Source organism: Apteryx mantelli, chromosome 15 (genome assembly GCF_036417845.1).
Source record: "Apteryx mantelli isolate bAptMan1 chromosome 15, bAptMan1.hap1, whole genome shotgun sequence".
NCBI classification, from domain to species: domain Eukaryota; kingdom Metazoa; phylum Chordata; class Aves; order Apterygiformes; family Apterygidae; genus Apteryx; species Apteryx mantelli.
The window spans coordinates 13,445,039-13,516,278 of record NC_089992.1 but is presented as its reverse complement, the minus strand read 5'-3'; the positions used below and the strand labels follow the sequence as shown (position 1 = coordinate 13,516,278).

The 71,240-nt window shown below is 45.2% G+C and overlaps 1 protein-coding gene and 1 long non-coding RNA gene across 8 annotated transcripts; one reads left to right on the top strand and one right to left on the bottom strand.

Annotated features, from left to right (window-relative positions):
* Window positions 1-35,720: 35,720 nt before the first annotated feature.
* SEMA6D (semaphorin 6D) lies at window positions 35,721-52,428 on the top strand. 7 transcript variants are annotated; one of them, XM_067305390.1, is made up of 19 exons: window positions 35,721-35,765; window positions 37,380-37,535; window positions 37,905-38,016; window positions 38,621-38,681; window positions 38,803-38,865; window positions 38,958-39,059; window positions 39,287-39,377; window positions 39,656-39,775; window positions 40,234-40,322; window positions 41,087-41,304; window positions 41,413-41,544; window positions 41,743-41,898; window positions 41,986-42,159; window positions 42,925-43,065; window positions 43,185-43,262; window positions 44,059-44,150; window positions 44,500-44,556; window positions 46,416-46,583; window positions 48,743-52,428. In XM_067305390.1, the coding sequence occupies exons 2-19, from the start codon at window positions 37,427-37,429 to the stop codon at window positions 50,044-50,046; spliced, it is 3,267 nt and encodes a 1,088-aa protein (XP_067161491.1). In that variant the 5' UTR covers window positions 35,721-35,765; window positions 37,380-37,426; the 3' UTR covers window positions 50,047-52,428. The 7 variants fall into 7 exon arrangements, with proteins under 7 accessions (XP_067161491.1, XP_067161485.1, XP_067161487.1 ...); XM_067305384.1 differs by lacking the exons at window positions 35,721-35,765; window positions 37,380-37,535 and having other exon boundaries at window positions 37,911-38,016; window positions 44,089-44,150; XM_067305386.1 differs by lacking the exons at window positions 35,721-35,765; window positions 37,380-37,535; window positions 43,185-43,262 and having other exon boundaries at window positions 37,911-38,016; window positions 44,089-44,150.
* On the bottom strand, window positions 43,045-55,916 carry LOC136993406 (uncharacterized). The gene is made up of 4 exons (XR_010885687.1): window positions 55,783-55,916; window positions 53,752-54,377; window positions 52,510-52,685; window positions 43,045-43,114 (listed from the first exon to the last, which is right to left on the bottom strand). It is a non-coding gene; the product is annotated as an uncharacterized lncRNA (long non-coding RNA).
* Window positions 55,917-71,240: the final 15,324 nt, after the last annotated feature.

Here is a 71,240-nt window from a genome sequence, read left to right as displayed (position 1 = left end):
AATGAATGACTGACACTGTGAATAAAGGAATAAAGCGACTGTGCCATTTGCCCTGTGCTGAGGGTGAGAATTTACTTTCATTACATTGGGTATTAAGATGCACTATATTAGAGTTCATGAAAGTAGGTGGGAGACTAGGACTCAGTGAATAATTAACAATGAGCCATTTATCAGGCAAATTTAGTTTGTTCTGGTGCTTGTAGAAAATCCATAAGCAGATCACGACTGCTTCAAAAGTGCTTGCTGTTCAAGCCTATTTTAGAAATAGTGGTTTTTTTCCAATTTTTAGCACTTTGGATTGATTGTAATTTCTCTTTTGAGACTGTAAGATACTTGTTAGTCATGTAGCATTGATTAGCTATAGGTGGTCATATATAGGTCATGTGACTATCTTTTTCCTTTCAAGTTGGATGTATTTGCTTTCCCAAGGCAAATATCAGCATGTACACATGCAAATTTAAATTTGTTCTTCACCACTATCCCTTCAATGACACTTTGAAGGCCATTTTCAATGAATGCTGGTGCCAGGAAAATGAGATTTAAATTTCTATGAAATGTAAACAAAAGAATCTGGCACACAAGTAAATTCATTTAGATGATGACAATATTTGCAAAGTATTCCAGTGCTTTATTCCAGTTTCTTTACTAGATTGTATCAATGAGTATTTAAATTAGATACAAATTAGATAGATAAAGAAGCCGGGTAGTTATCAACAACAGTTCTGACATGCAAGATATGCAACAGATAGCAAACATCTGCATTACCATTTGCAGCGCTCTGCTACAAAAGGCATGTTTTGAACACAGCGACCATGAAGCTATTTTTCACAAAACTGTTTTTGTGTCTGTGGCTCCACTGAAGTAATTTGGCCATTAACTTCAGAGAGATCAGTATTTTACCCAATACAATTGGCCATTGTCCTTTGTAATGGCCCAGTGCGCCCGGTTCTGCAGGCTCCCTCCTTCAAATGATAGGATCCCTCATGCCACGTATTTAGCTTTCCCTCCTGCAGTAAGTGCCAGTATCTGGTTTGAGATCAGTGGATTAAAAGCTTTACAGGAGTGCTGAGAATTATTATTATCTTAGTTATCACTATATTTCAGAAGTATATCCTGGGAGAGCAGAAATGCTGGGCCTCTAGATTGCAGGCTCGGGCAGCGCTGAGTGGCGGGCACTGTAATAACGGGAGAATTCATTCAAACAGAAAGGGTGGTTGCCTCCTACTACTTCTAATAGCTTTCAGGTAAAGGAAGGATGTCTGGAGGATGCCTGTGGGAAGAGATCCATCTCTAATCAAAAGCCATCCAAAAAGTCAATAAAATTAATTTCTTATTCACAGCTGTTAGAAGAAAAGGTGCACTTACAGTAAAATACAGGCACTGAATCCCATTAGCAAAACAGCACACACCTTATACTTAAAAATATATAAAGCTCTCTTTGAATGCCTTTTCAGAACTCTTGCGCTGCCAAAGGTTATGCCTCCTGCTTTGATGTGACAAGCATGCCAGCGCACCTGGCAAGCGCGGGCTCCGCTCCCGGGCAGGGGCGGCTTGGGTTACGCCGCGGGGCGGGAAGCTCTCGGGAGCGACGTCTGAATTATTTTTTTAAGAAGAAAAGCTTCAAATGGAAAGTGTAACCCGATGCTTTCTAAATGTGGAGGCACGCTTAAAGAGCAGTGCTATTTGGTTTCTCTCTACTTTAGAGAAATTTAAATCCTCAGTAAATAACTCCTGCTCTTCAAGCACTGAACAAACGAAAATCACCTGATCAAAATTTAGACAAGCTCCTGCTCTTGCAGCGCTTTCCAAATATTTCCCAGAAGGATGGGGAAAGAGCCAAGCCTGCTGAAGCAGACCAAGCTCAGCCTGTGGCAGCAGCGGCTGCAAGGAGCTAAGCTGTGTCGCGGGGTCAGCGTGGGTGGAGCGGGGCTGCCGGGGGACGCGCTGGCCCGCGAGCAGCTGGCTGCGGGGCGAGGGCTGCCTCGCTTTGCAGCGGCACGCGGGACAAGCACAGGCTTGGCCAGAATAGACAAGGGGGAGATAATAGGGAAAACAGAAACATCAGGAATTTTTGAAAGTACCTAGTATACGTGGAAAAATTCTTTCAAGTTCTTCCACGATTCTGCGCTGTAGTCGCAGGCGTGAGCCCGAGCGCGTGGCCTCGCAGCGGGGGCTGTGGCAGAGGAGGAAAGCTGTCCAAGCTGGTGAAATGCTCTCCTAAAGCACTGCTGGCTGGGACGTACTCTTGCAACACTTTCACTTGCGTGTCATCAGGTCAGCGGTCAGAGAAGTAGCCAGGGTGTGGTAGTGCTCGGGCAGGTCTGGTCTGGCCTCTCTTACCAAAACTGTTTTGTCCCCCCCCACCCTGGAAAATGTCACTCAAGCAAAAATGATCCCAATCTGGCCGCTCGGTCGTGCCTGTTCCCTCTGAGGAGCTGCTGGAACAGAGACTCGAACCTGTGTCAGGCACACCAAAGCTGAATGCTCAACTGCTAGACTGTAGATTCCATCTCTCATTAAGTTTAATGAGTCTTTAATCATTTCTACAAATTGGAACAGCTCAGGAGTGACAGAGAATTCCTCCTTTAGAGTGGCCAGTTCCTAGTAGTTACAGCATGTATCTGGGACATGAAAGTTCAGGTTTTTGAGTCCTTGCTTTGACTCATTCTAGGTGGACTTGAGGATATGAGCAGAGGGTCCTAACCATGAAGCTATTGGCTGTTTCATCGCCAGGCTTTTTTCTGACCCCTTTTAGGCAAAAGAAGGCAGAAGATCTAGTTCATCCTCATGCAATAGAGGATCATTTTAGAAGCTCCCAGATACCTGACAGAGAGAAAATCTCTTTCCCATCTCGTCCCTGGCAGGAGCACAAGTACATGTTTATACTGAGCACAAGTTAAGTGCTTTACATGTGGGGTAGCTAGATCAAATGCAAGGTCCCAGCTCACAGAAGCAGTACTCAAACATCTGGGATAAAGTCAACCTTGTGTAGAGGGGCCAGGAATTTGCTTCTATATTATTTGCTTCTTATTTAATGCCATATAGAAGTTTCTCTTTCACCACAAGGACTGCTTACTGCCTCTCCTCCCCCCAAACCCTATTTTATCTTCCATAGATAAAATTCATTAAATCTTCATTATATTATCTGCTATCACTGTTGTAAGCAGAAAGTAGCTGGGGATGAAAATCAAGAAAGAAGATGGAGAGGTATAGGCCACTGCTACAAGGCACACACAAACTGAACTTATTCTGCATCCTCTTATGGTGCTGGGAGACTACTGAAGGAGAGCGAAAGAGGTCCCGCAAGAGCAAGGGGCCTTTGGTGTATTCTCCATGTTTTTCCCACAGATAATTTAGAAGGAATAAAGTGTAGTTTTGTATGCCCCCAAAGTAAAATTACAACCAGCTGATGGAATGATCTCAGCAGCTACAACGAGAGTCAGCTCAGAAAGGCAGGCTTCGTTGCCAAATAACACAGATTGTTTATAATGAATATAAACAATTACGCTGCTGACCAGATTCCCAGTACACTTCCATCCGCAGAATATACAAAATACAGCTCTGGCATGGGTCTCCCAAATATTTGCTATAATATTGAGCATTTCCCCTGAATGAAATTCCGTGGAAATGGAGCACTCAGCAAAGATTTGTCGGAGGGAAATCTGCACCGTGCTGGTCTCATTCCCCAGCGGTTTTTTGTTCAGCACCCTTATTTTTGCCTTTCATTTTATAATCATATAAATAATCAAAATGCTCTTGATCAATCAGGATTCCTCCCTAATTCTTTGATTCAACATGCCTTTTTGTTTTCCTCTCATGTAATGAGTTTAACATTGAGGACAGGCACACATCTGAGAGGTGTTGGGAGCAGATGATCAGCACCTCGCAGCTTCTTCGGCAGTACTGATAAGTCATGTGGTTTGGCCTCTTACCTCCTTCTCTGCCACCTCTGGCTGCAGAGCATGACAACTTGACTTGTCTTCCCAGAGCCCAGACCATATATACGTTGGAGATAGTACAGAAGAAAGGCTTTTCACTGCAAAGTTCACTGCCAAGGGTTTATCTGAAAGCAGAAACTTAAGAGGTTTCTAGTGCACTGTAACACTTTAAACCCTCCTTCTGGCTAGTATTGAGGGAGCAAAAGTATCCTCAACAGACAAGAGAAGAATCTTGCAAAAGAAAACCCCTTTCAAAGGCCTAGTGATAGAAATATATTATGTATAATGTTGACACAAGTAATTTTTGAGAAAAGATCCATAAATCATCATTTCAATGGGTTGTGAACTTCAAACTGTGCATTCAGCTCAGCAATTTCATTAGTGCAGAATAACCTTATTTCCATATGGAGCGCAGTCATGGTGCTAATTCTAAAGTAACAAATTGTTCTTTTGTTTCAATGCTTATTAGTAATGTCACTGACAGCTGTGGGGGGGAAGCAGACAAGAAAAGCAGGCCTTTCCAGTGTTGTCCACAGAGGGGAAGTTGAAGAATGATGGTGGTCCACTCACTACAATTTTCTGTTGGCATCAAGGGAATGTGTTTTGCCAGCTGAAGATAAGTTGCATTAGTCATTATTGGAATCAAAGGCAAATGCTATACAGATCAGTTTGGAGCACAACTTCTATCAAAGCCTAACAGATTTTAGTACTGTGATTTTTGAGCTGTGTTGAAATGCAACACCTATCAGTCAGTACTTTACACGCAATATCCATTTGCTTAAATAATATCCCTTGCCCATAAGTAGTGTAACCACTTTGAGTGCAACTGCCTTTGACAAAATTTTACAAATAATGGTCTAGCTAATGTTTCCCAGTTGCTCCCTATGTAAAATAATTGCAGAGTTGCACAGAATAGCTGGGGTTGGCAGACACCTTGGAAGATCACCTGGTCCAAACCCCCGCTCAAGCAGGGGAGCTGGAGCAGGTTGCCCAGGACTGTGTCCAGTCGTGTTTTGAACAGCCAAGGAGATTCAACAACCTCTCTGGGCAACCTGTTCCAGTGGTTCACCACCCTCACAGTTCTTTCCTTATGTTTAAATGGAATTTCTTGTATTTCAATTTGTACCCGTTGCCTCTTGTCCTATTGCTGGATACTGCTGGGAAGAGTCTGGCCCCATCTACATTACTGCCTGCCATCAGGTATGCATGCACATGGATGAGATCCCCTCTCGGCCTCTCCTTGTCTGACAGATGCTCCAACCCCTTCATCATCTTCGTGGCTCTTTGCTGGACCCCCTCCAGTATGCCCAGTACTGGACGCAGCACTCCACATGTGGTCTCACCAGTGAAATAATCTGCTAACTTCTGTGTCCTTATACTGCGTTCATGTACAGACCCTCAGATTTCCCTTTTTTCCATAGCAATCTGCTCCTATCTCCTGAATGTTTTTCTTGTAAGAAACAAGAATTAGTGTAGCACAGTTATCCATGGATCCGCTCTTTCCTGTGATCACCTCAAACCACTCCTGCTGACTTTACTGAGTGTTTTATGAAGGTATCAAACAGGTGAGTTCTGGAATAAAGCTGTTTCTGTCTTTCTAAAAGCTCTTCTGATGATGCTGCTTCATGTTGGTGCTGCGCCTCTCCCTGCCCATTCCCGTGTGCCATCCCTGGTCACACAGTCAGCAACAGGCCATGACGTTCTCACCATCAGCACAGCTAAACCCGCTCTTAATATTTAAGAGGTTTCCCAGTTTTCAGTTTTACTGGCTGCAGACCCATTTGTGCACTTCCTGAAGACATTGCCGTTGACTTGATCAAAAACAGGACTGGGCCTGTGATGCTCTGATTAAAGTTTCAGGTGAAGATAGAGACTCTCCTGAAAACAGTGACCTGTCATACCATACTGAGTGCCAGCAAATCAGTCAAGTCATTTTCTTGATTTCACTGTAAAATGCTATATGGCCTTGGATATAGCAAACATGAAAACTAATGATAAAATATGTTACATTTGAGTCTGGCCTTGAAAATCTGGAGCTACTGCAGCTGTGGGTGCCTTACGCTAACTATATCCTGTTTATAAACAGCCAGCACAAAAATGTCATTTTTCTGATTTGGAGCCATTTGCTCTAGTCCAATATGTATTTGACGATAACAGACTTATCGTAGCCAGTTAGAAATCGTTTCTCTCCCCCTCCAACGAGCAGGGATCAGCTCGCTGGTTGGTGGCGGCTGTTCGCGCTGCGTAATCGCTGTGCGGCTCCGGCTCCGCCGTGCTATGAATATGCAAAGCTCTCCGCTCTCATTAGTTCCTGAAGTGCCTCTGCTTGCCCTGCTTTCCGGAGTTGGGATTTTTGAGCTGTTTGGGTAACAATACCACGGCTTATCACCCTCCGCTGAAGACGAAGATAAGTCAAAAATGTACACAAAAGAAAAATATACCCTGCCACAAAGCAAATAGTGTTGACTGTTGAATTTTCTATCTCAGCAATGGGTTTTCAGTGCTACAAAAGAGTGTTAAGGAGACACCTCTTGCAGCTGGGCTGCCCTTACTTGTAAGCCCTGGATTTGGCAGTAAGTTTGGCCCATGCCAATAAGCCCGGCAGGGTGTGTTTGCAGGGCTGGGTATGTGAGCAAGGCACATTCTCAGAAACGAAGTTGTTTCGACGTGCATGCACGGGCTCTTGTGCTCCATACAATGTCTGCTTTCACTGCGCTGGCTGGCTGAGCTCAGCTATGCTTTCTATGTTGTCCTGGTTTATTTTTTTAATGAAAGCAGACTCCTTCAAGTTCCACAGTTTGAGTTCCAAAAAATATATTTGTGTTATTAAAAAAAAAAATGAATCAACAACTCTTTGTGGCCTTATATGAAGGCTGCATGAGCAGGTTTGGGAAGGGTGTGTATATGCTGATCTTGCAGAGATTTACATCTAAGTGTAACCTCCCTCACTGTTAATAGTGCCAGAGAAGTGGCTGTGAACCCACAGTGTCAGTTAACAAACCATTTCTGTGGTTTGAGACATCGCTGCTCTACCTTCCCCAGTGACCCATCCCATGGCAGAAATTTCCCCACATTTCTCCAGCAGAGTGGTCTCCAAGACTTCTCCCTAATTCTTCTCTAAGCCGTCATAGATTAACGCTACATTAGGTTTATGTGGTGTAGGCAGGGGGTTGAGCTGGCCGTGCCTGGCGAGCACGGATAGCAGGCGCAGGATCCCCACGGCCGGCGGATGGCAGAGGGGCAGGAGAAAGGCGCAGGGCCTGGGAATGAGCATCTGCATCCGGATGGGCAGTGCATGCACAGCCCCAGCGCCGGCTCCTGCAACCAGATCGGTGCTGGCAGCCTCCTCCGCCCCAGCAGCACCCCAGTGACTACCTGGGCCAGGTTGGGGAGTCCTCTGGCACGCCGCTCTCTGCAGGGCTGCCAGCTCTGATCTCCATCAGGAGAACAGCCAAGACCATTAATGCTCCCAGTCTCCTTCAGCAAGCCCTAAATGCGTGTCAGAGGCTGAGCCATCTGCAAGCGGAAGGGAGCGTGTCCAGGGAGTTTAGGAAAGCCGCAGGACTTTGCACCGAAGCAGCTCCTGAATGCTCACCCACATTTTCTGTCCACCCTTCGGTGGCAGGATGCAGTGTCTGACAAGCAGGTGGTAATGAGCAGCTTGAGGAAATTGCTGCATCTGCTTTGTTAAGTGAGCATGTGTCGAAGCCCTGAATCCATCTTTCAATCAAACTTTTAATAGGAAAATGGTATCCTCAAAATGATATTTCTGAATGGAGCCCAGTAAGGAATAGATGGAAACATGGGCATGGTATAGAGTGAAAACAAAAAATCAAAGCGCTGTAAAAAAAATCACACAGTGCTGCAAGCAATTGTAATTGCACCAGCCAATTATGAAACTATAGAGTGGAGTGTGAACCTGGCCAATCTTCTGTCTAGTTTCACTTGCAAAATTCAGTCTAGCTTGAGCAAAGAAAATCAACGATAATCCTGAGAAAAATTGTGGAGAGCCCTGGATCCATTATTTACATTGCCATCATTTTCACTGGGCTATGCAAGAGAGCGACTATAAAATACCAAATTGCAAAATATAATCTTATCTTGCTGTTCCCCTTTTGGGATTGATGAGTAATAAAAGCAATTAGCCAGAAATGTTTTTAAAACTTGCCAGATACGTTATTTGAAAAATATATTCATAAATCGTGTATCAAGGCACAAACTGGGTGAGCTCGGAAAACTACTTCATCATTTGAAAACAACTTGAAAATCTCATTTCATCCCCTGATGAGTCACCTGCCCCCATTAGCATTGCTGCCACAAGCCGACTGGCGACGCGTTTATCCTCTGCGTCGTTACAACATGCATCTCGGGGCTGCCGCCAGCCACCTGCACCGCACCGGATTTGCATGCAGGTGGAGAGGTGGTGGGGGCACTCGGAGGTGCTGGGGAACCCTCTGCGTCGCTGCAAGTGGGAAGAACTTTAAAATCAGTGTGTCTGTTTGCATATTGGGGTAACTGCAGGAATGTTTGTCCTGCACAGTAAGCTGACAGTTAATGCCCTTTGGCTCTGGTAGACACTTCACCCGGCACCCATCCGTTGCCTCATGTACTGCTCATGACCATGCGTTGCCACCTGACTACGCTGAAATTAAGTAAACGGCTCCAGGCCGGTGCTGCAAGGGGATTGACTCCTGTTTGTGCGCGGGGCGGCAGCAGCAGGGAGGTGGTGTCCTTTGCACTGCGCTGCCAGATGATGCGGAGCCGGGGCTTGCTTTGCTGCCTACGAGCACGCACAACCCGCACAGCCCTCAGCCGCAGCCCGGTGCTCCAGTCCTCCTAGCGCTGCGGCCAAGCCTGGCTTCTCCAGGGGCTTCTTACTTTGCAGGCCTTCGCTCGCTGTACATCCCTGACTCGCAGTAAGCTGATGGTGCTTCCGTTATCCGCTGTCAAACAGCTGGTTATATGCTGTGCTTTTCTGCCATGCACCCAGTGTAACTTGCTGATGAGCTGGCTGGACGTATGCTGTTTTGGTGAGGCAGAAATACTCCAGAGAGATGCACAGGTTTCCACAAACCTTTCAGCAGGAGAAGATTTGGATCTAAGAAGAAGGTAAAGGGCCGGGGGGGGGAAGAGAGAGGTCCACTGTTCAAGATGGAAACATCCAAAAACATTGCTTTTGGTGCAGCGCCAAGTGTGAACCCACTGCAAAGCCTCAGAAGTTGCTGCAAAGTGGAATTACTGCCTGGTGGATCATTTTTTCCATTTCATAGACTGAGAATTTGAGGTCTTAGTTAAAAAAACGGAACCCAAGTCTTCCCTTGAAGTCAAGGTACGCACTCTCTCGCTTGCTTTCTCCTGAGCATTGTTTCAGCTCATCTCTATTAATTTACAAAAAACTATACTATATATTAATAGACAACTTGGCCTTGGAGTTTATTTTGCAGGAGATTTTGTGATTGCCTCATAAACACAGAGCTCCTTTAAATTGTCATCAAAATACATCATCATAAAATTACTGAAGCAATAGGAAAAAGAAAAAACCTACAGCACTGCTATACCAAATTCTGCTTCAAGTAAGATGCTGCTCTTCGGTGAAATTCGTTGTACTTGCAGGGGTCTAGCAGCATTGCCATATTCTTCCACCGATAGGTGTCGTCTAAAAGAAGCAACCACATTTTCAGTAAAAGGTGATTTAATTTCTGTGGGACTAGGAGCTCCAATCTAGTAGGACCATCTTAACTCTTCTTATGTGCGGCCAGCCCTAGCTGCTGTTCTTCACTACTTTACACCTTAGACAGATATTTATGGCCGAGTAAAGGAGCGGTAATTTATATCTGAGTAAAGCAGGGCTCTTGATGTGGCAGCACTTTGCGCAGGTGTAAATGACAAGCCCAAGGCAGCCGCAAATCCCGCCCGGGAGATACCGGCAGCCGGCTTGGCTGTGGTCTGCGCCGGGCGGCCGTTAAAGGCGGCGCTTTGCAGGAGAGGGAAGATCTGCCTCCGCTGGCCCCGAGGCTCGGGTCCGCGTTCGGGGCGTCCACGGGGGCCGTGGGAGCCGGGAGCCCCCGTGCGCCGCCCTGCGAAGCTCCCGGGCGCGCACGCAAACGGTGGCACGCGAGCAGCGCTGCGCTTCTCGGTAAATAAGCTGTTGGCAAATGGCAGTACCAAATTAAACTGCAATAAAGTGTTTGTTTTGTTTCCGTTTTATGCAGGTTTTAAGAGAGAATCCGTGATGAACCGCATTGTGTGTGCTTCCACTGAAATGAAGAGGGTAGCGTGGCATATAAATAAGTTTAGCACTAGACCAGTATCTTTTCCAAATTATGACTCGCTAACAGTTTTACAGAAATTTGATTACAATGTTGCTGCGTGGAGAATTCTTTTGCATCTATTTCACAGATATTCACCTTCTAAATTTTATTTAATTTGTATTGATTTTTGCTGCACTTTCATAAGCAGACATCACACATCTGAGCACACACAAAAATGATTACTTAAGTGATGATTTAAAAATAATGGATGTACATTAGCACATGAATGATTAATTCCTTTTTGTGAGTACAAGCATCCAGGCTATGGCTGAGTAAAATATTGATGGTACAAAGGAAATGAGCTGTTTCTTAATTTAGTTTTGTTCTGGTAATGTGTAACTAATGTTGTTTCCTTCTAGCAATATGCATTTAGTGACCCTTTTAAATTTTAATACCTAGTGATAGCTAAACTAATAGCTTCATGCGACATACAAGAGGGGATTTTGAAAAGATGCAGATAGAGTTTACGTACATTAATTTGGGACTCTCCGTAACATATTTAATACAGATGGGTACTACAGAAGAATCTAGATAAAGTCTCCGCACGTAGGCTGGCTTTTCAGTAGAAGCTGAGCGGTTTTTGCACAAGGCACGTGGAAAGGTGGAGATTTCCGTGTCGTATTGGTCTCCTGAGGCTACGGCGTATGACTCCCCCTTCCTCAAGGCCTGGTGCTCTCGTGACATGCCGGAGAGCGTGGGGATTCGCGAGGAGGCTGGTACCAAACAGGACGTGACCGCTCCTACCACCTGGCACTTGGGCGGGTGTTCACAGGGCAGGTAGCCCGACCTGAGCGCGGAGATTAACCCTGCGCTGGACTCCTGCGGCCGGCACCGGGGCCTTCTCGCTCTTGCTGTGGCCCTGCAGGCGTTCCTGGAGGCGTCCGCCGGGACTGCGGCGCGCCGCGCTGCTTTTCCGCCTGCTTGCTGGGAAATGCCCCGATGGGGAGAAGGGCACCGGGAGACGAGCGCCGCTCGCGCGCGCGCGCCCACCCACGGCTTCGCTGCCGAGCCCCGGGGCCCGGGCGAGCACAGCGCTGCGGGCTCGGAATCCGGCAGAAACGCCTTAAGTATCCTGCGGGCGAGGCCGCACGCGGCACGGGCGAGCACGCGGGTCGCGGCGGAGCATGGCGGGAGGGTTTGGGGCGCCCAGCTGGGAGCGCAACCCTGCCGCTCCCGGCTGCTGCGGAGCCCGCGGCGGCGGCGCCGCCTGCCCGCTGCCCGCCTGCCCGCCTGGCGCTGTGCCCGCGGCCGCGGGGCCTGCCAGGTCTCGTGTGAAGTAGGTGCCCTCGGACACTGGCTTTGCAAAAGCAGCCTGTTGAAGACGGCAACTGACACTTCGCTCTTCAATAGGCTATTTTTGGAGTGGGAACAGTTGCTGGCAGCCCGTGCAAAGGGCCTAAATCGGCTTCTGTTAGTCAGCTGCAAAAGAAATCTCATTTGCTACAGTAACAGAAGGTTTGGGCTAAAAAGTGAAGCGATTGCTTCCAGTTGCGCTTGCTGGCCTCGCATGGGTATGTGTGTTGTGGCTGCTTAATCCCACACTGCCAAAGTGCATGGTGGTTTGCAGGTGAGAAAGGAAGAGGACCGGTGTATTGCTTTGGAGACAAGAAAGGGTGCTTTTTTATTTAATTTTAAACCATGATCCTTTGATATTTTCCACTGCTGCAATGGATATTATATGGTAATCCTGCCAGGACATTTTATGTGTGAGGAAGAGTTTGAGGGTTGGCTCCCCAGAATGACATTTGAAAAAAATATATATATATATTTTTTTCCTTTGGCAATGGAGAGAAAAGAGGGATCTTCACGCAACCCCAACCAAAATCAACAGGCTCTCTGTCCTCAGGTCTTTCCAGAAGAGTTTCGAGGATCCTGGGGAACACGGAGAGCTTGGCAGGAGCTCCCCGGAGGAGCGCAGAGCAGAGCAAGCGGCCGCACGCGGCGCTCGCTGCAGCGCTCCTGGGCGCAGGGAGCCGAAACGCGGGCAGGGCGCCAAACCCCGCGGCTCCCAGGGCAGCCCCGAGCGCCTGCGGCCCCAGAAGCACGTGCACATGCAATACCCTGGTCCTCCTAGGAAGGAAGTGGGTCTGAACTGCCAGCCTGGCGCCAGCCCCGAGACATTGCGGGTGGGCAGGAGCGAGGCGCGACCCGGCCGGCTCCCCCTGCCGCCGGCTCCGGCGAGGCTTTCGGCTCAGCTGGCTGCGTGGGGATGCGGGGACCTCTGCGTCCCCCCGCTGCAGGGCTGGGCCCTCGGCCTGAGCCACACGCGCGCTGACTGATGGCCGGGGGAGAAAGGACGGAGCAGGGATGCTCTGCCGGCGTGCAGCGCCCGACTGAGCGAGACAAACCATCGCCGCGATTCCCCCCAACGCGGGACGTTGTCCAGGAAGCACCTGAGGAACTCGGATAAAAAACCCACCTCTGAATTGATAGGAAAGCTGCGAGTAACCCGCAGTTATCTTTGGCTACTGGAGAATAGAGACTTCATTATAAAATGATTTACTTGCTATAACATGGCTGCTAAAATCCTGGCACCTTGTTATGCAACTAATTAAAAAGAGGCGAATCTATAAAAGGAGCTGGAAAACTTTGGCTGGAGCCACAAATACTATTTCTTCCACTGCTTCCCAGATGGAGAATCGCTTTTCGCGCCCTCCCCTTACCCCAAAGAGGCAGGAGAGAGGCGGGCGGCGCTGCTGGCCGCGGCAGCCTCGCTCCGAGCAGCAGAGCGGCCACAGCAGTCCCGGTGCCCTGCCGAGACTGGAGACGTCGCAGCTTCTTCTTCTTAAGCCATGTTAGATAGATAACAGCGTGGGCATTCCTACCTGAGCCTGTTTCTCCAGATCAAGAGGTTTTAGTAATAACTTGGTGATGAGTGGTTGCTTCTTTGTTGTGTATTTTTGCTGTGTCAACTCTTCCAGTATGGGCTGCCAAAAGGAGGCGATGTCCTGGGCTAGGCTAGGTGCCGTCGCTGTATTGTACCTCCTTGGCTCTGGAGCGCTTTCTGCACTTTCGACCCCACGCACACCCCTCTCCTCCCATACCCGGCCTCCTCCCTGACTGCTCCCTCGCACGCCCATTTCTTGCACAACTTGTCGCAGGAGACAGCATTTCCCAGGTCCCGGGGAGCTCTGCATCACTCCCAGTTGGCGGGCTGGCACGCACAGTCGCACGGTCGCTGGCAGACTGCGATCCCTGCAACGGTGTGGAGATGAAACGGGCCTTCTAGCTCCCCTCACCCCCTGCCACCGCAAAGCTGAGGAGCTGTCATCCGGCGCCCACGGAGGAGAAGCAGTCAGCCGTGGCCCGGGCTCCCTGGCGGGAGAGCTGCTCTCGGAAGCGGTGCACCACGTCAAGCGCTGGTGGGGGACCAGGAGTAGCAGTAACTCCAGAGGATGAAAGGCGCTTGCACTCGCTTTTGCATCTCAGCTTTTATGATGTGGTACATAGAGCAAAATGAATGCTTTACCTTGTTTGTACTCACTCTGTGTAAGTGGAAATGTTTCTTCAGTGCTAACCTCCAGAGCACAGCACAGAGAAGGGCAACGCTTTCATGGCTGGCTCTCTTATGGCTCTGCGGTGGAAGAGACTTTGCAGCCCGCAGCTCACACACCAGAGGGGACACAGAGGTTTGCCAAAGCTAGAAGTCATTTTTCAAACAAACTGCAATGTCAGATAAGGCCACAAGTGTTGAAAAAATATTTAAAGGTATCCACCTACATCCCAAGAACAAAATATCTAGGCTAAAGCCAGATACTGAGATGTCAAGGGCCACGCGCTAAACAGAAGTGCCAGTTAGTATGCCAGAGGCAGCAGCTCCTGTTAGTACGGCTGCTGCGTGGGCTGTGAACTTTCTGCACGTGTCATGGAGGTAAAGGTAAATAGTTTGATCACCTTTCTGCAGACCTGGGGCGAGCGCATGCTCCCTGCCGGGCGGGAGTGCGCGGGGGAGCACGGCCGGGCTTTGTGCCAGAGTTCCCGCAGACACAAGTTTGCAAGCCACTTGTTTACCTTGCTATCTTTAGTGATTACTGGTGCTAGCTATTTTCTAAGTACCCTCCCTCCATCGAACATGAAAAATGTCTGTCTGATCCTTTACAACTGTTTCCTGTCGCCCAAATGAGACAGGGTTTTGGCTCCTGCCTGCGTTCAGGCTGGACAGCTGCTCAGCTGCGCCGGCCCAAGGAGCTACCTCGGCTTGTACGAGGGATTCGAACTGTGCTCGATTACATTCTTAGGGTCATATTTAGGGCCTTAATCCGTTGAGTTATATTTGGTGGGACAGCGAAGGAGCAAGGCTTGGGTGCACCAGTGCCTGTGTGAGCCTGCACGCACGCTCTTGCCTAACTGCTTATGTTTTCTGTAATGCTAAAACCCTTGCTACTGTAAAACGTCATCCATCAGCTGTTACCTGCGGACTCACCTTCATGTAGGATGCAATTGCTGCTGTATGAAGCCAAGCTGATTCACGCTGGCTTTCATGGGCTCTGGCATGAGTAATGTGATACTGATCTACAGATAAATTAATCTGCTGGTATTTATAACCTGGATGCAATTGCCTCACCCACTAACTGCAAGTTTGGGGCTGGGACTCTTGGAGTAGACAGCAGCTTTCCTCTAGCTCTGAACTGTCTGCTGCTACCTCTGGAAGCTGCATGATTGACTAAATTTCTAAGGGAATATTTGATTTACCTTAAAGAAAACATCAATCTTGCCTGTGGTCATTCTTACTGATAGGCGGTAATATATCTTTTGAGCCAGACCATAAAACACTTGAAGTCTGAGCCTAGTGAAGTAAATAAAAAGATAAAATTATTGTCTGTTCCCATCCTACATTATCTTGTAATTTACACATAAATAACAGTGAAATAATGAAAGTTTTCAGGCCTTTTTCTGTCGTGAAGGTCATTGGGTCTCCAAAGGGCAAGGGGGATTCATCACACACAATCAATTACAGGATTAGATAATCCCCTAAAATGGGATGGAAAAGTGATTTTGTGTAACTTAAGTTGCTATATATAATTAAGTAGATAACATTAAGTATCTTATCATCATATTTGCAATTATATACCATGAACACAGATTTGTTACTAATACCTCTTTTCATTTGTCTATGCCTGAAAAAGGCAGTATTTACTACTAGTGAGGAACAGTACAGGTACACACTGCGAACGGTGAATCTGTACTGACAGAATAGCAGCATGACAGATGAAATTTTAGAAATTAAAACCATAGACTGTGATGAAGATCACCTATTAGTCTTGGAAGTATACCATTAACTCTAATTAGAGTATTTTGTTTATATTACCTTGGATGTTTGAAATGAAATCCCTATCAAATGATAGGCGAGGTAATATACCTACCTGGAAGGCTAATGACTGTAAAGAAAGCGGGGGGGGGGTTCCTGCTTTCAGTGATTCCTGGAGACGTTTAAAGTGCTGAGAGGCGTCAGCAGCACTGGCCCCTGGCACCACAGCAGATCCAGCCCTCTTTGGGACTTTTCTGCAAGATTATTCTTTCGCAAGGACCAGGAATTAATCACATATTGCAGCAATCTGTGCAGGAAAGTGCCACGGCCAGACTCGCTGGCCTGAAAGAGCTTTGCACAGCTAGAGGGGACGGGGAGCGCGTCGGCAGGAAAGACCAGTTTTGCAGCTCGGCTGTGCCCAGTTACATTCCCTGCTTGAATCCCTTTTCTTAGTTTTGACATACAGTCATCCAGATTTCGTTATAAGCACCTTTCAAGTAGTAAAAGGCATGGTACAAAGCATTACAAACGTCGCGTCCATGCCTTTCCCGTCTCTGCTGACGCGGGAATCCCTCCGCCAGCCACAAGGCCTCAGAGCAGGAGGAATTTCTGGCCTCTGGCTGCAGCGGGCCCAGCTGTGCCGGATCCCACGCGGTCCCCGCTGGCTGGCCCACGCAGTACTGCTAAAGCATAAAAAAGTATTTGTTTTTCAGTTATTTTTATTAATTACTGGCACACGTCCTCCGCCTTTCTAGAGGACATGGGGGAATTGGAGAGCAAGCAGACTGCATTTCAGTCGGACTTTTGCCTAAGTAAGGACTGAGAGCAGATATCAGATTTATCGCTTTAAAAGTGCAATACAGAGATAGTGTTGTATATGCATCTCAAAGCCAAGTGATGGCTGATGTCCCGACTGGGCATGGTTTTTACGCCAGCTAGAAAGACAAATGCAAGAACAGAAGCGTGTGCAGATGTTGATACAACGCAGAGCCAGGGTAAGCTTGCCAAGCTGGGGTGCCCATCCCATCCATGTTAGCGGAAAATTATCACTCCGTCTTCGAGCTGACAGGCCCGCCACCTGAGATTTCTGCACATCCCCAAAGAGGAGGCAGGCTAGACAGATATAAAACAGAGAGAACAATAATGTTAAATTGAGGTTTTGACAGTCAGAAATGCTCCTAAAAAACTACTTTAAAAACAACTCTCAACACAGTATCCATGAAAATCTTAAGAGATAGTGTTAAAACTGTTCTGTGTCTCCCTCTGTTTTACAAAATGCTAATCACTTAGAAGCACCTCCTATAATTTTCTGAAAACTGACAAGGGTGAAAAAGGGGGTTTCACATCGTTTGGGAAATATGAGATTTTTTTTTTCCCGTTGAGCTTTATAAAGAGCTATGCTTGTTTGCTACCTGAATCAGATACTACTTACAGAGATAAAATTACAATGTCTTTTTTTATACTTACCGCTCTTTATGCAGTACTTGACTTATGCCCAATTATTTGCCTGTATCAACAGAGCACAGCCGTGCGACGTTAGCAGTTTGCTATTTTTAGCCAATCGGTGTAAATCATGAGCCGCCGTGTTCTGAAATGTCTCACTCGTGACGCGTGTTGATAGTGCTGCGAGCGCCGGACGTGGGGAACACAAAGGGCTGGCTCCGTTGCCGCGCTTTGCCGGCCAGCACCGTCCCTCCCTATCACTTCCCGGGCCGCACGGTTGGGGTGGCCGGAGAGGGATGTCATCGAAATGCTCTCCGGGCAGGTTAAGGACCCATCCTCGTGGGATTTAAATGGGGGGAGGCAGCAGGGGTGAGTAAGTGGCCACGAGCAGGGCCATAGCTCCGGCGAAGGCTCGTGGAGACGCGAGGCTGAGGAAAGATGGAAGACGTCCATCTGACGAGTACGGGGGGCACCGGAAAACAAGTAATTTGGCGCTGCGGATGCTAGCAGCAGACCACTGATAGGAGCTATCGGCTTCCGCGTGTGTGTCTTTACCGTGTTCCCGTGATGAGCTGAGAGATGTTGTAGTTTGGGCTTCCTATTTTTTACATTTCTGTTTTTAAAAAGCCAAAGGAGAGAATTGTTCACCGATCAATAGAGATGAAAAGCTTATTTTTTCTTGGAAATTGTTCCTCATTTATTCATGCGCTATCCATGGCTGTGACGGTCTGCCCTGCCCCGTACAGCAGCTCCCCAGGTATTGACAAGGCACCAAGACACATAAAACTGGAGCTGCATGAAAATAATATTTCTAGGTTGTTAACAGAAATTAATATTATCAGACAGACTAATATTTACCTCTGCTTTGGGAACATTAGTCGTTGAAGAGCACCTTAAATTGTTCCACTAATTTTATGCATTCATAATAAATAAAGTCTATTCTCTTTTTTATCAAAATGAATTACAATCAAGATAAGTCATAACATCTGCACATTGCAACTTAGATCTAAATACAGTGAATATAAAAACAGCATATGTCTACTTCATCATAAATTGCATAGCTAATCCACAGTAAATTACATATCAATTACTCTTTACAATTCCACCCTGTAGACAGATGGCTATAAGCACTGTTGGAATGTGGTGCTTTTTGGAGGAAAGAAAAGGAAAATATTTGGTTAAAACATAATGACTCTTACAATATAACATCATCACATCCTGGCATTACTGTGATTCGACCATGCTTCTGTAACCCACATTTGCTGTTTCACTGGAAATGACACAGCTTGAATGAACCTGTCCCCCGAATACAAGTTTTCGTGTCATTCGGCAGCCGTGGCCTTGCGACGCCCGTGCGCCGGCCGCCGAGCCAGCGCTGCCGCAGACACAGGGCCGCCCCAGCAGCGCCTTCCTTAGTGCCGGGTGTTTGCTAGGGCAGCGCCGCCGGAGCGAACGCTCCCCAGCAGCTGGGGTGCGAAACGTGGCGCCTACGTCGCTCTGCGGGCACCTCCGCTGCCTGACCGAGCCACCGCGTGGCTGAAGGGGCAACTTTCATGAGCTGTTGCGCTCCCCGAAACCAGCTCAGCCTTGCTTATGAGCCTAATGGAGGCAGTCAGCTGGAATAAAATGTCCGTTTGAAGCACCCATTAGTTTAATATTATCCATATTTTTAATAAAGGAAAAACCTCAATCTGTTGTCATAACAGATGGTGATTCTTTTGTGTGTGCATAAATTTTGAATATGCTGCTTGCATCTTCAAACGGGATAGCAAAAAGAGTGTTGCTTAAGTCTGTACAATGCTTTGAGGGTGAAAAGTCCGGTGGAAAATAGGAAGCATCCATAAGCTACACCTAGGAGAGAGGGTGAGTAGCTGCTGCCGTTACCATTTCCGGCAGGGACGGCGCAGCGCGCGGAGGTGGCTCCTCTGGCACTGCACTGACACTCGGGCGTTTTATTGTACCTCTCTACTTTCCAATTCTGCTGATGTGTTTCTTTTACAAATCAATCATTTTAGAGGTAATTAACATTTAAAAGCCAGGTTTCTTTTAATTCCATTAATATATTTGTGACAAGAAATGTGTTGGCAGAATTCAAAGGTTAAGAGTTACAATGAAGAACAAGTTTTAGGATAAATGAAAGTTAAGGCCTAAAATAGCTTGACAATACCCCATTAATCTGCACACTATTGGCACAATAGTGGTCTGTTGTGTCAATGAGGATTTAAGGAGCTTTGCAGCACATGTTACTGATGGTTTATCATATCAATAGGCGCCTGCATATATTTGTGTTAAAACCTGTGGCTGTATAATTCCTTTACTGATTGCACACATATTGTAAATGCACATACTTTAAATCCTTCCATAAAGTGGTTTCTAGCCATGCAGCAAATTTTGAAAGTGTAATAAACCACCATATTTAATATTTAAAGGTACATTTATGATTATGAGTCTAGGCTACACCAAAATCCTCCAACAACGTTGTACTTCAAACAGAAACCCTGTGCCCTCCAGGGGTGCACTCCAATGCTCAGCATTGGATCACCTGCCTAATTGAAGCAAAAGGAGATTTAACCTGTATTAATCTCTCATCCTGATATATGCAAGCCTCGAGTTGGATCGTGGTGGGGAGATACAGCGAGGAAGTGCTGTCCTGCCTGCGCTCCACGGAGCGGAGGGGAGCTACAGCACGAGCAGAGGCTGCGCCACCGGCTGCCCGAGCCTCCCCGGGCCCTGCTGCAGGGGGACTGGGCACCGTTGCCCAGTAATCGCTGCAGCCGGTCACAAAAAAGGATATAGAGAATGAAAATACAGGCAGCCTTCGAGGCCTGTACTTTTTCTGGCTGGTGCCACCACCAGGCATTTAAAAACCAGGGAAGCAAGCCCCACAATTGTAATTTCCCGGCATGGGCAGCTTGAACCCAGGCATACGGCACTGCTATAAATCCGCGTAAGAGGGGGGCTCTGCAGAGTAGAGACTTCCAAGGAAAAGGCTGCAGAGCTGTCGTGTGAGCTGAAGCCTTCCCTTTGATGCAACCACATTCGCACTATGGGCTTTTCTTTTGTCCGCAGGCTGCGATTTGATTCCTAATCAAGCCAATAGTCTCCATCCCAGCATCTTCATGCACTCTGCAAATTTCGATGCTTTTCAGATCAGGGCTGGTTGCCAGAGAGAGAAAATACAGACTGTCCTTACACCTGTAACCAGGCAAAAGCTCCGGGGTGCAGTGTAGCTGTGCTGTGTGTTTGCTGCGAGGAAGCCCGTAATGATTTCGCCTTTAGCCTGTCACCGCTAGGAAACATCAGAGGGAGACAGCCAAGGGATTGAGTTGCCAAAAATGCCCTATTCCCATGGCTGAGAGATTTTGTTGGCACAGTCTCTAAAGAGAATTTACTATGGGCCAAATCCTGGCGCCCTTGCTGCGCTGAATCGGTTCTCAAGAGGCAGCGCTCCCACGGCGAGCAGTGTGTGTGTGTGTAAAACCTGCAGGATCAGCCCAAAATGCTGCCTGCGCGCATCAAGTGCTCCTCTTCAGAGGGAGGAGAGAGGTGGGACGAGGGGAGGAGGCGACAGCCCTGCCCAGCAACCTGCGCACAGAGGGGCAGGAGCTGGGAATTGTATCGTGTGAACGACAGAGACTTCTCCCCAGTGACAATCTCCAAATTATTTTTACTCCCAGTTTTTCTGTTTTCCCACCATGCAACAAAGCGCAGATGATACAGTTTGGCGAGTAATCCTCTTTTTTTTTTTTCCTTCCAGGGCATCCAAAATATTTTGTGCTGCTTTAAGCCTTAATTAATTCATATTTCATGTGAAAAATGAGTAAGTGACAGCTATTTCCTGGACTTCATTTCTGGGATTAAACCCTTTGTTTCTGCAATATCTGACGGGATTTGGGACAGGCACTTAAAAAGATGTCATTTCAAGGACATTCCCCACCACTGCCACCCCCGCCCGCAAAGTACTTGTCTGCAAAATTGAGTCTCATTAGCCTGCAAAATTACATTGCTTGCAATGACTTTTCTTTCAAAGTAGAAAATGAGAATTTCTGTATTAGGAAGGGGAGGCGGTGACGGCGAGGGAGGGAAAAAAAAAAAAAAAGCTTTTTGATGGCTTCGCCCCAGCTGTTTACCTTGGTGGTTACGGGGCGGCGCCGGGACGGGAGCGGGTTTGGGTTGTTTTTTTTTTTTTGGGGGGGGGGCAAATTTCCCAAGGAGGGGGATAAAACTACGGCCGAAGTTGGCCGGCCCGCGGCGGGGGAGGCAGCGGAGGGGAAACGGGAAAGTTGGCAGCGGGCGCGGGCGGCGGCGCGGTGTTTGCGCGGTGTTTGCGCGGAGGCGGCGGCGGGGGGCGGAGCGAGGCCGGGCGCGGGGCGCCGCCGGGGCGCGGCGGGCAGCGCGGCGCGGCGCGGCGAGGGGGCGGGCGCAAATAAATACATGAAAGGGGAGGGAAAGCGAAAAGAGAAAAAGCAGCAAGCGGGAAGGGGGTGGGCTCAGGCGGGCGCGCCGCCCCCGCGCTGGCTCGGCACCGAGCGGAGCGGCAGGGGATGGGGCGCCCGGCGGGGGCAGCGCGCGGAGGAGGCGGCCCCGCCGGCGGGCGGCCGTGCGGAGCGGCGGCGGCGGCGGCGGCAGGTACGCGGGGCGGCGCGGGGCGGCGCGGGGGCAGCTGCGGGGAGCCGAGGAGACGCCGCCTGTTTATCCCGGGCGAGAGCAGCCCGCCGCCCTCGGGGCGCTTCGGGTGAGCTGCGGCGGGCGCGGAGCCCCGCGGGGCGCCGCGGCGGGCGGCGGGCGCTGCGCTCCCGGCTCCCGATCCATCAGGGACGGGAGCAGATCCGGGAGCCGGCTCGGGCTGAGCCCTGCGCCGCGTCCCCGCTCCCGCTGCAGGCTCGGCTCGGCTCAGGTGTGAGGCGGAGAAACTTTTTTGTTTGGGGGCGGGGGGGGGGTGAGGGGGAGCGTTTCAGCTCTGCAGAAACCGATACGGCGGCTTTCAGGGAGCGATTAGAAAGGGTTTAAAGCCTTCTTCATTATTTATAAGCGCTGGATGGAAATGAAAGGTCACGCAGATATTTCTAGGTGGAGATTATGCCTGTGTTTTGAAGGGGATCTTTTTTAGATGATTGTCGTTGTGTTTTGTCTTGTAAGTTGGAATATGCTATTAAGTGTGCTTCAGGCTGGTATATTGAAAATATTGTTCCAATGGGTATCCCACTTGTTAGCACGAATATAGTGCTCTGCTGAGCAATTAGCAGTTGTCTTCTCATCTTTGAGTTGTTTCATAATTCTGGTCAGATTATTCCTCTGCTACAGGCATTAACCTGCAATTTAAGCAAAATTCGACCCTCAGTGTGTAAAGTCGTCTGTATTTATGTGTGTGTGGTTCAGAATACATTTACTTTTGAGCATAGCAGCAGCTATGATGGTTCATAATGCTCACATATGTGGTACTTGCTGTGCAGATGGTATTGTAGCTTATCCGTGTACACACACACACACACACACACACACACACACACACACTTCACACATAACGTGCAGGAATTGCAGCAAAGAACTTCTTCCAAAATACCAGCCAGTGCTCTGTAAATATATGGCATTATTTCCATGGTTATTTTCTTCGGGAAAAACGTGGATCTTTATTAGGATACGTATGTGTTTGAAGCTGTTGGTGTTTTGAGGAAGTATACATGTTCTTTACTAATGTTTATTAATTCACTTAAATATTATTTGAGGGGACAACTTGCTAGTGTTAGAGGCTTTTAATACTGCTGTATCTCTCTCTCTCTCTCTCTCTCTCTCTCTCTCTCTCTCACACACACACACACACACACACACACACACACACACACACACACACAAAATACTTTCACAGAGAATTTTCTGAGGTTCTTTCTTTTTTCCAAGTTCAACAGGAAGCTCATTGTAAAGCTTTGTAATCGCTTTTGTGGCAAAAGAGAATAGACTTTTTTTCTGCTTTATTCACACTATAAAATTCTATGCACCTCTAAAGTCTACTTAAGTTACTATTCAGTAAATTAAGCTGTACGTAACATGTTTAATGTAGTAAGTGACAGGCATATTCTGTTATGTTGGCAGATATTGTATAAACATTTACTCTGGCTTATATAAATACAAATTGCCAGATGAGTGCTCTGATTTTTTTTTTTTTTTTTTTTTTTTTTTTAGTCTATATAATCATGAACTTTAACACTTTTTATAGTAACCAATATAAAGCTCAGCTGTTTTAAAAACAGGAAGAAAAAGGTTGTATTAGGAAACTTCTTAGCATTCTGAATTACGTAGTTCAAATTTGTTTTCAAAAGGACAGCCAAAAAAGTGTAACACAGAGGCTTTAAATGGGTGTCTTTAAAAGGCTTCTCACTTTCATCTGCATCTTTAGTTACAGTGAACAACTACCTTCCTCCTTCATATCCTGCAGTCTGTCACTACCTCTTCTCATTTATGGTAGCGATGCAACAAAGATAGCATCCTCTCCCAAGCAGGCGTTGTGCGATGCAGGGGTGTGTGCCAGGAATACAGCCACAGCCCCGTCAAAGCCCTGCACGCCAGCTCTATGGCTGCTTTTTTCTTTTTCTTTTTTTCCCCTCAGCCACTCGCAGCCTTTTAGCTGGACCATCTGAACGTTTCTACCTCTTCGGTATGGCTAATCTGAGCTGACCATTACTGCCGACGCTTTAGCCCTTCGAGCTGCTGTAACTTTGATGTAGACTTATGAGGTGCACACATTTAGATAGCATGCTTAATTATATATGCAATTAATTCTGACTAAATGGATCTTAGATCTGATCAGTCCTGTCATAGGAGATATATGAAGGTAGAGAAAAGTAAAGTATGTGTTAGTCATATGTAATAAGGTGACTGCTGATCTTATTACAGTTAGTCACATGAAGATTGCAGCTCTCAATATTTTTTTTATTCTCCTTAAAATATTACTGCACTTAACACAGGGTTCAACATCCACTGAAGTCAGGAGAAGTCTGGTTAGCTGGACAGAACCCTGTTTAGCAACGTTGAAAATGCGTTGGATATGCTTCCTTCTGAAAAACAAAAATGTGAAATCTAAAGTCGGGTGAAGATGATATGTGAATGTGGTCAGTTTTTATCAAGTGTCCTATGAGTGACATGACAGAGACTTACTCTCCTGGCAGAGACCATTTTAGTGCTGGTCTTCCCATGCAGGACAAAGGAAATAGTTCTACAAACAGCTTGAGTGTTCGTATAAGCTTGTGTTGAGCTTATTTGTGTTGTAGTTTCAAAGAATGCACTCTATGTTTGCTTTGATTAATGAACAGCAGAGATGGTGGTTGATTACATATTTTTGTGTTAAACATACCTATAATTCCAGTTAAAAAAAAAAAACAGACATCTTTCCATTGGATAAAGTAATAATTTGCTCCATGTGTAATTAAGAAAAGATGGAAGGCATATTATTTGCATTGGGTAGTGTAAGTTATTTTCAGTCCTAGCAGCTCTGTATATAATTAAAACAGTTCAAATGTTGCTTTCATCAAAACTGCTGTTAGAACAGATGATCTCTTTTTTTATGCATCAGATAAGCTACTGCAGTAACAGTTAAAATGTATCTAAGCCGTTTTATTAAGTTGTTACTTGTTCTGTGAATAGCTGCCAGCCTCAAGTTCAAAAGAAAGCAGGCTCCGATTTGTTCCCATGCCACATGGAAAAGGTGCCTGGCACAAGTGGCGCTCCCAGCTGTCCGGGGCTGTACGTGGGGTCCGTCTCGGGCCGCTTTCCCGTGTCGCGGCTCGGCGGTCATTACAGTGCGGCTGATATCAGAAGTCGACTCGGTTTATTCGAGCAGGAAGGCTGTTGGGTTGTCTCGCTTCCAAAGTCAAATGTTTGTGTAACCACAGGGATCGAATCTGGAGTGCGCGTATATGCCGTACGAGTCGCCTTTAGTCCCCTGACTTGCCTATTCCATGAGGCTTTTGTTAACTAACCCAGATTAGCATTTTAACAACCCCAAAGTGAACTCTGGCCATTCTCCGCGCTTGGACAGTGTGTGTAGGCCATCCATCATCCTGTCCTTGGCCACAACAGGCTACTGGCTCCGTAACCGCGCGGAGCCGCGCCGAAACCATCCGGCTGTGAACAGCACAGCTGGCTACAGCCATTTTTCCTTCCGCGCCGCTGGCAGCATTGTCTGGCCGCGGTAACTAAAGTTAACGTCCAGAACGAGGAGTCGCTGCCGCTCAGCTGGCGCAGGGTGCACCTGCGGCCCAGCAGCCGCGAGCCGGGGCCGGCCCCCGCACCGGGCTCCCGCCGGAGACGGCGACCTGTCGCGGGGCGACGGTGACGCCACGCTCCCTCGATGGGAGCCGGCGAGCTGAGCCCTGCTCCCCGGCCGGCCGCGGGCCGCCGTGTGCCTGGAGCGACGCGGGACTGGCTGCTTTAACGTAGCCGCGCGTGCTGCCAAAGAGCGCAGACAGGAATGGAGAAATTCGGCTGCGTGTTTCCCACATTCTTGTAGAAGCCTTTTCAGTTCCCCAACGGAAACCATGTGACTTCGCGGGATCCGTGCCCAGACTCTAATAGTCACCGCAGATGCGCCCCTCGGTTTGCTCTGCAGACCTGGGAGCGCGAGGGAAGAGAAGGTGCTGCAGGATTTGTTGGCTTAACCCCGCCGCGTTGGAAAAGCGGCAGGTAGCCTGCAGGTGAAGGCAGTCATGGCGCCGTCCTGGTTTTACTTGTTGAGATTTTTGCATAATTTAAACAAATTGGCCCCGCACGGCTGTCTGTCGTGTGCAAGCCACAACTTTCTTCCTGGAAGAGGATTCTGGTTTCAAGAGCGAAGGAGGTCAAGAGGGGAGGGGCTGGGATTGAAGTGCAGGAGCAAAGAGGTGGTGATGGAAGAGGAGGAGCGAGGACCTCGAGCAAGCAAGTGACATTTGTTCTCTCCAGAATGGTTACAAACCTCGTAAATGAAATCAGTCCCCAGACAGCTTTGATTTATATTCTTGCGCAGCAGATTGGCCTTGGTCTGCCCGACCTTGGTAACATTACAGAGGTCGGATTTGCACACAGATACTCTCCTCACAAAAAGGTTTGTTGTTGCTGTTATTTTTGTTAACTGTTGCATTGAAGAGCCCAGTCGCAGGCTGGGTTGCTAATTTGATAGGTGCCATATAAATACAGGGTAAAAAAGATGGTTCCCGCTCCCCGCGGCCGGTGGTTTAGGAGAGGAGGCAGCAGGTGGGTGCCGGCAGGCAGAGCCATCCGAGCGGTGTGCCGCCCCACAGGATCCGCGGCCGCACCGGCAGCCTGAGCGGGGCTTCAGAGGCAAGCGGGTGCTTTGACAAGGCTCCGGGATGGGAATAACGAGTTAATTGGCAGCCGTGTGCCGGGGGGCTTCAAGTGCGCGGCGGCCAGCGCGGAGGCGCTCCTTCGGGAAGGGAACGAGCGAGCGGCCGCGACGGCCTCGCGGGCTGCCGGCCGGGACAGCGCTGCCGCAGAGGGATGAGAGGCGATCAGCTGGTCGTTCCTCTCGGCTATTATAGTACTGATAGGCTTTTCTTAACGCGAGCGACGTGGTTCAGCTCTGTTACGCCAAATGGAGGTGACAGCTGGGCCACCGCTCTCCGGAGCAGCCGTGATGCGCCAGCTCGCGCCACCGCCCTTCGGGGGGACTTTCCTCGGAGCGTATCGCGACGTAAAGCGCGAGGTGTTTCCCTCGGGCCCCTGTGTCCTGAGGGGCGCTCGGGATGCGCTTCCCCCACCCGGCACATGGAGGGCCGAGCTGCGCCACGGCCTCGCTTCCCCGGCACGTTTCTTGGTGCCGTCTGCCGGCACCGACGGCAGCAGCTCTGCAGACAGCATGGGCGGAAAGTGTTGCTGCTATTCCCGTCTGTGTGTATCATGACAGACACTTTAGGGTCAAAAGAAAACTCCCATGCTTGTATTTCAAGCCCTTGTTTATATATCCCTCTGCACAGGTGCATGCATACACACACACAGATACGCGCATCCACCCCATGGTGTGCGCAAACGCTTATTTGTCCTACCGGGCTGTGGATCCATCACATCAATTTAACTTACAAGAGCCTTAGGGTATATAGTTAAGACTGCGGTCTTAAAATTTTACATGGTGTTTGAACGCAGTCCCGCGTTAGTGAGGAGGCTGTGTGCTGCCCGCTGCTGGGACGGTAGTTAAAAATAAGAAAGGGCCATAACTGCTGTGCAGGTCCCCAAAGCCGGCAGCACCCAGGGAAATGCCCGGGTGCTGCATGTCGGGGTCCTGCCGGCGTCCGAGGAGGGCGAGTGTTTTGCAGAAGCAGCCAGCACCAAGCAGGCCCGAGGCAGGAGCGGTGCCCGGTGCCTCCGCGTTGCGCACGGCCGCCTGGGAGCCGGCACGGGCACCTGCACAAACACGGCCGTTTTGTGCGTCGCCACCTGGAGAAGAGTGCCGGAGTGAGGGGGCAGGGCCAGCAGCGGAAAGCAGTGCCATGGAAGCTGTCAGCAGTGTGCCCAGGTGTCTCGTGAAAGGAGTAATAAGGGGAAAAAAAGCCCTCTTGCGGAGTTGAATGGCTTCCTTCAGTCTGCGAAGTTCTGCTCTCTGTGACAGTTTCTTAACCCAGAGCATGTTTATCGAAGATGAACACTGAAAAGCCAGTAATTTGTTTTTGCTCAGTAGATCATATTTCTTTCATAAAGTAAGTGCTGTGTGGATATTTTTAGCAATGTGTAATTTTTTTTTTTTTAATGATACCCTTGGACAAAGATAATCAAATCCCCTGCTCTGGGGATTAATCTGATTCCCCTCAAGGGTATGGCTAGAACTGGTTTGGTTCTGTGGACCACTGGGCAGGCTTCACTATGAAACTGGATTATGGCTTTTCCTTCCCCAAAAGCATCGGGTTTTCGTCCTCGCCAAAGACGTAACAAACACCGCTCGTGACTGAGCAGTGGCCTTATGTGGCAAACTTTGCCAGCACAAACATAAATGTATTTGGTGCAGTTGCAGAGATAAATGCACCAGTGCACATATATGATTACTGGCCCAGTATTACTAGTGATAACACGGGGATTTAGGGAAACCTTGCGATTGTATCGGGCACCATGGGAGGCGGGTACGGAGGAGTGGCTGGGACAGGCTGTAATGTAGAGCTCTAAAGCCCTAAGTCTCATTCCCTGATTTGCCACAGATTTCTTATGACCTTGATTCAAGCACTTGTGGTCCATATGTTACTGATTTAAATATTTTTTTTTTCTTTATTATTATTACTTCAAAAGCTCTGATCCACAGTTTCCCTGTGGCACTAGCCAAAATGTCAAAGTAGTGCGGTACTAACACTTTGCTGCCTTGCAAAGGCGACGGTGTTGTCCTGAGGCGACGCAGCCCGTGTAAAGGCAGCGGGGTGGGCAAGCTGGTGCGCCCTGGTGCCAGGCTGCTCTGTCCAGACGGCCACCACCTCCAAGGTGCCGAATGGGCTCGGCGGGCTGCAGCCGGCCCGTGGAAGGGTTGACCCCGGCCCGGGGCCTCCTTCCTGCGCTGCGGTGGGATGCCCAGCAGCAGGGGGATGCACCTCGGCGTGGTCCCGTGCCAGGATAACCGTGGCTGTGCATCGCTCCGATCCTGCCACCCGCCCCAGACCAGCTTCTGAAGCTCCGGGGAGCAACAACGTGGATATAATTTACCTTTCTCCATTTACGTCTGTTTAATAACTTTTGCTGAATGTAGGCCAAGGAAGTGCCAATATGCTAGACGGAGCCCAGCGCAGATATCTCTGATGTAAAAAGTGTCTCGCCACTGCCCCTCGGCTTTTCTGATAGACCACGTGCTCCCAGAAGAGCCGGGCTCAGCGCTGCCCAGGATGTGCTATGGCAGCTCTCCTGGTGCTGGTGGCATGGGGGGCCCGGGGGGGGGGGGCACAGCCAAAGTGCCAACGTCCCCCTTGCCCCGCGAACGTGAATATGTATATGATACAAATACACGCTCACAGACTGCAAAAGCAGCAAATGTAATAACGTGATCCAACTGCTCAGTGCAAGGCTAGAAAGAAATGTTTTTCTGCCATTATGTGAAAATTTAGCGTGACTGGAACAGAGTCTGCATTTGATTAGGCAATTTAAGAAATGTAAGAGACTTTATACTGTAGGGCAGTGCTGCAAAACAATTGCTCGGAACATGTTCTAAAATTGGTTTGCCTTCTCCAGATCTCCATGTGTTTCTGCACGACATCTCAAATGAAAATATGAGCAGTCACATGGCAAATGACTGCATTTGGATATTATAGCAAATAAAAGCAACAGTTTATACAATTTTGCCAAACTTTGAGTAGCCTCTGGGAGGAAAAAAATATATCTCTAAAACGCTCCCTCTATTTACTTTCCAGCATGGGAAAGACATTTCATAACACATCCTTTCACTGGAGTAGTTAATCTTTAACACTTAACAAGATAATAGTAAACGTTAACTTTGAGCTCAGGCTTCCTCCCTTTTCCATGCCTGCATTTGCACGTATAATTGATTGTGCCCAGGAAAGTGGCAGAGCATGTGCTTTGCATATACAAACAGGAAACTGAGTGGCCAGCTACCAGATTTGTCCATGCAGAAAAACCACGAATAGTCTGAAAACATGTTGTTTGCCAGCCTCCGTAGGCTGTCTTCCTGCGGGCAAGGCTGGCTGGGCGCGCGGGCTCCGAGAGCGGTGCGCTGATAATACCAGTGCAGAGCTTAAGATGCTGCGATGGCTCCCTTGCCAGTTGAGTCTTCTCCTCTCTCTCTCCCCGCTTGCATTTTCCGTTTACCCTCTCTCTGCAGCGGGAGCAATGCCGGTCGGCAGCCGCTCTGCCAGGCGGCAGCAGTGCCCGAGCCCCGGCGCGGATCCGCGCTGCGCCGCTGGCGGTGCAGCAGGGGCGGGCGCGGAGGGAGGGCTGATTTCCCGAGCGAGACCGAGGGCAACGCCGTCTGCGACGCTGCCTGTTAGACAGCAGATGTGCCTCCTCCACGGTGCGAGTTCCCCGAGGCTCCAGCCGTCCCACTTGTTGGGGAATATTTCCCCCCCCCCCCCCCCCGCACCTCGCTCCCGTTCCCCGATGGCCCGTTCCCGTCCTCCTGCAGGTGCGTGCCGACCCCACCACCTCTGGTGAGGTCCCTGGGATAAGGGGCCGGTTGCTTCCTCGCCGCTGTAGGACGGCCGGGAGTCCCGGGGTGCTGCCGGCAGTTCGGCCGCGCTGGGCGGGTTGTGCCCGAGCCCCGCGCTATGTCCCCACCTGCAAACGCTGGTTTATCCCTGTCCCAGGGCTGCCTTATCAGATGACGCCCGATTGTGCTGAAACGCTGAAACAAGCGGCAGTTTTGCTGTGTAAATGAGGTACTGTAGGCCTGCAGGAGGAATAGTTATTTATTACACCTATGGTGCTCGTCCACGTTTGTAACCAGCCCCCTTACAGGGAGGAAAAGCTGACCCTTGGCCTAGGCTTAGGGTTTTGTTGGGGGTCGAGGGGGCAGCTTGGCTGTTTCTAAACCTACGTCCAAGCCTGTATGTGGTCACGTATGTAGTTAGATCTTTAAGAGTTCTCGCTTTAGTTTGCAGGATGGAAGGATTTGGGGTAGGGCAACACCGCTGGAAAGCAGCAGCCGCGTGCGGGCCGGGGGCGCGCAGGAGGCGCCGCGGCCCCCAGGCAGCGCGGCGATGCTCCGCGAATGGCGGAGCCGTGCGGAGGGTGCAGCACGAAACCCAAACGCGTCCTCCGCACCCGTCCGTCGGCGCTCTCGCAGATAAATCGGGTGTTTCCTAAGGCGGTCTCAGCTGGGCACGAGTGGTTTGAATCAATAAGCTGCAGGCTTGCTGAGGTGGTTCATCCAGAGCGCCGCCCAAGTTAGAGGAGCTCGCGCTGTAGCGCCTGGCTCAGCCCCGGCGCGCTTTCAAGGGGAGCGCGTCCTGCGGGAGCCTTGCGGGGCGGAGACCAGAGCTCACCGTAGAGGCGAGCTGAAATCAAAGGCGGTTTTCAGCTGGAGGACTTCCGCATAATGCTGGTAAAAGGAAGGTGGTTAATGTTCAGTCTCCAAAATTAGCTTAAAATAAATATAATTGAAGTAATCACTTCTGGTTTGCTCAGCATTTTATTCCCTTTCTTGCTGAAACTACCTTGTGTTCACGTAAATTTTTGATCACAAGAGAAATTAGCCCTCAAAGTGCATCTAATCAACCACTAAACATTTGCATCATTAAAAGTCACCCCATCCATTTTGCAGGCGTTCTGTCAGCTTGTTCCAGAGCAAGGGGGGTGCACTTGCCGTAACGTTGAAAGCCTGCAAACAACTGAAGTGTAACCAGCAATACTGTAAGCCAATTAAGATGAAAGCTGTGATACTCAGTAGTGGGGTTTCATCACTTTAATATTAGGCTATCTTTTTTACTTAGGAATAGATCAAGAGGTGTTAATGCAGAATTCTTAAAAGAAGTCAAGCATTATCTTAAAATAACAGACCTGCTATTTGCACTTTCATGCTCAATTAATATCATGGCTCCAAACACTCTAAATTTTTTCTTCAGAGCTGCAGACTTTAAAATTGTTGTTATAAAAAGTATGTATAGCTACTACTACAAGTTAAAATTTGAATGCACCTTTATAGGACAGAAACAGTTGTTTCTTACCCTTTGATTTATACACAATCATGCTATAACTTTTAAAATGGACTATAAGAATTGTTTAAGTATGCATCTTTTACTAAAACCACAACTATTTTCCTGTGTTATTTGATAATTAGCTGAAACAAGCTGTCACCAAACTCCACAATGTGGATATACCACATCACAGACAATCTCCGAGATGTAAATGTGCAGTAAACCCCTGTGTCAGGCACTGCCTTCAGGAACTTAGCTGAAGTCAGTCCTCATTAAAAGAAACACATTTGCATTTGCACCAGAATGCCATTTGGAAAAAAACTCGAGTGCCTTGATGCTGGGTGTTATTCCCCTGTTGTGGGAGCACTCGCCAGGCTATAAAGGAATTGTCTCAGTAGAAAACCTGTGTAGACATGACCTCAAATGGGCATCTGCTCCCCCGATGCTCATATAACAGACACTGATACAGATTTGTAAGGCAAATGCTGCATTTTATGTGGAATAGTAGTTGGCATGTAAGCAAATACTCATTATTATCTATTTCACAGCATGAGGCATAAAAGGACCAAAACGACAAAAAATAGAGGTAGGATGAGGATTTGCTTACTGCCTCTGTAGAGTTCAAGCCACCAGGCCCTGGGCCATGCTGGTCTTGTATTTTGGTTTGGATCACACAAAAATGCTGCGTTTTCATGTTTCATCTGCCACCGCGCACTTTGGCCTGGGTGCTGCATTGGGTGACACTGCTCTAGCGTTACTTTAATCCACGGACAGCAGGGATAAAGGTGCTAGTCTAACTGAATAACACGGTGCATCCACAGTCACCCAACGTATAAATTTCTACAAAAGGTCCAGCCACCGCAGAAGAAGGTTCATACACAGTTGTATATTTTGTTCTCAGTGTGTTAGCTTCTGAAAAGGTTGGCCTGCTGGACAACCCAAAATCCAGTAACAACCTGCCTCTCTGTACTGCCCGCTGGCGCGCGGCAGCGCCTGTCGCCCGCAGCCGTCTCTGGCCAGCGACCCTCGCCGGTGCCGTCAGGGAGGGATCGCCTGCGAGGCCTCAGCCCCTAAGCAGAGTCAGGGCCAAAACGGCCACTGACGTCGCGAAGACCGGAGTTTGAACCATGCCCTTTTAAACGGGCGTTTCTCACGCTGTGGTCTGTGGACCATAAAAGATCTGGAAGACATCAAAAGATAATCCCTGAGGCTGTAAAAAATAAATAAATAAATGAATAATATATTTTAGTGTATTCATACCTAGTCTTTTGCATACAAGGATAGAGGAAAGGAATAAACACAGGTGAGCTCCCATTCGGAGACGAGCATAAGTTTTATTTGGTCGCGAGTGAAGTCCCTGGTGACTTGTTCTGGCCACGCCAGCAGCTGTGTGGTTTTGGGTGGTCTCCTGGAGGAGCAGCTCCTGGTTTAGCCCAGGATGGGGACCGTGAGCCTCCCCAAAGCGGTGCGGGAAAGCACTGGCACTGCTTGGGGCTCTTCTGGGCAGAGGAGCCACCTGCCAGCCCAGCTGTGGGGCCGGAGAAACGTGTTGCACATCCGAGAACTAGCAGCAGCTAGTTTTGGTTTTTTGTTGTTTTAAAAACCTTTGTCTTATTATAAATGTGAAGTTTCAAACTCAAAATTGCTACAAGTACCTTCTGAGCAACACACTAGTAATTCATTGCCTTCAGGGACCCCTTTGCACGCAGTGAAGAGCAGAGGGTTACAGGCATTTCCAGATTTGCCAAAGTCCCTGGGATCATGGGGAAACCACGTCACATAAATTGACTAAACACAGCACATTGCTCATCAGTTGTGCCTGGCCCCCCAACGTGAGGGCCTCTTTGTAGAGACGGGGCTTGTCTGTGTCCCACTGGAAATTTTTACAGGTAGTCTGGTAGGGGAAAAAAAAATACCCAGTGACCTCTAGTATCATGGTTAAAACATACTTCCAAGCCCAAAGGAGATCCTTGAGCTCTCCTAACAGCCTGGTTTTCTCTTGTGTCCGGTGGAGATGGAAAACAATGCGGTCTCATTTAAGCCTTTTAATGTTATACGTCTGTCTTTCAGCTTTTATTAGGCTCACAACCCTTTTCTCCTTTGCCTGTCCAAACTCTCCACAAGAGAACTAACTTTCAGGATCTATTTTTCATTCTAACCTGCCTTGAACTTCTGTCTGGATTTGCCATACCACACTCCAGTCTGCACCGAGCATTTTTGAGAAGCATTTATTGTGTTAAGGTGACTTTTAAAAAGTTTTTTTTTTTTTTGAGAGAGAGAGAGAGAGAGAATAAAAGATATTGCATCAGTCTGGGTTGAAGCTATTTTATGTATTGGTTCTCTACGGCTGGCTGGCCGCCCTTTCCCTTCCCCTCCTCTTTTACATGGCAGAGCACGCAGAGATGATTGATGGCATGTCACCAATAAGTTGTCAAAGTCTGCAGTAGATTAATGGGTAAGAAACGCCGGACTATTCCCCTTCACGTGGGATTGTTTGTAGGAGGGCTCATATTTTACCAGGACTGATATCCTGCGTCTCTGCATTCCCCCCAATCAGGAATTGAAGGATGGGTTTCATATCCGAGCTCCAAAGGTGCTGGCCACAATCAGCCAGATTATGCTTTGGGACAACTGCTCGCCTTCACGCGACCAACCCGGCACTCACACGGGGGCCTGTTTTTCCATGCAGGCTGCTGTCCCCTGTACAGGTGTGGATCTGTGCGAACGGTTAAGGTTTATACCGCTTTTTTTTGTCCTTGCAGACACAACAAGTTACAGAGCAGATGCCAGGATCTCTGGTCTGTCCCTAGCTTTCCACCTGGGGGACGCTGGCCAGCTTGCCGGGGCTGCAGGCGAGTAGCGCTGGTGACCCAGTGCCGCTCAGCGCCTTTAGGGAGGCTTTTTTGGTGGCCGGCCTCGCGGGGCCGCTGCGCCGGCCGGAAACGTCTGCCTTTGTCTGTGCCTCAGTTCCCCAGCTGCAAACCAAGCATAGCAGCATGGTAATTGCCAAAATTTGCACTAACCATAAATTATGGGTGAAGAAATTCTAGGAATGCAATTCATAAGAGAAATTAATCAAGGACTGGTCTGAATCCTGGCTGGGGAGGAAAAAAAAAAAAAAAAGTCAGGCCCAGGGTATGATTGTTTCCTACATTTTCTTGACGGTAGACATTGCCAGCATTTCATAATCAGCTATTCTGGTCCAAACAGATACTTCAGCATTGTTATTTGTATAGGCCCCAGCAGAGGCCTCCATTAATAGGTTTGAATGAGGCAAGAATTATGTCTTTCGCGCCAGCATATCTGTGTGTACCAGAAGCATGCACCTGGCTGTCAAAAGCCCTGCTCCAAGGGCTAGATTGAGTCTGCTTTTCTGATTATCCTTGGAACAGCTATTCTTCAAGTGTAGCCGCTTTTTCGTGGTTCTGATCTCAAGTCTGTGGCTAAGCAGCTAAAAGGTAGTTAAGGGCATTTAAATTCTTCTTAAAGCAAGGGCCTTTTTGTGTGTAGTTAGAAATCAGAGCTACTGGTCATTTTATTACAGTAGTTTAACATGCAAAATAATAAAGAAATCTGTACATTTTATCTCACGGGATATCAGTTGCTGATCTAGTCCAGCTGTCTCCTTCTCTGTCCTCCTGAGAAAAAGACCTGTGCGTCACGCCGGTGCAGAGCTCCCTGGGCGTTCGCCGTTTGTATTCATTCATCCATTCCCTAGGAAAGGGAGGCTTCAGGGACAACTTTCACTAAGCGCTTCTCAGACGCTGCTGTGCACTGACTCACCTCACAGCCTACGCGCCTCCCCCGGCTTTTCCTCCTCCCGCCTAGACGGCAGTGGGTTGGCTAGTTGGAGCCTGCTTGTCTATTAAAAAAAAAAGAAGAAAAATAAGACTGTGTAACCATTAATGATTTGTTTTTGTGTCCGGGAGCCACTGTGCTGCAGGACTTTGCTCTGATGGTGCTTTCACAAGAAAGAACTAAATTGACTAACTTTATTAATTCCAGTTTGTTTTAAGTTTGCTCATTAGTATATTCACGCAAGATGCTTCAGCTGAAGAGGCCATGTCAGGACAAGGAAGAGCAGAGGGAAAGTGCCAGGAATCATTAGTGTTTATTAACCACTGCACTCATCAATCTCGACTAAGAGCACGGCCCATCCGTTCTGGACTGGTGGACGGAGATACAGAAATATTATCAAGAGTAGAAAAATGCTTCTTTTCAGGTCAGGCCATAATGGATGGCTTTCAGACCCCTTTCCCCCCGCCGACCACCCCATCACCCAATATTATCTCCATTTAAGCTAGTCGTATCACAGCCTAGCACAGCGCACAGCAGCCTTGTGAAAGGAAGGAGCCTTGCCCCAGCCAGCCATAGTATCAATTAACAAATGCAGTCTTTTCATCCCAAGTAAACATTACTGAAAGGTTAAGTGTTGTTATGAAGGGGTTTTTGTTGTTGTTTTAATTGCTTTTCAAATTATTAAATGATTAATACTTATGTACTTTGCTGGATCAGGCCTGGCACGCTGTGCTGGCAATGTGTACCTCTCACAGCATTTCGCGAAATATTAGAATTGAAAGTTGGGTTTTTTTGTTTTGGTTTTTTTTTTGTTTGTTTGTTTTCCCCTGTTTAGCCAGTTTAATAAGTGATTTCAGCAACTATAAGGTATTGAACTGGTGACTCAAAGCTTTCCGACCTGTGAGTCAGGGCTGAATGAATGCCCCTGAATCGCTGGAGGGGGGACAGTGCTACATCTGCCAGGTTTCTAATGGGAATTATAACCCCTTCCCAGACCACTTGTGGTCATTAAGGATCGCATTTCCCTTTGAGATGCATTTTCTTGCATCCTACCCAAATTGCAACTTGAGTAGTTACATTCTGCTCACTAAAATATCCCTGTGGTTTAGTTGGAGAAGTTGTTTTCCTTCCCCTCTTAAAAGCTTTGTTGTATAGTGTTGTGGTCCTGTCATAATATGTGCTGTATAATCTACAGAGCACTAAAAAAAAAAGAAAGAAAGAAAGAAAAAGAAACCCCCTAGAAGGTGCTGCTCAGTTACTCGCTGTCTAGCCTGCTGCAGAGATTTAGGAGGAAAGAAAGATCTTGGGAACCCAGTTGAGCACCGTGCCCCCCCGCAGCCTCTTTGCCACCCTTGCGACATGTGTGACAAGCCCTGTCACATTGCAGAGGCAGCATTTTTACACTTGCTTTGCACGTGTAAATCACTGCACAAGGCAAAGTGCCACGTGTCGAGGCTTAGACATAAGGTTTTTGGCAATGAGCATGTCAGGCTTAGTATTATGATGCCACAGCCTAGAAACACGCAATAAATTTAAAACATTGCATGGATGTTCAGACAGATTGTGTGTGTCATGACTTTTTGTGGATAAGATTTAGGTATTTTATGGGGAAAAGGTTTTATTGGCTGACATTCAGTGATAGAGGGGATGGAAAGAGATTGCAGTTTAATTAAAATTCTAATCCCAAGTTTGACAATTTTTCTTGCCAGGTCAGCAGCCTGCATGTGCTGTTTGTGATTTGCGCGAATTAAATGGGCTGACAGTCATCAGCTTCCTCCGAAATGCCTGCAACTCCAGCTAAAAATTAGCAAACATCAATATGGTTCACAGCAGCTTTGAGCAGGGATATGTCATGCAGCAGTTTTCCACCAATGTACATACAGAGGCCTTTTCATAAGCACCGATTTATTCCACTGCTGCCAATGATCAAACACAAGTGGGGGGGGAAAAAAAACAAAAAGACCCTTTTTCTCCAGTAAGAAGTCACGTTTATTGTTCTGTGCTGCTGAACTCTCACTGGCACGTTCCTGTTTTCCAGGTAGTTAAATAGTGTTGCCACAGAGGTAGCGCTCGCCTTCCCCAGCCATGAGGCTTCCTCTGCTCTGTGCCTGGGTGATGCTAATGAGCCTGTGCCGGAGCCGAGCCGTCAGCTTCCCTGAAGACGAGGACCCCATTAACGTCGTCGACTACCACTGTAAGTAATCTGCAAATGGCGCTAACCACCAGGGAAAAGTTCTAATGCGTTGTTTTTTTTTTTCTTGGGAAGCTTAAAAAAAAAAATTTTCCTTTCAAATTGAAATGTGTTTACTGGCTTTGTATCTTTAATAGAGCACTTAATCATTTTCTTAAAAAAGCAATCAGAAATACAGCAATAACTTCAGGAAAAAAGAACATTTGCTGACATTAGCCATCTTTTTTTTTTTTTTTCATTTATATTCAAGACATTACTCAAGGAATTTAGTTTAAACCCTTCTACACCTAGTATATACAGCTAATCAATGCCGTATATTGATTCTTTAGCTCTATAATCCTGAGTGATGGTGTAGCCCATTTTTACTTGCAGATTCAAGGCAATATCCAGTATTTAGAGGACGCCCTTCAGGCAATGAATCTCAGCACAGACTGGACTTCCAACTGATGTTGAAAATTCGAGACACACTTTATATCGCTGGCAGGTAATTTTCCTTTAGTCAGTTCATTAGATTAAAATTCTTTTCTCTCCTGGTTTTGCATTAATGTGTAAAATTCATTTAGAAAAATCTGCAGAATATGATAAAAATTAGAACTGGGAGGAGGACTTCCCAGAGAAATGTGGCATATCTTTGGCCAGTGCATGAAAATTGGATTTGAAGGCTGCAGTTACTGCAGTTTTGCTAAAACCAATGATCAAATACCCTTTTCCCTCGTTACATTACTGCGCTGATAAAAACCTCTCCTGATCATTTTAAACTTGGACTGACACATCAGGGATGTAGGAATGAGGCTAAAACACTTGAATATTTACAGTCTGGGCTGTGCTTCAACAGTAAGGTAAGACAAGAGATGGGTAACTGGAAAGTAAAGATGCTTCCTGAGGACCACAACAATGAAAATAAAAAAATAATCTCATACTGCCCATGCCCAACCTTCTCCTGGTTTTGTTGAAAAAAGAAAATCCATAAGGGTTTCAAAGATGTTTCTCGTCTAACAAAACAATCTATAAAATAGATTTATCTTATCAAAAATAAGTCCACTAGATTAATAAATTCACCCGTATCTTTTTACTCTCTTTGCAAACAGGGATCAAGTTTACACTGTAAACTTAAATGAAGTTCCAAAATCGGAAGTTACTCCAAGCAAGGTGAGTAGATACAGGCGGGATGGCAAGGGAAGGTTGTTCAGGTTTTTCTTTTTTATTATTATTATTTTTTAAGATTTTTGCGGAAAGGAAGTCATTTTCTTTTTTCATTTGATTTAAGCAGAAATTAACATGGAGGTCAAGGCAGCAGGACAGAGAGAACTGTGCTATGAAAGGCAAACATAAAGTAAGTTTATCCTATACACTATAGAAGAAAACAACACTAATACTAATTGTGTATATGAAGTCTGTGATTTGTATATCTTACTCTCTTTTCAGGATGAATGCCATAACTTTATTAAAGTCTTTGTTCCAAGAAACGATGAGATGGTGTTTGTCTGTGGAACAAATGCTTTTAATCCTATGTGCAGATACTATCGGGTAAGAACACTGAACAGTATGTCATTAGTGTGTTAGTGGTTTTGCTTGCACTAATTATGCTTTAGCAAGTACATCCAGTGAGACTATATGGAGAATGCTTCAAGGTGAGATAAAAACAGACAGAAGCCAATGTGCCAAATTAAGTTTTGGGGAAAACCAGTATTATGCTTTTGTGCCACTGTACAAAATAGAAATGACACTACCACCCATTTATTTTTCTTCTCTAGCTGAATACCTTAGAGTATGACGGGGAGGAAATTAGTGGTCTGGCAAGATGCCCGTTTGATGCCAGACAAACCAATGTCGCCCTCTTTGCTGGTAAGAACTTTTGCTTGTAATGAGTCTAAATGATTAATGACACCAAAGGAACCAGAGGGCTTTTAAAGAAAGCTTTGAAAAGCTAAAGGTGTCAAGGTGCCTCTGATCCTAAATTTCTGTAAAGGGCCTTCAAAGGATTAGAAGCTGAACTGTTAATAAATAGGTTAGAGCAATCTAGGGAAGAGTGGCGGTAAAGAAATGGGAAAGAATACAAGTTAGTCAGAATTCTCTGTCTTATTAAAGGCCTTTTAATACCACAGTTTAACTTCTGTTTTTAGATGGAAAATTGTATTCGGCAACAGTAGCAGATTTCCTGGCAAGTGATGCTGTTATTTATCGCAGCATGGGGGATGGATCTGCCCTAAGAACAATAAAGTATGATTCCAAATGGATAAAAGGTAATTTGGGGGGGGGGGGTGTTTCCCATATGTATGGTGAATGTAATTTTGGTGGCACTGAAGGTCAGGTAATTCACAGCCAGCATGCTCTACCCATATGCCATGACGTCAGTGTATATGTGGCGTTCGATACAGTATGATCACAATAAGAAAGCAGTTTAATGCCCATAAAGCAAAATCTTTGTTAAATGCATCAGTGAATGAATCTGCAGTAACAAAAAAACTTAGCGGAAATGCAATTCCTTGGAGGCCTTTTTACAGTCCATTAGTCAACATTAAAGACTCTCTGAGTTCATTTAAGCTCGAGTGCACCCATATTTGGACATCCTAAAGTGCGGGGAGGACTGGCGCGCACTGTAGCTGCAATGGACTGCAGAGGGGCCACCGAGTCACCCAGTGGTGTCTTCTACCAACCGAATACTTCCTTGAAGTAACCTTCTCTTTGCTCTTTCTTACAGAGCCACATTTCCTCCATGCCATAGAATACGGGAACTATGTTTATTTCTTCTTTCGAGAAATTGCTGTAGAGCACAATAATTTAGGCAAGGTAGGTGTCATCACAGTAAGCTATCAGGTAGCCCTGAAGCCTTTTCAGAATGAGATCTACCTAAAACAGCATCAGTAGAAGCCTAGTTTACAATATAAAGTGGGGATCAGTACATAGTTCATGTAGCTTTCCCATCATTATAATTTACGAGGGGGGGGGCAGCGGGGGAGAACAGTGCATTCTTCAGCCATAAAGTTGTTTGTACTTTCTATGCCTTGCTGTTAAGAGAGTTCTCTATAGGTATCATCTTTTAATGCTGCTGTTTCCTTAGCACTTGTGGAAAGTCATGGATTTGTTTTTGTATTATTTCATGCTTATTAAAGAAACAACAGAAAACAACACAGAAGAGGGGTTTCAAAGAAGGTTCTCTCATGTTTCTAGATATTGAATAATTCAGTCATACCAACACAGCATATAATACTCTTGCCTCATCATGGAAGGATATTCTATAATAAATTATTAAATCCTTTACATGTAGTTAATTAAAGTCTTTAAATCTCACTAACAATAGGATTTTGACCGGGGGGGGGGGGGGGGAAGGTGGGGCCAAGCTGGCAGAGTTGCATTTGCTCAGTGATGCATTAAGATGCCCATGCACTAGCAGCTAAACGTTGTTTACTTTCTTCCTGTCTCTGCAGATAAATGGCAACTATCTTTCTGTTAACAAAATTATCTTCAGTGTGTTATTAACAGCCCAGAAGCAAGCACTGCTTTCCTTGCAGCTCTCAAGCCTGCCTCCCTTTTTCTTTCTTTGTCCTTTGCAGGCTGTGTATTCCCGGGTGGCTCGCATATGCAAAAATGACATGGGGGGGTCCCAGAGAGTCCTGGAAAAACACTGGACCTCCTTCCTGAAAGCTCGGCTCAACTGCTCCGTTCCTGGGGATTCATTCTTCTACTTTGATGTGCTGCAGTCTATCACAGACATAATAGAAATCAATGGCGTCCCCACTGTTGTCGGTGTGTTCACCACACAGCTTAACAGGTGAGAGAGGTGCAACCTCACATCAAAGGGCCTTCTCTGGTTCTCGCTTACGCTGAGATTGGTGCCATTGTAGCCTGAGTTCTTGCCATGATTTTTCTTGCTTGACAGCATCCCTGGTTCAGCGGTGTGTGCTTTCAGCATGGATGACATTGAGAAAGTCTTCAAAGGGAGATTTAAAGAACAAAAGACTCCTGACTCTGTTTGGACAGCTGTACCTGAAGACAAAGTACCAAAGCCAAGGTAAAAGATTCTTGCTCCTGATGCAATAATATTGTCCTTGTAAAGAGATATCTTAAATCAGCTATACTCTTGAGTGTCTTGTTGGGTAAAAAACCAAAGCAGAGCTTTACACTTCAACCATACGAATGCTTATTAGCAGGCTGCCTGCTCTCATTAACTAAAATACCAAGAGGAAAAACGATGTTGTTCTCCTTTCAGACCTGGCTGCTGTGCAAAACATGGCCTAGCAGAGGCTTACAAAACCTCCATTGATTTCCCAGACGAAACGCTCTCCTTCATCAAGTCTCATCCTTTGATGGATTCAGCTGTTCCCTCAGTCATCGAGGAGCCCTGGTTTACGAAAACACGTGTCAGGTATGACATCATTCAGAAATAATGGATGTGAAAAGGAAAACAAGAAAACGTACTGATAATTAATGACAGGTCTTTTGGTTTTGGTAGATACAGATTGACGGCAATTGCTGTAGACCATACTGCTGGACCCTACCAGAACTACACAGTCATATTTGTTGGCTCTGAAGCAGGAGTAGTACTTAAAATCTTGGCAAAGACCAGATCTTTTTCTTTGAATGACAGTGTATTACTGGAAGAAATTGAAGCTTATAATCATGCAAAGTAAGTATTACCAGAACACCTAAAATACGTAGCTCTTCATCTAGTCCCTGGTAGCTAGCTTAAAAAATAATGGTGGTAAAACAAAACAAACTCATTATCACCACCATCATCACTTGTTTATCATTCCACAGTGTTTCTTGTGTTGAATAACCTGAAAATATTTGGGTACTTGCCATTTTTCATGGGTTGAGTGAACAAACCAATTCCACTCGAGTGACGTCAGTGACACAGTCTAATACTTCTGCAAGTAGATAACTTTTTCCTGAATATCAAACTTTTTCCTGAATATCAGAACTATATACTGCTGTTAAAAAGAAATGATGTGAGCTTATCTTGAGGGTTTCTGAAGAGTGACCAAATAATAGATAAGCCACTTCTAATCATTTTAAACTTGTTTATTCTGGAGTAAAGACTTTTGGAACGGAAGCGTTCCAATTAGGCTCCCTGTACAGGACTCCTGTTCTGCTCTGTTGAGATGTTTATGCCAACTGAGAGAACAAAGAAAATGGGATGTGAATTTTTTCCTACATAGTTCAGTGAGATTGTCACCCAGCTGTAAATAAGAGCCAGAAGCCAGCATTTGATAACCCATAGGATTGTTTAATAATCACTCAGCAAAGACTAGTGAGTTACGTTTATATATGCAAAAAGTCGCTTCTCAGAATCTATGCAGACAATAACTCAAAATGTTACCAGTGTAAGTGTGTGCTGCACAGAGTACTACAGTTACTAACATAATGGCTTTGCATTGTTTTCGCAAAACAGGTGTAGTGCTGAGAGCGAGGAGGACAGACGAGTCCTTTCCCTGCAGCTGGACAAAGAGCACCACGCGCTGTTCGTGGCGTTCTCCAGCTGCGTCATCAGGATTCCTCTGAGTCGGTGCGAGCGGCACGGCTCCTGTAAAAAGTACGTCCCTCTTCCCATACTCCTCCTTAAAGGAAGGGTACAGCCATCCCTGGGGAAGGAAGTAAAAAAAAAAAAAAAAAAAAAAAGCCTGAATTTTCCTCATGTTTTTCTCTTGCAAGGTCATGTATTGCTTCCCGGGACCCGTACTGTGGCTGGTTAGACCATGAGGCTTGTGGAAGAGTGAAACCAGGCATGCTGTAAGTGCTGGTTTTCAAATTAGCCCAGCATCTCTACCATGTGTTTTATAGACCATGAGAGCCTGTTTCATACGCCTGTTCCCTTGCACTCGGTTAATAAATCTCCCTTTTTCTAGAGCTGTTTTTTTCATGTACTGTCTATGTAGGGGAACAGAATGCTAAAGTCTGACCTAATTCTGCAATCTCTACGTGAAGATTTGCTTTCAGTGGGAGTTTTACGTGTGTGTAAGGACAAGCAGCCTTGTAGGAAGAGCAGTGCGAAGTAGGAAGGTGACAAATCGCTGCCTGTAAGCCTGAGCAGCTCAGTGCAGTGTCCCCTCCCAGGAACACTCATGGCTTGGGTGCATTCAATCGCAAATAAGAAACACATGTTTTGGACTGGAGAAAGGAGAAGATTTTGGCTCCACCCTGAAGCTAGGGCGCTATATACATATCAAAGGCATTTTGCACAAATCAGGCCTGTAATATACAGTGCATTAGCAACTGTACCTTAAAAAGGGACCACTGTAGCAGGCCAGCGCAAACTTCAGCTAGTATAATTGGATGGCGGTATCCAAACCAGGAGCAGTCCCAGTGTAGAAGGGACGATGAAGTTACGTGAAAATTTGATCTTTTCTATTTCCTGGTGTAAGCAAATACAGTTTTAAAGACTTCACATAACCTGTGCATTTTGTAAATAATTTTATGACCATATACTAGCTCTTGCATCTCTAAGCTGACTGAATGTTTCTATTTGTTGCTTCCAGAAAAAAAGAAAAATCACCCTTTGTTTCCCTACCAATACTGTTAATTGCAGGTTCTCTTTGTTTGTTTCATACAACCACAGCACTGGAGGGTACGTCCAAGACGTAGAATACGGCAACACAGCGCAGCTTGGGGACTGCCATGGTAAGACACAGCCACTGCTGCTCGCTTATAATGTGCCAGCACTAGTTTGTGGCTGCACTTCACGGTGGATGTTAAATTTATGATGAGCTTTTCAGTAACATGATGAACACATCACCTGGTGTTACTGTGGATGTTCACAAAGCTGAGCTTTTTGGTCCTGGGTGGCAGAGTTTTACCTTTCCTCCCCTTCACCAATTTACAACTATTTGGGGTCTACAGCAAAGTACTGAAGAATTTATTTTTTAAAACCAGTAATATTTTAGTTTTTATTTTCCGTCACTCAGGTTTGAGAGCTTTTGCTTTCTTTTTGTTACTTTTCACTGATTACTTGTTCCTTTAATTCTTTTAGAAATTTTGCCTACTACAGCTACACCAGATTACAAAATATTTGGCGACCCAACATCTGGTTAGTTTTTTTTAATTTTTTTGAATTAATGACCTTTACTTTCCTTCAGTTCAGCATTTTCAGCCCTTTTTTCCTTCCTTTTGCACAGTTGGCAATCCTCCATTTTTGTGCTTTTACTCATGTTCCCACTGATGGTAAAGATAGTCAGACTCTTCTCACTCAGCACTTCACCCTGTGTAGTCGCATGTTAACAGCTCATTATTTACTGAGACATCTTTTATCAAAGAGCCTGATTAACATAGATGACATCTTCACTGCACGAAAGTCCACTAAGCTTTACTCTTATCCCCAGCCATGCATTTGTGAATGCCCCTATTGGTCATCTCTAGTAGATGAATGGCAAAATATCATCATCTTCCTTCTTACCTCTCCTTTCCTCTTTCCTTCTTTCCCAGCAAACCTTTTGCACAAATACACATTTCCCAAAATGTGTATTTCTACATTTTTGAAATGTTTTAAGGAGTTTGTGCTAATGGAAATAATTTAACATCACAAATTTTGTAGCTGAATGAGAACTTGTGTAGACAAAGGTGGATTAGAAAACTTGATGCACTGCTGTCAGATGGACTTTCACATCCTTTTCTCCTTCAATGATTTTTCTAACAGTGTTTCCACTGTCAGCCCCTGGTGTTCAGGGAGACAGGACCCAATGCTCCTCTGTTGAACTCAAAAGCAGAACCTGTATTGACTTCAACAGGAGCAAGCCCCAGCCCTTATTTTCCAGTGTTTCCTCCTAGAACTTGGTCTCTGGTTTCAGACTGAAGGCACATTGCCGATTGCTAGATCTGAAAAGACTCTGCTTGTGTGTTTAATTTGTAAGAGTGCAACAAAACATTATTTTCTGTTTTGGTTTCTGATAATATTTTCACTTCTGTAGCTTGACAAGAAGTAATGTTTGAAACAAATATTTCCCAGATTTATTTACCGTAATGTAGGTTAGAGAGTCATTAGGAAAGCAAAACAAAATTGCGTTACAGGAAAATGCTATCTTGCTTGCATGGATGTTTACTTTATCAATTGAATTTTCAAAGTGGTATTTTAGGATGCAGATATAATTGAACCTGATTTTCAAGTCCTGCATTAGTATCCTTTTGAGTACTCACTTTTCTTAGTCAGATCTCAAGCCACAGACATTCATGTCTAAACCAATCTGGCCAGCGTACACAAAATGCTACTTGAGCGTACAAAGTAGACTCTGGGTTGTAAACCTGATTCGGTCTGTCTCCTCCTCATGGGTATCTCCACCTAGGCCATAGGGATTCCATTCAGCAAATATACTAAAGGGGAACCCAAATCTACACAACTTTGTTCCTTAGGAACCATTATAAAATAGAGGTTAAAAAAATTCCTTCCCCTCCCTCCAAAGAAATGGCTCACTTCAGCAGTTCATGGTAGACTGTAATAGCACTCATGGAGCTGATCTGGTTTCTCAGGAGTAACCTGTCATGCACATGTGTCTTTCCAAGGTGGTTTTTGGGTTTTTTTTTTTTTTTGAAGATATTTAAAAGACAGCAAAAAGTATGTTGTCTCCAGTGAACAATATAGCACTTAAGTAGAGTAAGTTGTGCTTTTCACCTCCACCAATTGCTTACTATAACTTTTGCACTGCTTTCATGTTTGACTTCTCTGGCTTTTTGTCTAGCAGCTGTTGATGTTTTAATGTATTTTTTGTACTTAAAGTTTTGAACTGATTGATTTTAATCAGCCCTCTGTACTTCTGGAAAGTGTAGGGGTCATGTTTTGCTCTGACATGTAACTCCCATTAAATACTGTCTCCAGCTATAGCTTAGATGTGCCATGAAACACTGAGGAAAGCCTGACTGTAATACACATTAATAAAAATCTGTTTGCCACCACAGACATGGAGTTCTCCTCAGCTTCCATTACCACAATGGCAAGTATCCCAGTTATATCACCTAAAGTGATTGGTTCCTGGAAACCTAAAGTGACTGGCTCTCGGAAATTTGTAGTTCAAGATGACCCAAACACTTCTGATTATTCTGATCCATTATCAGGTGTCCCAAAGGGTAAGGCCTTACCAGGGAAAATACATTGCAGCTGAATGGAAACCTGATAGTCTCAGCATTTTCTAAGATTTAAACATAACAGCCATGATTGTTGAGCTACATTTTATATCCATTTCCTGTGAATATGCAGACAGTGCAATCATGTTTCTCATGTCTATTTATCTGGTGTACAAAGTGATGCTTAGAGCTTATAATGGGAAACACAGATAATAAGCTCAGCCTTTTTTTCCTGGGGTGCTCCAAAGTTCCCATCAAAATCAGCAGGAGTTCTGTATGGGTTAAAAAATAAATAAATTCAGCCTTACCTGCACTTTGGTTGTTCATTTTCAAACCAGTCTAGTTTGGATAAGATTACTAGTCCTCAAGAATGATTGTTTACAGGCAGCACCTAAAATAAATTTAATGTTTTGGGGGTTGGGGCAGGAGAGGGGAAATAAATCGCAGAACCCACTTGACAGATCCGTGCTATAAATGGGGCACACCCCAAACGCCTCCTGCCTGCAGCAGGTTTGTAAAGAATGTGGTTCAGATCTGAGTAAGGACACACTGAATATTTATTCTCTGGTGACGAGTGTGAGTTTACAGAGGATCTCAGTACACACACACATACAAACACGCACACACAGTTTTTAATCTGAACACTAAAAGAAGCATCTACTACATGTAATTCATCTTTCTGTAAGCCGTTCTTTCAGCTAAGTGAAACTCAAATTACAGCCGCAAAGATTTCAGTTCAGCAGGACAATATCACAGTCAGCTAAAGAAACCAAAGCTTCCACTCTCATAGCCAAAACTTAAAATAAGTCTTCACCAGTACACAGAATAGCAGATGACAGACATGTTTGCACAATTCTGTATTTACTGAAAAATCCCACCAGCTAAAAACCATTCCTGTTTTATTACCATTCACCAAAACATATCAGGTTTCCTATCAGCCATTATGGCAGTGCATTTGTCATTTTAATTTTTTGCAGTTATTTTCCATTTTGCTTTGTTTAAATTTTTGTTATCATTTGCTCTTGGTTCTCAGTCATATTCTGTGTCATAGCTATTAGTGAACTTTACACATGATTTTTTCTTCTTCTGCGCAGTGCCATTAAAACCTATAACCCTGAACATTGTTAATGTTCAAAGGCCTCGCCTCTAACAAAAGCAAATCTATTCCTTCACTCTTGCTCTTTCACTTTAACATCCTTAGGGATAGTTAACAGAATTACTTTCATTAAAAACTAACATAGTCTTAGCTGCAAGATGTCTGTGGTTGCGCTAAAAATCTCAAAAAACAAAGGGAGCCTGTATTAATATGCGAATCACAAACTAATCCAATATTCAACTTCTTCTTGGTCTAAGCTAAAAGTTTTCTAAATTTTAACAATCATCTCTTATAACATCTTTTAACCTTGCAAGGTTTTTTAACAATATACCAGTATGTATGTTCATTATTGACTAAAAAAGAGAAGAAAAACTAGCGCATTAATAGAATAACATAGTATTGAACTTTGAAAATTCTACACTTACATACTGCAACGTGTGCCACTCCACGGCTAGCAAACTATGGATGTATTAGTTGACATGTTCTGCACAGTATCATATTAACATGGTTATAACAACACAGTATGTACATTATACAGTTTTACACAACATTTGCATAATCCTGTCTTTCTTTTGCTACTGATTTATGAGTTGGGCAGGAAATTGAGAAAGAAATCCGTCCATGAGTTATTAATTGCTGTCTGGCCAAGTAACACCTTCTAACCTCAATTTTCTAGCAGAAATCGTTAATGTTAATAACATCCAAGCCCCTATTTGTGAGCCTTAAAGGAAATTTGGGGACAGACTAAACCAATAGAGTACAGTATATAACCAAGCATAATACAGGAAGTGAAGCACTGACAAGCAATCCTCATTAGCAAAGAAAATGGACAGTCTTCCTTTGGACTGATCGATACTAACATAGTACCTTTTATTTGTAAAACTATTTGCATTCACCAGTGCTTTAGATTGCAGAATCCAACTGAGTTATGCTAACACTGGGTACAGAACTCTTAACAGATACTTAAATAGATAGTGCTGTCCTTCCCTGAGGCAGGCTACCTTCTTCTGAAATGTATCACTGGAAACTACATGTTAATTTATTGTATACTGTATGTCTTTTGCAGGTGTAAGGTGGGAAGTACAATCAGGCGATTCCAACCAAATGGTACATATGAATGTCCTAATCACTTGTGTCTTTGCTGCTTTTGTCCTGGGAGCCTTTATTGCGGGAGTAGCCGTTTACTGTTACCGGGATATATTTGTACGGAAATCCAGAAAAATACACAAAGATGCAGAATCTGCTCAGTCCTGTACTGACTCCAGCGGGAGTTTTGCTAAACTGAACGGGTTGTTTGATAGTCCCGTCAAGGAATATCAACAAAACATTGATTCACCCAAGCTCTACACAAACCTGTTGACTAGTAGAAAGGAATTGCCGCCCAATGGTGATACGAAGTCCATGATGATGGACCCCAGGGGTCAGCCTCCCGAATTAGCTGCACTACCCACTCCTGAATCTACGCCAGTTCTTCAGCAAAAGACTATGCAGGCTATGAAAAGTCAGTCAGACAAAGCGCATAGTAATCTCAATGCCTCACGAAAAGAAACCCCACTAAAAAGCCCTCAGTTTTTTCCTTCCAGTCCTCCACCCCATTCTCCACTAAGTCACGGACATATTCCGAGTGCTATCGTTCTTCCCAACGCTACCCATGATTACAACACATCTTTTTCAAATTCTAATGCGCACAAGGCAGACAAAAAGATGCAACATCTTGATCACCCACTTACAAAACCATCCAGCAAAAGAGACCACAGGAGATCTGTTGATTCCAGGAACACCCTGAATGATTTTCTGAAACACTTAAATGAAACTACTAGTAATCCCAAAGCAATTATGGGAGATATTCAAGTGGCCCACCAGACTTTAATGCTGGATCCAATGGGAAATATGTCTGAGATCCCACCTAAAGTTCCCAACAGGGAGGCGTCCTTATACTCTCCTCCATCGACTCTTCCGAGAAACAGTCCCACAAAACGGGTGGACGTTCCCACCACCCCTGCAGTACCAATGACCTCTTTGGAAAGGCAAAGAGGTTATCACAAAAATTCTTCACAAAGGCATTCAATATCTGCCCTTCCTAAAAACTTAAACTCACCAAATGGTGTTTTGTTATCCAGACAGCCTAGTATTAATCGTGGAGGGTACATGCCTCCCACGGCAGGCACAAAGATGGACTACATGCAAGGGACGCCTGTCAGCGTTCACCTCCAGCCTTCCTTGTCCAGGCAAAGCAGTTACACAAGCAACGGCACCCTTCCTCGTACAGGAATAAAGAGGACACCCTCCTTAAAACCCGACGTGCCACCAAAACCCTCGTTCGTTCCTCAGACAACTTCAGTCAGACCACTGAACAAATACAGCTACTAGAACTTGTCTGTGCTAAAAATGAGTGTGGCATTGACCTGTACAGGTTGTGAGATGATGTTGTGGGAGACACATAAGACAGAGACTTGCTTGTAATTAAAGAGAACAAAGTGGCCAAAGAAACTGTCTTTACTTCAGCAACATCTGTGTCTTGCCACATGTAGCTATAGCAAGACTTTGTGCACTTGCTAGGCGCAAACAAAAAAAACAAAGGAAAGTGCTGGTCATTACATTTCTTTTGTTTGGAGCTAAGGAGACATGTAGCACAATGGGGTGGGGGCTACCTTACTGTTCTAAATAGCTGAAAAAGTTCCTGGAAAAAAAAATAATCTGTGAGCAAATACTTGAAAAATGGGTTCCATTTTAGACTGCCGTTAAGCGTGGTCGTTCCCATTAAATGTGAACATTTCAATATGTATGCATTCACCTTGCCTCTTGCACAAATGTCAGAAAATGGTAATGTCTCAATGAATATCTGGGTTAATAATCAATTTGCTGGAATTCAGTCTCTGGCCCAACTGTAGCATTCTTTTTTTTTTCTGTCCATGTGTGTGGCATTTTGTTTGTGCCACAGATAAAGCTGTGCGTGTGTGTGGATGTGCGTGTGTACTGTACACACTAGGATGTATTTAGATTCCCATTGCATCTTTTATGCTATGGAATTGTTTACATTGAGCATGACTGAACAAACAGATGACTCTTCCTTCTGCAGCGTTTGGTTCAGTGTGGAGACAGCTAAGGGAGAACTGTGCATCTCTGCCAGCCTTCTGAGTGATTCGCCTCAATGAAATAAGTCACCCAGTGAAAGAATGCATATATGTTTAATTCTTCATAACTCTGTTATGCTGCTATTGATTCAGAGCTGTACATTTCAAATCTAGTGTTTTGGGCTGGAATGGGGGAGTTTTACTGTGCTTTCACAGTTCCCCCATCCAATACCTGGCCACTGTGAACTCAAGCCCCTGTACTTCTCATTGAGGGCAGCTAATAATCAACAATTTGCTTGGCAGAGGCCTGTGTAACTACAGAAGGTTACGTTTTTGTTGCGTTTAATAATGCCCTACACTCTGATAGACTCTTGTCAGTAGAAAGGAAGAAACATTAATTGGCCTGGCAGAAGCAGTCTGTGAAAACTCAACAGTAGTGCAATCAATTTGTTTTTGTTGTGTAATGTAAGGTTTTTTTCCAAAGTCATGCAGGTAATGACAATATTCTGTAAATATTATGTGTGAGTTTACCTGAATCTGTGCATTTTGTGCCTTATTCATGCAAATGATAAAAGTACTAAAAAAAAAAAAAAAAAAGTCAAGTGTTCTCACTATAGCACATATTTCCCGAGTGCCAGTGTAAAAACCTCTCAACAGCACCCAAAAAAAAAAAAAAAAGATGAAAAGCAAGAATAATTAATGATAACTAAAGGCAGCCTACAATCCCAGAAGACAGCAGCATTAAATCACCTTACCATGATAAACATTCCACCCCAGCTCTCCAAAGGATCAAACAGTTATAATGTGAAATCAAATGAGGTTTCTAGGGTAATGGAACACCTGCTAAAGTTGTGTAAGCCATTTAGTAGGTTTTACAGTATCCACTTGCAGCTGATGTTCAACACAGATGGCTATTTTAGCTTGCAAACTACACACTACCACATTGTTTATTGAACATAACTATAGAAATAACCATGGCAGAGGAATATTCATGAATTAGCAGGACAAATAACTGCAATGGGTTTCAGAGACGATGGAGACTTATCTGTTTGAAGGGGAGAAAAGGTTAGTCACTGAAAACTGGATCTCTGTTACAGAACAAAGAATAAAGGATAGAAGTAGTCATTTTTTATGGTAAGGCTGTAAGGGACATTTATTTCCTGAGACCTCTGGATCCAAAAATCAATGATCTCTCTTCCTAAACACTTCTGTCTCGCAACTAAAACACTACAAGATTAATAACTATTAAAAATGTACTCAGTTGTCAAAAGACAAAAACTGATCTGAATTCACTTTACAAATATTAATTCAGACTTGTGTGAAAACGAAAGATAAATGTATGTGAACCCTGATAACCTCCTGTAACATTGTGCTGCCTTGTAGATGGTAATGTGAGTTCTCTCAGTATTTATGTTGAAATTTCTAACATTCAACCTAGTCTTTATTCTGTTAATTTAATAATAAAAGATGCTTTATCCATTTGTGGCAAAGGTAAACGCAGATTGTATCTTTTTTAATGGTACGGCATAAAAAAGTAACCCTTAAATGAAGCTGCTCTATACTATAGAGTACTTTAACATGTATAGATATCTTGTAAACTTGTATTGTGGATGTGTAAATAATACGTTCTTTGGGTTTTTAACACCGCATGTAAAGTCAAATAAAATATTCCAATGTACTGAATGTCTCACTTCATTGTTATTGAAGCTAGCTTTAAGTGCATTGTTCCTGAGAGTACAATAGAGGAAGAACTGCTTGCCTTTAACCGTTGGGTGAGGAGGGCACAGCGACAGCCTTCATCAGCGTTACGGGGGACCAGGCAGCTTGCCGGGGGCTGAGAGCGAGCCACACAGGTGTACTTCCATTTCCATTGCAGTCCTGTGTTGATATGCACATTCTTGAAGGAGAGAGTGTCTGTAGACGACTGTCAGACTCCTGAGTTAAATATAAAACATCAAAGTAACTGGCATGCCTCGGGAGAGTGCAACACAGAGTCAGGTTAGCCCATATGAAACCTTCACAGTAGCTTGATCCCACTTTCAATTGTACTCTGGTTCCTCTGAACCCCTCTTGTTAGGCTTAAAAAAATACCGATTTTGAGCAAATACAATACAGTTTTTCTTCTAAAATATAGGCTACAAAAAAAAAAAACATCATTCCTGCCAAAATTAATGGCAGACCTACAGATCAGGACATTCCTAAATACTTACTAATGCTTAATAATTGAAATTAATGTTTCAGACAGATAATAAAGGCCCAACAGAAATATACATGCTATATATTTAGTATGTGCCAACATCACACGTAATTTTAAAATAATCAGGGTAATTTAGTATCACAAAGCAAATATGAAGTATTCTTTTAATTAAAAGTTGATTTTAGATAATGGATAAAAATGATTTGTTATGAGTTTATGCTGTCAAGGTATTAATCACTTGAAATTACTGTGCATGTTACAACAATACAATGGCACCTAGTTGTATTTTACCAAAAAAAAAGACACTTTTAGGAAGATAGGCATCAGGAAAGAAAACACAGTACTAAAAAAAATACCCCAAACCTGTAATGTCTCAATGTGTATTTTTCTAATGCAGAAGCCAATTTAAATTTCTTTTTACTGATGTGATTTTTATTGGAGGCATACATGAAATGCAGAGTCAAACACATAGAGCTGCCATTTGCTGCAAGCCTATGCTGCTTTTCCACTTGAAAATTAACTACGCCTTTAACATGGAGGTGCCAGCCAGGATGGCTAAAAGTGCTCTCTCTGCCGGGGGCAGTAACTCCTGAAGCGCACCTGCTTGAATAATTTTCATTTAGGCCTTAAGGGGTAGGAAGAATTACAAGCAGTTATTTTAATGACACACAAATATGCACCCAGGACACAAACAATGGAATATTTTTGCTTAGAAACTGCTGTATTTATTCTATCCATAAGGTTTCAAGTGACCATTTTCCACCATCAGCTTTTTCGGTCTATATTAAAGCAGCCTGCACTTACCTGGAGTCACGTGCTGGCTGGATGCGTCTAACGGCACCAGCGCTCCGGCCACCCCGTGCCCTGCTGGGTCACATGGGGATGCAGACACCACAGAGGCCGATGGAAAGCAATAGTCAACAGTGTCAGGAAAAACACAAGTATAAGAAAAGCTCTTTTATGTTAAAAAAAAAAAAAAAAGTAGTCTCCCCATTACTAACAGAGGGAACACAGCAGCCCAAGGCTAACCAGCCATAGCTGCAGCTTTTAAACAATTTTGTCTTTAATGATGCCAAGGTGGACATCAACAGTCTCTCTCCTGAACGGGAACTGCAACGACCACCAAAGCTGGGCAAGATGCAAAACAAAAGCGGTTTCAAGCAGTTTTCTCCTCAAATGCTGTCCTGGGCTGGTTGGTTTGCCTTGACGCATCCTATAGTTTCTCCGAAATAGCAACTCGCAGCTCCAGAGCTATCACATGAGCAGGTCCCAGGCGCCCCGCGTGCCGCCAGGGCGTTCGGGGCAGACCAGCTACGGCAGCTCAGGCCAAGCCCGGGCCCTTCCCTGGCGGGCCCAGCAGCGCAGGGCAGAGCTTCCCGGTCACCTCTGCCTTCCCTGGGGTTTTGCAGACACTCAAAACAGCAGCAAGTCTGAAAACCAAACAGAATGTAGGCAAGTTATATAAAAAAAAAAAAAAAAAAACCTGCAGGCACATAGTAGTGAGATGATTTCAAGAAAACCAATTTGTAAAGCTGTGAGAAGTTATCTGTGTGACTGTGCTGCCAGCACAAACTTGCGGCCTTTCAAATTGGGGTCTTAAAGCAATCAGAGTAGTTACAAAAATCAGGATGCCTCTGTCTTAATGCCATCTTGCTAATGACTCACTCAGTGACCCTGGGAAGATTATGCAGGGTTTGTTCAGTATAATAAATACTCAGAAGACAGTGTACAGTTGTTAAGTTTGTAAAGTTTTCCACTTACAAAGGTTTTCTTTGTATTTTTCCTCCACCCTCTATGGTTTTGAGCACTGGCAAGGACATCTTGCAGGTAAATAAAAGGAAAGAGAAATCCTTTCCCTTCTGGGAAAAGGTTAGTATTTGCAGGAATGGGGAAGAGTTGGTTGGTATTTCCCCAGGTAGCTATTAATTTCATGGGATGGAAAAATGTTTTTTAAAAATTGATCAGGACAAAAAACCCTCATAAATGCAGCATCTGGACTTCAGCTGGGATGTGCAAGCTATTCATACAAAAAGCAGTACCAGGAGACCCACCTACCAAGACTGCATTTGTTGTTCAAATGTCATCATAGCACAGTATGAAAGAGCAAGAAACCAAAGGATTTGGGAGAAAAAAACATTAAATATTTAATTAGATTCAGCTTTGCTTAGTGAACTAGAGATTTTTGTATTTCTATTCAATCATACTAAAATACAACTGGTGTGGGGGCTTGACTCTGGCTGGACCAGCCACTGCTGCCTGCCTGCAAACATTTTTGTAGACACATTGCATTGGCCTTACACACATCTGAAATTATAATCTGTCCTGAACTCTCAACTGAGAAAATGTTTCTACTCTGCCTGAAATGAAATTTATTGGAAGCTCTGATTTTATTAGTGCCTTCTGAATTCATCTGATGACCTGATTTATGGCCCGCTTGCTTGCTTTTCTCCTACAGTCACCAACAACTTCTCTGCGCTCTCCTCGTTAAAATCCTAACTAGATCCAAGTCTGTGTCCTACGGTGAAGGCTGCTGACCCGAACACAGATGCTGGAGGGTGACAGCGTTGAGGTAAAGTTTGAGAATACCTCGGGCTCCTGCGATGACACTGAATCCTCTCTGCCAGACAGGTACATCTGCCCTTCATGTCAGCCGGGAAGAGCGATACATGTTGTATTGCTCTACCTCCTACTTCAAGGGCAGGGAAGGAGAAAAAAACCTACCGCATAGACCAGCTAGGCTAACAATTGTCAGGAATGGTCCCATCTGTTAAAAAAGGAGGATGTTTACTGCAGGAAAACTGGAATGGCAAAAAACCCAACCCGCACACATCTTACCATCCGTGTTCAGCAAGTCATCGGCAGCACAGGCAGTTTTTCCACTGACTTCAACAGAAATGAGCAAAGGACAGCAGTTCTCAACAGAGGATCTTTTTGCAGGATCATACCTGGCTGTAACAGCCAGTTTTTGTAACTTTTTCCAGGAGCTGACCTTAAGCATTGGCAGAAGCAGACCATGAGAGCTGTACACCAGCCTTTTAGCGCGTGCCTACTCCTCACAGAAATGGAAGAGATGCCTAGTAAGACAAGAAAGGCGGCAACTGATTTTTAATTTGAGTCATTTTAAGGTTTATTTCTCAAATCTTTCATTTACAACACTGGCCCCACACAAATAAAATAAAATAAAATAAAATAAAATAAAATAAAATAAAATAAAATAAAATAAAATAAAATTAGACCAGAACAGATGAATCACAAAAATAATGCACCAGCTAACTGTAACTTCCCTTTCTGTGAAAGGAACATACATCTGATTACTCTGATTTCCTCAAAAATACTTGTGGATCAATTAACAGCTTGAGATATGTTTTGTTGCGGACTAACAAGAAGTTTTTATAATCAGGCCATGCCGCATGACCGTGAACGGCCACTAGTCACAGGCTGTTGTGCCTGACCAACCATTAGGTGAGCAAGAGCACTTCCAGTATTAATGCTACATGTGAGAACTGATTTCTGTGAAAGCTTGTGCATGGAGCTCCGACATTCAGTCTCTGTCACTGCTAGGGCAGGTGAAATACTGACCCCATCGAAGGCAATGGCAAAGCGCAGAGCTGCCTGGGGCCAGGCCATCACCCTCAGTCACTCAGAGGCTCCTGGAAAGAGGAGGCGTGAGCAAGGAAAAACAAGATGGGATGCACGCTGGGAGGAAAGTATTTGTTATAGCCAGACACAGCCCCAACATCATCTCTGCCCAGGCCTGTTCAGTAAGGAGATCTGGGCTTCAGAGCAAGAAAAATGCATGTGCAGAAGGGTCTGCCTTTGCCTCGGCTCCGAGGGTTTTCCAGGCGGCACTGCAGCGGTGCTGAGCTGGGCTCGCTCGGGCCAGCTGCCTGCTCCTGCCATCCCTGGGCCACTGTGTGTGGCTGTAAGTTTGCCTGGTTTTAAATTCCCCTAGGAGAGCCCATGAGGTATTACACTGAACTGCGAAATTCGGCTGCAAAGCCCAAGCTGCCGGGCACCGGAGGAAAGCTGTAGAAAGGCACTGCCCTGCACGCAGCGAGAGCAGCCTTGCGGAGAGCTCCCGCGGCTCACGGGAATGAGCAGCAGACGGCATTTCGGTGGAGTTTCACTGCCACTGCTAACAGCTCAGCTGAGGGGTACCAAAATCCCCAAACCCACTCAAGCATTTAGGAAATCACTGACCTGAATTAACCTAAACTGAAAGATAGTAAAAATGATTACTCATCCTTAATATCTTTTCTAGGACAGCTTTCATATTAAACAGGTCTTTTTGCATAATGCTCAAATCTTCCTTCTCCACAAACAGGTGAGTTTGGATACTCAGCTACTACTTTCATTGCAGCAGTTATTTTGCTTGCTGATTTGCAAAATCAGTTGCCAAAAGTACAGTATTTGTCACATTGCAGGCTAAAACCATTTAGAAAATAGCCATGGGAGTTGGGGGGGGGAAGGGGAATGCTTGCTCCTAGCCTGCTGACAAAATGGACAGCTTCACGATGGCTTCTAACAAAATCCTGCACAGATGCCACACAGCTAACAATGTCAACAGTGTCCATCTAAATCCAGCACCGGATTTTCTATAGTCTTCCTTGTGTTCTCTAAAACACAGTTTCACCTGTCCTGAATAGGATCATAACTAACCTCCTGTCTTCAAACCTCACGTACTTATTTTATTGCTCATTTGTTTTTTTTCATAAAGTCCTTCCAGCCAAGCCTTCTCTTCTCTCTGGCTGCTGTTTCATAGGTCATTTTAGACCCACTCCTCTCGGCTTCAGACCCAAGGCCAAGTCATGGTTAGACGAGCTCCAAAAAGTCAGGCTACACCTTTGTTACGCTGCCCACTCGCTCCTTCAAGCTTGTCACAGCACAGATGGCAAGACCGAATGATCTCCAGGGAAGTCTATTGCTCTTGCCTATCCTGTCAGGCGTGGGCTCCTCCATCCCATCAGTGTAACGGGGGGCATTAGCATTTGGATCTCTGATCATTTCCTCCCAGACTGCCAGCCATCAAACACCCTAAGTGGCTGGTCCAGGGAGAACAGTGGGGACACAGACTCACAGTTGACCAGGAATCCATAAGCAAGTCTGGAAAACCAGCAGGAATCATCAGGAGATACGTGTCGAAATACCGCTCATGCCTTTGAAAATCCCCTCAGCTGTTAGGCCCATTTAATCCTTGCTCTCTCTATTCAGCATTAGCAGAGATGCCAGCTATGACGTGCATCATCCACCCTTCAGGCACAGGAAAGCAGCACGGCATTTCTGGAGAGCACACCAAACCCCCTAACTCCAACCCACAGAAGCTAAGGACACCAACTACCTAATACCTAATGAAAAAGAGAGGTTTTCAACCAACAACCACAGGCCTATGAAGTCCCAGATACATAATTTAAGCATTTCCAAGCTATCCAAAGTTGTAGAACATGTACTCAGTTTGGGGGTTATTTTCCCAGCTGGACTGCTTTGCTGTTATTGCTGTTGTTTTAAAATTCTGGATTATTAATAAGTCTATGCAGGTATTTTTCCCCAAGAATATTACAAAAGTTGACATTAAATGTACTAGCCTGAACTCAGTTTCTTTCTGATTTAATAAGTTTATGTCAGCCCACCAGCAATACATTTTTTTAATTAACCCCAGAGGTTAAACAGAAGTTTACTAAAATAAGAATATTTTAAATGAATAATTTATCTCCGCTTATTTCAAGAAGAGTATATCTTACCCCAATAATCAGTTCAGCTGCAAAGCGATCAATAAGGCCCTTCAATTCAATGAGTAGAAGGCATGCATTAAAAAGTAGGTAACAAACATGATAGACTGGAGAAGCTAATACAGTCTATTATATTGTTTTGACACTAAATCTATCTGCTAAAAATTCTTGAGAAAAGGTTACTACCCATATAATAACTTTGCCAAATAGAATAATTTGTTAGCGAACCTCGAGCAGACTTCCTGGCATTTAGCCACAAACACGTATCTTGCCTGTTATATCCTCATTACAGGAGAAACTAGAGTTTTAATTCTGAACCCCAAAATAGTTTCAGAAACCAGTCTCTGCTGAGTCTTCTCATCCCATAAATGGACAAAACAGGCTACCACTTTCCAGCCTATAAAATTACATATTTTAAGAATCTGCCTGTAAGATTAAGGCTGCCCCTTCCTTATTAAGGAGGATCCCAACCTAAGAGCTCACTAGATGCACCGTGCACAGTCCCAGATACGATGTCCACGCTCTGTTTTTTACTCGGAAGCTGTTGCGCATAGCAACTGCTATTTGTTATCCCCAAGAGTGGTCACTCGAGGCAGTTCACAGCAGGTTACGCTCAAGAGCAAAGACTAAATTCAAGGTGATTTAGTGTCAGCCTCACTGAAGTACAAGGAACAGTATTAAACCCTCTAGTCATCTCCTCTTCTTCACTCTAATTAGAATGATGGGTTTAGGTCATTAAATATAGCTACCATCATATTTCTATCAATCTCTTAAGCCAAACATGCGGACTCGCAAAGAAAGGGAGTGAATTTGTGAAAGAGTCAAACCGTAACAAGAACTTAATGACGGTGCGGCCGCAGCGGTGCACACAGCTTAGCTACACAGCTCCCAGCGGAGCAGCAAGTGTTTTTACCTCCATCACAAGCGGCAGAGCTAATGTGCTAGACGAATTTCATGCTGCAGAATCCCCTCCATGGATTTAAATCCCCAGAGAGAAGTATCTCAGTTTATTCCCATGATATTTCTACAGAACAGAAATCACCCGGCAAATTACTTCTGGTCATGTTAGGCAGGGATTTACCAAGAGTGCCTGGGTCTCGTCACAGTGTCAGAGTTTTCCTCAGTGGCCCCATTTTGCTCTTGTTAAGTAAGCAAGACCAGCACTCCGAAAAGTGCTCAAAGTAAAGCACTTTATATGAGGTGCCTGACTGAAATAAGCATTTCAATTAGATTCATTAAGGAAGTTATTACTTGTTAATTGAATACCAACAGACTGCTAAAGATCACTTATTGAGGTCTAATAAGTATGTAAGAGCAAATTCTACTCCTCATGTAATTCCATCAGCAATAAACTAGTGCAATTAGCTCCTTACTAACAAACTTAAATTGTCGGGAATGTTGAGGCAGATAATTGGCACTTAGGAAGAAACCTATAGTAAGTTAGTGCAGTGTCAATTAACATACTTATTAAATGTCCGTTTAAACTCTGAGCAAATAATTGATACCAATGGGCTGTGGGTTACCTGGTTAAATGCTATTTAATGCTTAAACTTTCATATTCAGAAAAAAAATTAAAACAAGTCCTCTGATTGCTCTTTTTAAAAATTACTACATATGCCTCATTTCCAGGCACATAACCCATGGATTATCTGCAATAACCAACACCAAGGACTCAGGGGTGCAGGCTAAGCACACGTGCATGCGTGGGTAAGTCAAGGAGATGGGTTTACCTAGACTGCTGTCTGCTCAGGAGCCCACTTGCCGCTCTCCCTTGCTCCCTCAGACTACAGGCAGGTTATTTAGCGACTTATTTTCAAGGACTTGTACTTCTAAAGGAGTGCGAGTCATCCAAGGACAGGCTAATCCCTACTACCTGCACCTCACCAGACTCAGCCACCACAGGACCTCAAACCCCTTTCCAGTACAATCAAACGAAGGTTCATTACAAATCCCTAAGACTAGGAAGTCTTGTTTTACAGATGAAGAATGTGAAGCACCAAACCAGTAGCTGACTTGCCCGAAGGTCACTCAGACAGGTCAGTGGTTCTGGGATCAGTTCCTTCCCTAGGAGCTGATACATTTATATACTGTACAGCCACCCAAACCACCCTGAGCTGGTGGAAGAAGGTAAATGTAAGAGACTGCCTGGTCAGGACAAGCAGCAACAGAACAACCCTTCCTGCCTCGTCCTGTGCTCTCGTCGCAGCACCGTCTCCTCCCCAGCATCCTCCGGATGTTGTGGAAAGGCTCTGCGCCTGTTTGCAATGGAAAGCCCTCTGCTTTCTCTTTGACTTGACATGCAGTTTGGCTGTGGGAAACAAAACACCCGGCAACAGCGACGAGCTCACGGAGGACTTCTGTCCACACGCAGTGCCCGAGCCGGCACTCGCAACGGAGGCCTCGGAGCAGCGGCAGGCAGCAAGGGGCGAAACGCCGCCGGGAGCAGAGCAGCCCTGGCTGCAAGAGGGCAGGGGCTGGAGCTGCGGGAGGGCGCTCGCGGGGCCTGCGGGCAGGACGCTGCCGGCCAAAAGCAGGCAGGGGAAGGAAGGAGCACGGGAGCGCAGAGCTGGGTGTGCCGGGCGCAGGTGGGCACGGAGGGATGGGCGACGCGGGCCCGGGGCTTGCGGGAACCTGCACGAGGAAGGCGAGGAAGCAGGAAGCTGCTGCGGAGGGCAGCGCTTGCCATTTTAAGGGCATCTGTGCAAACCAATTTTAGAAACTTCTATTTTAAAACAGGTTCTGCCCTCCCCCTTCCCCACACATACATACTCACACGATCCATCATGTGGAAATACTTCAGGCTCATCTATTAAAAAAAATTGACAGCATATCCCCTGTCAGCTAGGACTGTGATTTTTTTTTTCAGCTATGCCAGCAAAAGTCCTAATGTAGGCACAGCTATAATATGAGCAAAAGGAAAAAAAAAGATTATTTTTGCCAATACAGCTTCTTTTGCTCAGGCAAGTGATACAAGCTATATTTCTCATGTTTTTTTCCTAGTGTAAGCTCCTTCTACACTCAGAGCAACTGCACTGTCAGTGCAGCTATACCTGAATAACTAGGCTGGAGAAAGTTATCCTCAAGGCCTTAAACTGTGCTAGAGAAAGGACAGCACCTAGCACCATGAAATTCCGCGGCTGCCTGGAGTCTGCGCGTATCGATGCAATACAAATACAGAACAATAACGCATCCTGCATCCAGCTTCTCCAAGCCCCAGAGCAGTAGCAGCCAAATCCTTCCCGCTTCCCCAGCCTTTCTAACAAGCAGCTCCGAGCCACTGCAGCGTTTTGGGTAATCAATGTCTGCCTAGAGCAAACGGTAGCTCAAAACCGAGGGCTGGCTCGGTGGCCAAGAAAGCCTTGGAAAGTCTAGAAGTACGGGAAGGACTTTTCCATTCTGTATGAATGGAACAAAACATAAGTATTTGGGGGAAAGGCAATCTCAAATAATAAATAATGCAGAAACTCCAAAATACCTTCTAAAGCTTCAGTGCCCTTATAATGTAATGTTTGAAATGCTGTGCTATTCCTTTGGAAGCCTTTTCTCTCTCCACTGCTGCTGATGGTCTGTCTTCTTAGACACTTGAATAATGTCTGCCTTCCTCCTGTAACATCTTCCTTGACTACTCCTCATGCATAGTAATGCTAATAATCTTGCAGCTTTCAGCGACATTTTTCTTCCTTTAAATGAATGCCTGGTTTTATGCAGGGCTGTTCTGTTCAGCACCTTGTCTCCTGCATGTTTCTTTCACTACACAGTGTACCTATGTACATACAAATGTCTATTTACTGCTGCCCATTAGGAGCTGTTCATGTGCCATTTGGTAGTATGCAGAAGAATCAAACTAACTGATTAACTATATTGTATAAATTGTAGCTGAGCACATATGATGCAGTCAAGATTATCCTGCTATTATTTTGAATATTGTACAAGTGTATATGTAAGCATAATCCCTCCCAAAAGAACTTATACCATCATTAACTAGGGACCCTTTGCATGTGAAATGGACTTGATATCTAGCAAATTATACAGTGGATAATACTATGTGCAGTCATGTAGAAGGATATATTTTATACTACCTGACCACCACAGAGTTTTACAGTTCTTTCCTCAGACAAGATGAACTCAGATTCTATCATCTCATAAATGCAATAATGTAAATATGGACAATAGATAAGTATTAAGCTCATTTGTCAAGGGGAGCTAGGCAATTCATCTCAGGTCTTGAAGCAAGAAAGGACCAGAAATGCAAATGGAATCCAAAACTTAACTGTTAGTTCAGTCCCGTAACTGGATGGTGAACACACTAATGTGCTTCATGCTTCTAAGTTATTCTTAAGCACCTTCTCAGTCATCATTAAATGTTAAAAGGATCTTGTATCTTTTGGAGAGGGTGCAGTTAAAGATCCTGGCTGTTTCCAAAGTTTCCTGAAATAGAAATCCTCACGTGTAACTTGTCAATATAGGATTTCAAATGCATTTTATATAAATAATTCTGGTAGGAACCTTGACCAAAATCATTCTGATGGCTTTGATACAACTGCACAGTTGGTTTGGGAACTTCCAGGCATTGCAAAGAATAATCACACTAATCCGAACACCATTCCAACAGCAGCCCATGAAGAAATGACCACCAAACTAATCGACTCAGCCTCCTCTTGCCTATTTAAACATTCCTCCTGCTGCACTTCATATTATCACCATAAAATCTTCAGAGAATTTTTTGTTTAAATACAGGCTTGAAACAAAGTTGTATGCCACGTTCTCAGAAACAGTGTTACATACTATTAAACATAAGCAGCAGATTAGAAATAAGAGCTTAGAATAAAGGTGAAACACACAGACACTTTCAGAACATTGAACGTGATTAAAGAAAATGCCATCGTTCGCTTTTCCTTTGAATTGACATTAACAAGTAAAGCATTTTACTTGTCTTTGTTTACTGGGGGAACATAAATACTGCATAAACTACATTTTCTTGCCAACTAAGCATTGTCTACATGATGGCAGCTTGTTCTCTAACTGCGTTTTTCTTTTCGAAGAGTTGAAAGCTCAGTGGTTGAGCAGGAACAGTTTGGGATGTTATATGCATGTGAAATGTGTTTTTCATTAAATAACTATTTGAGAAAACCTTAAATGTCTCAGCCTTAGATTGCCCAAAAACCTGCAGCACAGCTCAACAGGATATACCTCAAACAGGTATTTCACAAAACACCTGAAGTGCCTTAGGAGCCTAAGGCTAAAAAGCAGCTTCCTAAGGGACTTAGGACCAGCTTTTCCAAGGCAAATAAAGATGGCAATAGACACCCAGCAAGAGAATCACAGCAGTATTCAGGTCTTTTTCAGATGCTTGTGCGCTCCCAGGCAGTCCCCAAATGCCCCACCTGAGCCTCCTGGGTGCTCCAGCTGCGCTGGCACTGCCCAGAGGAACCTCCACCGCACAGACACGGCAGCCGCTCAGAGCGCCGCACAAGCTCTTCCAGTAGGCAGCTGCCTGATGCCTGGGTGTTGCAACGCCAAACTTCACCGTACTAAGATCCCAGGTGATCCTTCCTGTCAAGGATTTATCCTGCTCCAGAAAATACGGGGCAGACAGGCACTGCTGCATTAACTGTTACAGCACCTAAGAGCTCCACAGGGCCATACGGCTAGTTTGGGCAAAATTTATAAGCCAAAATTTTGAGATGCCTTGGAACGACAGCACACCTACAGAGCTAGCCAGACTCCTTTCGGATAATCTTGCAGAGCAAACATTGAGCGATGTTGCAGAGGCAGCATCTTGCAGTATTGTGTGCTGTTCAGTGGGGAAGGAAAAAGCCCTGTCCTAAGTCTCGCACCAGGCAAGAGCAGGGACTTTTGCCAATTCAACATGAGCTGATCTAAACTCAACTGTTTCAATCTGTTTATGATGGGCTGGTTCTGCCTCCAAAGCTGCGAGTTGGCTGGAGACCCGTTGTTCGGATCCGCAGAATGAGAGGAAACCGAAACAATCTCCACAGCTTTTGTGCAAAGGCTGAGCCTGGCTTGTGAAAGAAATGACAGTATAATTTCAAAATACATCTTTCAATCAGTCCAAGGAAGAAGTGCTCTAGGTGCTTCTGTCTTGCTTGAACACCCCAATTCTGATTTCCCATTTCACATGGAAGCAAAACAAGAAAATGATATGCCTAAGAGTGCCTGTTCAGTTTGGGTAATATGAGCAGGGCTGTGCTCTATAGATTAGTGAATGAAATATTAGCATCAAGTACCACCATGCAGTGTGCAACATCTGGAAAAAAGTTATAGAGCAATTTTCATGATTTTTATAGGAGAAGAGAAAACTGCAAATGGTAGAAAGTATAAAAGGGAATTCTAACAAATTGTACATTGTCAGGCACTCTCTTTCCAGCTGCAGCAAACCTGATAATAAAACACACAATCAGCTCGGAGCTCAAACATCAGCACAAATAAGGCAACCCCTGCGGAGAGTTTCCATGCGTGACGGGCTTTCAAAATGGCAGCTCCCCACAGGTAGGAACCAGTCTAGATGCTTTGGAGAAAGCCTGAAAACATTTAAAGGATCAAGGTCTGGCCTTGAGTGTGAGGTTTCCTTTTCTTTTTTCTTTGGGGGATGTTTTCCTTGTTTTGTGCACAACAAAAAAGAGAGCACGCTTTACTTCCGAGAGAAGCCAAAGAATATCCCTGATAAGCATCTATTCTTAGGAGAATAAAGTGGAGATGATTAGCAAGCAAGAACAAAGCAGACAGGAGGAATTCTAGCAACAAAATGTTCTTGACTGGAGAGGAAGGAAAAAAAAAAAAATCAAGAGCTGCTAAACAGCAGCCCATGTTATTTGCAAACACGCACCAAGGAGGCTGAGAATAGATACAATGACAGCTGCAGCCTAATTGATAGGAGACTCGCCTAACAGGCTGTCAGACTGCTGCGTGGCTTCAGTCCAGGCCACGTTGCTGGAGGCGCAATGTTAGAAACACTGACAAACGTTTACTAAAAATAAATAAAAAATATTCCAGGGCAAAGGGAAATATGGCTCCAAGTGACTACTTGCAAAATTGTGTTAGATCTCTAGGAAAGAGGGAAGTAAGCAGCAGAACGTGTGAGAGTCCCCCCCAGGGCTCGCAGGACAGACGCAGGCAGCCTGCCAAGGCTCTCCAGAATTGTGCTGCCTGTCAGGAGCATTGGCTCGGGGTGCGCTGAGAACGGACCTCCGCAGAGGCTACGAAAATAACTACCGGATCAGCAAAGAGCACAATCAGGAGAGCAGACTAGCTGCAAAAGAAAAATGGTATTTGATGTACATAGATGGACCTGCCTAATGGTAGGAAGGAAGCCACAGGGGCAAGTCTTTGAAATCTTCCTTTCCTGAAGAGGAAATGGGGGCATGGTTTGCTTGGCCAGCAGGGTGGGAAGCATTGCAGGAGAGTCGGAAAATGGCTGGGGCACCGCCCTGTGCCCATACCATGCAACCCCTCCAGCACCCAGGAGTAACGGCTAGGAGTCTCTGGATGTGCTCAACTACGGGCTAGGACAGAAGGTTTGAAAGCATCTTTGGACTTGAGCTCCCAAGTCAGCAACGCATCCAAGCAAGTCACAGAGCATGGTCAGGAAATGAGCGCTAAAGCAGAGAGAGGAAAGAAAAAAAGACAGAATGAGAGAGAGAGAGAGAGAGAGAGAGAAGGAAGCCATGTGGATGACAGCCTCTTAGGTCTATGACGACTGGTCTCTTTGAAGGAGATCCAAGTCTGGTAAATCTGCTACTCTGACTGGGAGGGAAACAATCTCTGCAGGTACCTGACATTTTAAGCTGCGCTATTGCTGGGTGCGTGTGCACAGCGGGGCCTTGAGCAGTGGGAACACAGCCCCTCCGGATTTACTAGCTCTACTAAGGAGACAGGTAACAAAGTTGATGCCCGAAGAGAAACTTGCCACATCAAACGCGGGGAAGAGAGCAGAAACCAGCAGCACTAACCAAGCAGTCTGTCTGCTGCTACTCTCCAGCTCTCCCCGTTGGCTTGGGGTTAGCGTGCTTCACATCTCTCAGTCCATCTCTGGTTAATAGCGAAGGTCATCAGCAGATTAACAAATTCAGAATTCATTCCTAAAAATACCTTGTTAAGTCCTAAGAAAATAAACTTTCTTGATTTGGTCACACCATCATATTTGTTTCTGTCTCTGAGAATGTCCAAAGAGGTTGTGAAATATCTGTAAACAATGTTTTGCAAAAATAACCAAGTGATTTTGCCTAACAAACAAATTCATAAACCTCACTGTCTCTGCACACTGCAAAACAAAGGCAAAATTCACAGAAGAATCATTAGCCCCTCTCTCCTTTATGGAAAAGTGACATTAGATCTTTATGAGCCCTGAATTAAAACTTGGAGCTTTTTTTCCACAGCAACATACAGAGGTCTAGCACAAGACTACCATGAAAGCTAATGGAGCAGCCACACAGCTGACAACTTTCTGGAGTACTTGAATATATGGTCCTCAGCACTTGGCGAATCTGTGGGCAGCCCCCTCAACAGGGGGGCAGGACAGTTGCACACCAGCTGGGGGAGTCGGGCTGAGAGGTGTTCACTGCAGCCAAGGCTGCTGCTCCCTGTGAGCAAGACACTGGCAGAAATGGGCTTGAGAAGTAGGTTTCTGTGTTGTCCTTTCAAATCCCAGCCTGCTGATCACCATCCCCCCCTGAATAACAGATACCAGCAGGCACTTCTTTATTATGCCAGTTCTGCAACACAGTTTCCAATACAGGAAATAAGGAAAAACAAAGAAGAAATTCTGAGTAAGGATCATGAAACACAACGTTACCAACCCAGGGAGCCAAAATTCTCAAGAGGCTCCTGCTTGGGGAATGCACGTCAGAGTGTTCCGTACATACAATATCCAATTTACGCATGCAGACACATCAGAAATCTTCCTAATAATTACTGTAGGAGGTGAGCCTATTTCCAAATTTTACAACCAAGCGTCTCTGGATTGTGCACATTCTGAGAGTATCAAATTAAGAAAATTAAATCACTCAAAACTCTGCAACACATTCCCAGTCCCAGATCTGGCTTAAAATATTAGTTACCCCTGTCTCCTATTAGCTGTAATGAAAACTCAGTCCCTGGACTTTGGGGAGCATAAAATCCTGCCGAAGGTTAGACTTCTGCTTCACGAGGCCCAGCGTTCAACGTAGTGCAAGGTGCTGTGTGGGGGAAAAAGGATACAGACAGAAAGACTTTTTTCGTACTGCCTATGAAACAATCTCTCTGAAGTGCATGCTTGCATCACATTACTGCATGAATCTGTGCTTGCACTGGAAACCAAGTGTCTCAGTTTTTCATACAGAATCTTTCCTACCCCCTGTAAAAGACCCCTTACCAGACTGGGTGAAATATAAGAGCATGATCCTCTTATTGACTTTAATAGAAACAGGACTGAGCTCTATAATAAGCTTTTATTTAAGGCAGGCATGCTCTTTTGTACTGTGTTTTTGTCACTTCACTAGACCTTAGAAAGCATTAACCTGTTTTGAATTCACAACACTACTCCTTAAATAGTGGACTCTCACCCCAGAGACTCAGGACTCTGAAACACTGACCTTTTGCATCCAGCAATTTTGATCGTGAGTTTGCATCCCAGAACTGCAGGTCAGGTTTGGATCTCAGCTCAGTATATGAGCACATAGTGGGACTGAGGAGTTATTTTCCAGGGCACGTGAGTTAAATGCTCCATGCTGATAAATAAAATGGCATGGTTACAGAATGTAAAGGAATTACTGCTTCTTTACAGCCAGCCCACTTCAGCAGAAATCTCTGTAGGAAATAATGTAGAATCACTTTCTTACTGAGCCAAACCACTGAAAGATCTTGCTTATTGACAGAGAGTAAGAGATGAGAGGTAACAGAGTACAGGAGTATTCAAATGCAGCTATGGGCTTTATAATAAAGATATTTTTGAGCTTTTAGGTAGAACAAACTGTAGTTAACCCATTCCCCCAGAAAGCAAAATCAGAATTTTTGAAATGCCATTAATTATTCATACATTGCATCTGTGTCATCCTAAGAAGCCCCTCCAGCCACAGTGTTCAAAATCTAGAAAAGAGTTGAGCATATCAGAAGGGGATCCAAAGTCCCACGCACCAAGCTGTGACAGCGAATGTCTGCAAAGAAGTGCATGTCTGAAGCTTCATCCCTTGTTGGAGCATAAATCCCGGCAAAGGCTGCAGGCCTTTTCAGCAGGGCTTCACCACCCCCAAAATGGCACAGCCCAACTTTTACATAGTTATTTGCACTTTCAGGCACTCACCCGCACTCCACGTGTGCTGCAACCAACCTGCGTCTGATTTATCTTTCAAGTAAAGATAAGCTGTTCCTACCATGGTCTCAGTAATATGGTTTGTAATTCAAGTAATTTGACTTTCAATTATCATAATAAATGGCTGATATAAAGCAGGCATCAGGACCATAGGTCAAGGCCATTTGTTGACCATTCTTGATGTTCTCCAACTGAGTAATAAAATTGCTCGAGAACATCTTTTCTTCTAACTTGAGAACAGCAACCACCAACTCTGTTCCTTCAGTACACTCGTACTTTCCTTCTGCTCTGAGGGTAAAACTCATCTCTGAGGGATACTATCCAGTGCTAGACTGTGGAAAAACTCCTCCAGAGCCACTGTGTATTACGCCCCCACCTTCCATACCATGATATTTCTACTATTAAAAACAAGTCCCAGCACTGACGACAACAACAAAACCAATTCCCAACTAAAACCCTACCAAGACAGAACCCTCTGTAGCCCAAATGACTGCTGTGGGAAGGTAATATGTGATTAATTTAACTGTATGCGACAGAAAAATGATTTCAGGCACCACTGGAAGGCACCTGGAGGAAGGGTAAGATAGTGACAGAGCAGAACATGCCTATCATATCCTACCACGTTGCTGGAACAAGTTATAGGGCTAAGGAAAAAGTGAATGAAACTTCGTGGAGAACATGCATGGAAAAAATCGGTGGCAAAGAGCGGCCTGGGCAGTTGTAAGGCTGTAAAAAGAGAGATGTAACAGAGGAACAGCACAGCCGGTTAGCAGAGAACAGGGACTTTCTGCACGGCCTTGGCAAAGACCTTTGTCCTTGTGTTTTAGCTCCCCATTGGTAAAAAGGGCCAGGCAGAAGGAGGAAGCCCTGGGTGATAACTCAGTAAGCAAGCAGGAGCTTTACAGGTGTCCTGAAGAAGGAAACATATTGTAACACACCAAGTCCCTCTGTTAAGTAAGTTTAATTTTGTTTCAAAAGCTTACCTTTCTTCACTGTCTAGCATAACAATATGATTAAGGATCACCATTCTAACATAGAAATAAATTCCATCTATTCTAGATTACAACAGTAACTTATTATGTATAGTATGACAAATCAGTCATAACTCTCTGAAAGTAATGACTGTATTTCCTAGAAAGACCCAAACTCCCCAAAACTCTGTTATTATTTAGGTGGTTTTCTCTACATTTGTCAATTCAGCTAATCCTGTGTACAACTCAGCGAGCTTTAATCCCTTCGCATATTTCCAATTCAGCAATATCACCCTTTTAGCTATTGCATTTGCTCTTAATAGAATTTTTTCTCTGTGGTTCATTTATATTCAAGAGACTATTCAGGTCACCCAGTGCAAATATTTTTGGATCATTGGCGATGTCATTGTCCAGATTCATATTCACTCTATTTCCTCCATTCCCAGAATGAACTTACTAGGTATGAGATGCTGAAAAAAGCCCTTGTTCTCATTCATCTCATATTTAACTGAAGAAGCAAAACAGAAAATAAATGAAATCTGATTTGCATGAAATTGTGCATTCTGTATCGCAGTACTGAACAGGAGACTAGACGTTCTTTGAGCTCTGTCACATCTGTTTTCTAGATTTAATTCTTCTTCTTCTTGTCACTTTCTTGTTTTCTGTTGAAATGAGGGAATGATACAGGCAGGTTTCCATAACTTAATATTTACCACTTTACCTAGTTACTAACCCCACCCTAATAACACTACTTTCCTTCTAGCAGCAGATCCTGGGTTTGTGTCCATCAAAACTTCTCATCCTTAATAACTGAATCTAACTCCACCTGTTGAGAAACCCCCAGCGAGGGGAAGGCAGGCAAGGTCGTCCCCAGGGGCTCCGCGGCTGCGAGCGGCACGGTGTGGCCACCCCGTGTTTGCATTTTTCAGCTCCCGTTTCCAAGGGGAACCATGGTGCCCCTTTGCTGGTGGCTGCGCTCCGAGCCCGGCCTTGCTCGGCCTCTCCCAAGCTCTTCTCCAGGGCCAGCCCCAGACAAGCCTCTCTCCAGGAAGCTGCAAAGTGACAGATCAAAGCCAGAAAACCGCCACCGTTTCTAACGCTCCTCCTGCAGTCAGCGCTTTGCGTGCACCCCTTCGCACCCAGGACGGGCTCTCGAGCCCCTCCAAGTAAAACCTGGAGCCTGAAGCTGTATCAATGGCAGCGCCAAACAGACCCCGAAGGGCCCAGCGATCAGATGACATGCCAAGTCATATAAAATTAGGCCCTTGTTTCTCTTAGAAGCGACAAAGG

Bases quoted from the DNA above. Each gene is read 5' to 3' on its own strand.
- SEMA6D (XM_067305390.1), top strand. From the start codon at position 37,427: ATGAGGCTTCCTCTGCTCTGTGCCTGGGTGATGCTAATGAGCCTGTGC. The intron at 38,017-38,620 runs GTAATTTTCCTT...CTTTGCAAACAG, and splicing joins ACACTTTATATCGCTGGCAG to GGATCAAGTTTACACTGTAA. The intron at 39,060-39,286 runs GTAAGAACACTG...TTTCTTCTCTAG, and splicing joins CTATGTGCAGATACTATCGG to CTGAATACCTTAGAGTATGA.